The 72,089-nt window shown below is 36.7% G+C and overlaps 5 protein-coding genes across 8 annotated transcripts; 2 read left to right on the top strand and 3 right to left on the bottom strand.

Annotated features, from left to right (window-relative positions):
• Positions 1 to 4,130: 4,130 nt before the first annotated feature.
• On the top strand, positions 4,131 to 9,490 carry LOC145047499 (potassium transporter 7-like). The gene is made up of 10 exons (XM_078995776.1): positions 4,131 to 4,642; positions 5,639 to 5,867; positions 5,970 to 6,218; positions 6,376 to 6,426; positions 6,588 to 6,848; positions 6,943 to 6,995; positions 7,114 to 7,228; positions 7,800 to 8,054; positions 8,123 to 8,645; positions 8,731 to 9,490. Exons 1-10 carry the CDS (start codon positions 4,337 to 4,339, stop codon positions 9,296 to 9,298), a joined length of 2,610 nt encoding a protein of 869 aa, XP_078851902.1. The 5' UTR covers positions 4,131 to 4,336; the 3' UTR covers positions 9,299 to 9,490.
• A 1,258-nt stretch (positions 9,491 to 10,748) lies between these two features.
• On the top strand, positions 10,749 to 13,582 carry LOC145047496 (putative E3 ubiquitin-protein ligase RHC1A). Of its 2 annotated transcripts, none has more exons than XM_078995775.1 (2): positions 10,749 to 10,921; positions 12,563 to 13,582. In XM_078995775.1, exon 2 carries the CDS (start codon positions 12,608 to 12,610, stop codon positions 13,430 to 13,432), a length of 825 nt encoding a protein of 274 aa, XP_078851901.1. In that variant the 5' UTR covers positions 10,749 to 10,921; positions 12,563 to 12,607; the 3' UTR covers positions 13,433 to 13,582. The 2 variants fall into 2 exon arrangements, with proteins under 2 accessions (XP_078851901.1, XP_078851900.1); XM_078995774.1 differs by having other exon boundaries at positions 10,749 to 10,925.
• Positions 13,583 to 21,960: 8,378 nt separating this feature from the next.
• Positions 21,961 to 23,723, bottom strand: AOX2 (alternative oxidase 2). Its single transcript, XM_078995773.1, has 4 exons — positions 23,229 to 23,723; positions 22,877 to 23,005; positions 22,268 to 22,756; positions 21,961 to 22,187 (listed from the first exon to the last, which is right to left on the bottom strand). The coding sequence occupies exons 1-4, from the start codon at positions 23,583 to 23,585 to the stop codon at positions 22,128 to 22,130; spliced, it is 1,035 nt and encodes a 344-aa protein (XP_078851899.1). The 5' UTR covers positions 23,586 to 23,723; the 3' UTR covers positions 21,961 to 22,127.
• Positions 23,724 to 26,079: 2,356 nt separating this feature from the next.
• On the bottom strand, positions 26,080 to 28,944 carry LOC145047494 (ubiquitin carboxyl-terminal hydrolase 4-like). Of its 2 annotated transcripts, none has more exons than XM_078995772.1 (6): positions 28,482 to 28,944; positions 27,593 to 27,673; positions 27,330 to 27,428; positions 27,036 to 27,215; positions 26,777 to 26,958; positions 26,080 to 26,699 (listed from the first exon to the last, which is right to left on the bottom strand). In XM_078995772.1, exons 1-6 carry the CDS (start codon positions 28,596 to 28,598, stop codon positions 26,285 to 26,287), a joined length of 1,074 nt encoding a protein of 357 aa, XP_078851898.1. In that variant the 5' UTR covers positions 28,599 to 28,944; the 3' UTR covers positions 26,080 to 26,284. The 2 variants fall into 2 exon arrangements, with proteins under 2 accessions (XP_078851898.1, XP_078851897.1); XM_078995771.1 differs by having other exon boundaries at positions 27,593 to 27,706; positions 28,482 to 28,943.
• Positions 28,945 to 37,980: 9,036 nt separating this feature from the next.
• Positions 37,981 to 40,655, bottom strand: LOC144997530 (tobamovirus multiplication protein 1-like). Of its 2 annotated transcripts, none has more exons than XM_078957428.1 (10): positions 40,350 to 40,655; positions 39,584 to 39,674; positions 39,439 to 39,491; positions 39,221 to 39,313; positions 39,017 to 39,088; positions 38,834 to 38,952; positions 38,700 to 38,763; positions 38,568 to 38,621; positions 38,389 to 38,466; positions 37,981 to 38,312 (listed from the first exon to the last, which is right to left on the bottom strand). In XM_078957428.1, exons 1-10 carry the CDS (start codon positions 40,536 to 40,538, stop codon positions 38,193 to 38,195), a joined length of 933 nt encoding a protein of 310 aa, XP_078813554.1. In that variant the 5' UTR covers positions 40,539 to 40,655; the 3' UTR covers positions 37,981 to 38,192. The 2 variants fall into 2 exon arrangements, with proteins under 2 accessions (XP_078813554.1, XP_078813555.1); XM_078957429.1 differs by having other exon boundaries at positions 37,983 to 38,316.
• Between the last annotated feature and the right edge of the window lie 31,434 nt (positions 40,656 to 72,089).

The raw sequence follows: 72,089 nt of genomic DNA, 5'->3' as shown, positions 1-72,089 counted from the left end.
TGATCTGGCCTGGGAGGAGAGAATCCTGTAGGAATTGAAGAGCCACCGGCTTCAAATACGGTGGAAGGTCCTTCAGAAATAGGTTCAGATGAGACAATGGCAGGAGTGGTTATTGGTGGTGTTGGAAGGCCTAAAGATAGATCTTGAATAAGAATTCCCTATCTAGGATCACGTCTTCTTTTTTTCAAGGGTGGTAGGATGGTCTGAGTTGTTGCATAATCACTTTCAATTGGCTCAGTAGCTGGAGAAATAATAGCAAGGGGAGGAATCCTTGAAACTGTCTCCATTGGAATGGAAGTTTCGGCCATTTGTTTGGATGCAAGAGGTGTTGTTTCGAGAACATATTCGGTGTCTCGTATCTCCGTTGTTGGGTGAGCAACATCATGGATATTGTCAAGGAACGAGTCAAGGTTTTCATTCGACAAGAGGTCTTCATTGCTTCCAAAATTAAAAGGAATTTCATCCTTAGCATAGCTAGAAAGATCAAGATCTTCCTACAAATCAGTCTCAGTCTCATTCTCAGTAGCCCCTTCACTGTAATCACTCTGAACTGGAACTGACGTCAAGACATGTTCTTCTGCCACAAGAACATTAAGAGCTGTTGCTTCTTCTTTTTCTTCGTGATCTGACACAGCGATAACATCATCTTCTGAAATCACCCTCTCTGAAGATGTAGTCTCAGAGGATACTTTGTCAGATGATCTGTGAGACTCAGATGCTTCATTTAGTTCAGCAAACTTTCCAAATTTCACAAGCGAAAACTTTCCTTGGAAGACAACCTTTCCCTTGCGATTCTGCTTGATCAGCCCAACCATGTGAGGACCAAGAGATTTCATATTTAGCGTTTCTTCTTCTTTAACCAAATCTGGGAACTATATATCAATAAACATCTGGATAAACTTGGGATACATTAAAAATGTGTCCCGTGTCGTTGCATTGATAGTCACCATGAATTCGTCCAAGATAAACTTAGAGAAATTGAAGTCTATCCCTGCAGCAAGTGATGAAATGGCTCCAGTGTTCCTCAGTGAGATCTCATCAGCACCAGACCTTCTGCCAGAAATGCAGCTTACAAAGACGTGAGCCAGAAATCTCCAGTATGGTGGCAGAAGCTTCTTCACGGTAGGAGGAAAGTTGCCTTCATAACCCATTTTTTTAAGAATCTTTTGGGCGTCTTCAATCCCAATCTCAGTAGGAAAACCAGGTTGGTCATCAATCATCAAAGCTTCTCTGATGAATTGTTTAGTTATTTCAATCTTGTATCCCTTCACATTTACTTCAACAGTAACTACTCCATCATTATCCCTTTTCACCTTGGCAGTCATCCAGAATTCCCTGATGATGTTCTGATAAACGATAGGATTCACTGTGATAGCAGAAGCCAAACAGCATTCCCTCAGCCCATGGATCATCGACTTGAACTCTCCGTGTGCAACAGGAGGATCCGCTAGTACAATAGCCAAATTGTGTATGTCTGTAAATTTCAGGTTAGCCATTTGATCTGCACTAAAACAATTAAGATTTAAGTTTTTCTAATTTAATCAATTTAATTTTGGCCCCAAAAGAAAATAAAATTGACCAAATGGAGTTTATGGTCAAATTGGGGTTTACAGGCATAAACCCGTGGCCGTAAGCTCATGGCCGGAAACGAAGTTTACGGCCGTAAACGAAGTTTACAGCCGTAAACTCTAACCGTAAGCTCCGAAAACTGATTATCTTCGATTGAAGCCCCAAAACCCGTCAATTTGATGAAATAAACACATATTCACGATCGATTTTAACATACCTCTGAGATGCACCGAACAATTTCACAAAAAAAAATGAGATTTTTTTTTCGAGATGAGAGAGAGTGGGAGGGGTTTACGGTCGGAAATTGAAAATGAGGAGTGAGACTTGATTTCGGCTGTAAACCCACCTAATATACCTTGTTCAATTTTAGTTGTTATACACACAGTGTAAAATGCAGTCCAAATCCTAAAAAATTTAAAAAAACAAAACCTTTTAAGGATTAAAAACTAAAATTAAAATTAACATAAGCTAAAAAATAAAATAAAAGTAAAAATAATTTTTAAAATTTGACAATTATAAAAAATAAAAAATTAAATTAAATTAAAACAAAATTAAAATTAAAATAAAGTAAAATAAAAGTTGACTAAACTTATCTCAACAATCACTGAATATAATTTTATGACACTGGGATCAAAGTTATTAGACAACCTTAATCCACTTGTCGGTACCTCTACCTTCATGTCTATGTCTGGTCGATCGTCGATATTGTGATCCACTCAACCACGAAAATTTTGTAATAAATTTGGACAGGCTAAGAATGACACAACATTTTGATCCTATATTATTAGATAAATATCCTAGGGACCATTTAGCTGACGACGACCATGGATATTGTTGTCCACCTAAATCGCGCAACGAGATCTACAGATAATCTGTAAGTGCTCAATTTTAATTGAACTAGAACATGTTTCCCGCTTCATGATATGATCCAATAATCAAGGACTTCCAGAATACTCCCTACATCGGGTGAGCAAACAATTATTAAGAGAGAAGATAGATTTAGAATGCATATACTATACACCTAGGTCAGATCTCTTCCAATCATACAGAGGGTGAAACATATGACTAACTGAAGTTTTAGAGGGATTTAGAAGAAGAATGATGCATATATAGTGTACCAAGTCGGATTGTAAGTCACGCAAAGGAGACAATATGTGGCTAACAGATAGAAAGAATTGCATAGATAGAAGACGCAGAGGGATAAAGTTGCATATGTTACAAACCAGGTCGGATCTCTCAATCACGCAGAGGAGACAACATATTACTAACAGACAGAAAGAAAGAAAATAATCTTCTACAGACCTAATTTATCGGAATTCCCCAGTCACCCCATCAATACCGAAATTAAGAACAAAGTCTGCACATCAAGGAAAAGTTAATCTACAGTTCTATATACAGGTTCTTTTAATGTGACCAATAGATTCTCATGTATATCTCCCTAGTCAACCTATCCGAGCGTCGTATTCTCAGACTAAACGAATCTTAACTAGGTCAAGATTTATCAAGTCTTTGAATTCCCTAAGTTCAACTCTGCCTAGTCAAGTTCATTTAAAATCTTTCGTGCCTACCAACGCATCGAATACAGAGCGTAGACAATTTAGTTTTGGTACGTTACGCAGATTTAGACTGCCTGTTATCACTTGATAATATCACTTCCCATCACATCACCTACAAGCAAAACTATTAGCAACATATTTTTGATTTTCTGACTTTTTTTTAATGTTTTTGAATTTTTGAAATTTTGAAATTTTGTTTGGTTTTTGTTTATTTCTCCCCCTAAATTTGTGCATAGGTGAAAATGAAATCACTAAAATGTGCAAATTTAAACTAACCTAACCGAAAACAAAAATTTAATCCTCAAAATGAATCATTTTCAAAAATCCCACAAGCACATCGAATCGAGCTTTGTTAAAAGGCTTGATGAACAGATCCGCCACATTATTAGCAGTGGGAACCTGTTCTAGCTGGATGAGCGAACGCTCATAACAGTCTCTGATAAAATGAATTTTGAAAAGTTAACTGATAGTTTTTCAGCTATCAGTTAACTTTTCAGTTAACAATTAGCTTTTCAGCTAGTATGCCAAACATAACCTTAGAATAGTTTTCAAAATCTTTTTAAATTTTTTCGAATATATTCTTAATTAATTATTAAACAAATATTTTTTCTAAATGTCATTATATATATACTTCAACTATCTTATATATCAACTAGTTTTTATGGGACATTATTTTTTATTAATTAGTTTATAATTTAACCAAATGGTCAATGGTCTAGCGGTATGAATTGACTCTTTTAATTGAGAGGTTAAAGGTTCAAGTCTCTTTGGAGGTGATTATTTAGAAGTAGATTAATCATTAATTAGTTATTAGTTAGTTTGTTGTTTAAAAAAAAAAAATTATAACTTAACACGTAAGTTTCCAGCTGATCAATAAAAAATAGACGGGAAGCTAGGTACCAAACGCAACCCAAATACTAAAATGCGGTCATTTTAGTTAGCAGCATAGAGATTAGTATTCTAGTAATTAACTATTTGCTTAATCTATAAAAAATTCAAAACACAACCATCAACCCAAGTCCCCTGATTTGACCCAATCGATACACAAGGCCTAAACTCCCCTGGATGTAAACGCGGAAAAGTCAATTGATTCAAGAAAAACCATCAACCCAAGTCCCAAGAGTAAACAAAATCCTCTAAGTTTTGGTTCAATCAACTGCAAAAATGGAGTTGCAGCAGTCAGAGTATTCTCGTTGATCGCTTATGTTGCAATGGAAAGACATAAAAAGCAAGGCAAGAAGATGGTAGAAGAGGAGGAGTCGCTGAGATTGAGTACAAGTAAGGGGAACGGGGGATTAAGTTCCATGGATTCAATTGAATCCTACCGGTGGGTGTTTCAAGACGAGGATGATTCGGTGGTCGATGATGATGTATACGATGATTTGCCGTTACGGAATGGCATGGATTCGGAGGATGAAGATAATGCTGACCACAAGTTGATTCGGACTGGGCCGCTTATTGATTCACTGGATGTAGAAACTCTTGAGGTCTCAGGTGGTCAGAGGAATGATCTGGAGGTATGTTTATGGATTTCGAACTGTAGTGGTTTCGATCTTAGCTAATCCAACTAATCTTCGTTCTTATACTCCAACCGCTTGATTGGTATAACTTTCTTACTTTATTGAGAGCAACTTGTTAACTATAGTTGAAGTACTACAGTCGCAAACTTTAGCAGAAATTGGAAAATGTTGGCCTTACCTTAATATTCAAACCATATCTTGTTAGAATGGAGTGTGTAGGTATATCTCATATCCAATGATAAATATATTCAAGTGGTTTGGATGTAACGAATGCAATTGCTTTAGGTTGAAGTTAAAGTGAAGTAAATCAAATAAAGTTTCCATAAGTAGCTGCTTTAAGACGTGAATGGACATACAAAACCCCCTCTAGTATACTTGTAGTGCATTTATAGCTTACCTCATGCTCCTGAGACAAGGGTATAACCATATAAGTTATGTGCAGTTGTCCAAGTATTCAATTTTTTGGTGGAAGGGATAGTTGAGGATTTCATATTCATTTGAAGATCTGCCAAATTAGTCAGGGGGCTTGGAGGAATTAGAACCTTTACATTAAATCAACGATGCAAAATACTTGCGTAGGTTTAGCTTCTAGCAATGATTAATCACTTCACCATGTTTGATTTTCTTGATGTTTATCTTCTGCACACCAAGAATAAGTTGAGATAAGAGGATAACTCAAGCTGACTTCAAAGCACTTTATCTCTTTTACTTGTTTTGTTTCATCATATTAGTGACCAACTGAGCATCTCCTAATAGATTGACGAATACTCAAGAATCTCATATCATCATTACAGGACTAAGTTTTTGATCAATTCAAGCAGACAAAATGTAAATGTTGTATTGTAATTAAGCTTCAAATATTCAAATTGCTATAATATGTGGATTGGTACTCGGTTATCAAGAATATAACTTATTTTCTTTGATGGGCTATAGAAAGGCATTCTATATGATGATAAGTCTCTGTGACTCTAAATCCCTAAATTGTATTTGCAGGATGTTACTTTTAAAAAGAGTGTTAAACTGGCTTTTCAAACACTCGGGGTTGTTTTTGGGGATGTTGGAACAAGTCCACTGTATACTTTCAGTGTAATGTTCAGCAAGGCTCCAATAGAGGGAAATGAAGACATTATTGGAGCATTATCTCTTGTTATATATACCCTAATTTTGATCCCACTAATCAAGTATGTCCTCATTGTTCTTTTAGCAAATAACGATGGTGAAGGTAAATTTTATAGACTAAATGAAAGAAATAGGAAAGTACTTTGATATATATATATATATAATATATTTGTATAATAGCATCCTATTTTCATGCATGTTGCAGGTGGAACATTTGCTTTATACTCACTTATATGTAGGCATGCTAAGGTGAGTCTACTCCCAAATCAGCCTGCTTCTGATACACGCATATCAAGCTTCAAGCTTAAGGTTCCATCTGCAGAACTTGAGAGATCATTGAGAATAAAGGAACGCCTTGAAGCTTCATTGGGACTTAAAAAGCTTCTTTTAATGTTGGTCCTTGCTGGCACTTCCATGGTTATAGCTGATGGGGTTGTTACCCCTGCAATGTCAGGTTTTTTTTACAACTTTTCTTTTCTTTTCTCTTTCAAAGATCTTGGTACTTAATCTTTTTCAAGAAATGTTTCTGAATTTTAATCTTCTGTTTCAAAGATTCTGATACTCAAATCTTTGTTGAATTTTAATTGTTGGTATTAATTTTTGTTGTGCAGTAATGTCTGCAGTTCGTGGTTTAAAGGTTGGAGTTCCTATGTTTGAGGAAGGTAATATGATACTACTACTACTACTATTCATTTTCATTCCATCCTTTGTGATTCCATTCCATCATACGAAACTGATCCTTGGTTACTCTGGTAATGTTATATTTTAAGCAACATATTATGAAAAGCTTTTGATTTGGTTTATTGTTTTGACTCTACTGCAGATCATGTGGTGATGATTTCAGTTGCATATCTTATTATTTTGTTCAGTGTACAAAAGTTTGGAACAAGTAAGATTGGGCTTGTTATTGGGCCAGCCCTATTTGTATGGTTTTGCTCTCTTGGGGGCATTGGCATTTACAACCTTGTGAAATATGACAGCAGTGTCTTAAAGGCATTTAATCCTCTTCACATCTATTACTATTTCAAAAGGGACTCAACCAAAGCTTGGTACTCTCTAGGTGGATGCCTACTCTGTGCAACTGGTAAATCCTTATATACTCATTAATACCAATCTACTTGTACCATATAAAATCCCACATTTTTCATTTTTTTTTATTGCTTGTTGTATGCTTTTAGGTTCAGAAGCAATGTTTGCAGATCTTTGCTACTTTTCTGTGACAGCTATCCAGGTAAGGCAGGCTGCAACATATTGTAATTATTAAGAGACCTTTTTAAAAAAAAAAATGATAAATACATATTTTGTTATGTGGGTATACTTTATAATTTATATTGAATCTTATTTTACAGCTTATTTTTGCTTTCCTTGTACTTCCGTGCCTTATGTTGGGTTACTTGGGTCAAGCTGCCTACCTGATGGATAACAACAGTGATGCACAACAGCCTTTCTTTTCTTCTATCCCATGTGAGTCTACTTTCTCTATTAATTTAATGTTCATTGAATGATTGAATTAAAAATTAAAAAAATGCATGAATTTGTAGTTGTACGAGTTCACTTTTTTATGCATTCTTCTATAAAATTCTAATGCTTTTGAAATATATAGATTAATATTAAGATTAAAAAATTATGATTTTATATATATTTTTTTATGATTCATGCAATGATGTAAAAAATGTTTTACAAACTTACAAGTGAGTACAAAAGTTTCAACTCATAAGTAAGTAGAAATAATAACTTTTGTATGCTTATAAATGTACAAAGAAGTTAATAATTATTAATTACATCTATGTAGAAATAATTATAAAAAAAAACCACTCAGGAAGAACGTGAGAGAAGTTGGTAGGAAAAAAGAAAGGCGAATAGGTAAAAGGGTTAATGTCTTAATACATCAATCCATGTTTTTTTGCTTAACCAATTAAGTCAGTCAGTCTCTGTCCATCCAGAATAGATTAAGTAAAAAAGAAACAATTAAGTGATGTGTGTGTGGTATGTGTATGGCTTATTGGCTTATAGTTGGTTTGTATTGTGGTTGCAGATGGTATTTTTTGGGCAGTGTTCCTGATAGCTAATGTTGCTGCATTGATTGCTTGTAGAACAATGACAACAGCAACTTTCTCATGTGTCAAACAATCAATAGGCCTCGGTTGTTTTCCTCGCCTCAAAATCATCCACACTTCTCGCAAATTCATGGGTCAGATTTACATCCCAGTTATGAACTGGTTTCTCTTGGCTGCTGCTCTTCTTCTTGTCACTTTCATTGCAAGCACCGATGAGATTGGAAATGCATATGGTATGGTGTATTTATCTTCACATCTCTCTTTAATTAATACTATAAATTTAAATAAATAAATAATACAGGAGTTGCTGAGGTTGGAGTGATGATGATGACAACTGTCTTGGTAATCCTCGTAATGCTTCTCATATGGCAGATCAACATCATTCTGGCCATGTCCTTTTTTGTCATTTTCGTTGGTTTGGAGTTGATATTCTTGTCATCTGTTTTATGGGGTATCAAAGATGGAAGCTGGATCATACTGGTGTTTGCTATGATGGTATTTTTCGTAATGTATATATGGAATTATGGTAGCAAGCTGAAACACGAAACAGAAATGAAGAAAAAAATGTCAATGGATGTGATGCGTGAGTTGGGTAGTAATCTTGGAACTGTGAGAGCTCCTGGAATTGGATTGCTTTACAATGAGCTGGCAAACGGCATACCTACTATATTTGGACAGTTTCTTGCCACTCTGCCAGCTGTCCATTCCATGATTATCTTCGTCTGCATTAAATATGTCCCTGTTCCTTCTGTCCCTCCTACCGAGAGATTTCTTTTTCGCCGTGTCTGCCCTAAAAGCTACCACATCTTTCGTTGCATTGCCAGGTCAGCATCTATCTTTCATTCAACCTTGTTGCATTGCCAGCTCAGCATCCATCTAACATCTACTATAATTTATTTTTTTTGACAGATATGGGTACAAGGACATTCACAGAGAGAACCACCAGATGTTCGAGCAGCTTCTGATTGAAAGCCTGGAGAAGTTCATTCGGCGGGAAGCAAAGGAACGGTCATTGGAAAGTGACGGGGATGACGATTCCGATTCCGGTTCCAATTCCGATTCCGAGTCTAAACGGGTTCTCATCGATACAAATGGGAGTTTGTATTCACTAGGCGCCCCTCTCTTGTCCAAAAACCGAAACAAAAACAAAACCACCACTGTAATCACGGAAGCAAGCACTTCACGACCACGTGAGCCGGAAACGGAAACGGAAAAGGATTCCGGTAGCAATGCCAATTCCATTCAGGACAAGAGTCTGGAGAACGAGCTTGCGGTTTTACGTATGGCTAAGGAATCAGGGATAGTTTATCTTCTGGGGCATGTGTCTATTAGGGCACGGAAAGATTCTTGGTTTATTAAGAAATTGGCCATAAATTATTTTTATGCTTTTTTGAGGAAAAATTGTAGGAGGGGGATTGCAACTTTAAGTGTGCCACACACACGTCTCATGGAGGTTGCCATTACTCACATGGTTTGATTCTAATTCTGCGTTGTTTGCCAGTTTGTTGTGTGTATTTTTGGATAGGGTTAAGCTTTTCTTAGTCGATTCGTGTAACAAGTATAGTTTGTTTCGGAGATGATTTAGTTGTAATTTGAGGGGCTAAAACCCAGAAAGAAAACGTTGTCTTTGTATTTTTTTTTAATATATGAAACAATATTGTTGTATTTAGTTTGGGGCTGAAATTAAGAGAGAATATTTAGATACGTGTTTTAAAAGTTAAATATAGAATGTTTATATGAGACATTATTATGTATTTCATGTTGTGGGAATTGGGATGAGGAGTTTATTCCATTAAGGAAACATGAATGTGCTCCCATACTTTAAGACTCTTTAATGTATATTAGAACAAAAAAAATATCAATTATATGTGTATATTCTTAAAAATTTAGCATCGGTTAGCTTATGTTCTAGCTGAAATAATAGTTAATTGATGACTAAAAACTAGATGAAATAAAAATAACTTTCAGAAAAAATTAGTGTAAAACTAATGATAAACTAGTTGGAAAATGTAGAATGGCAAAAAAAAAAAAAAAGCCGGAAGATTTATTAAATATTATAAGACAAACATGTAATATATTTATTAATTTAAAGTAAGTAAAACAGTAAATTACTATGTGGTTTGGTTAAAATTATGCGTTTAGTCTATTTAGTTATTTATTTTTTTCACTCAGGACAATCTTTATGATATTTTTTTGTTACAGCTTTTGTCTCCGTCAAATATAAAAAGACTATTCTGCCATTGTATAATTCTTTTTTAATTTGTTTATTTTTTTAAAATTATTTTTATTAATACTTAATCAGGTGGGTCATACCTATCCACACCTGACACTCATCATCATCATTATCATCGTTGCTTTCATCCTAACGTAATCATTTTTTAACATCTTCCTTCTACCATTTATTAGCTCTGACGAACACATAAATCTACCGAACATAGAGAACTAGCAAACACCACATGCCACCATCATCCACCAAAACATCACCACCACCACCATTGAGTGTCATACCTTCCTCTTCCTAACCCACTCTTGGATATTTTTTTCCTACAATGTTTCTTCTCCACCAATCATTACCTCCGTCAATCAACACCACTCACCTCGGTAACCACCACATGCACCAAATCAAACGAAACCAAAAACAAACTTGATGAAAATAGCCATAATAAAAATATAAAAAAATGTCTAGTAATGATAAAGTAGTTTTTTTTTTTAATCTATGACTAAGACGAAAATAATAACAAAAAAATAAATATCATAAAAATGGTACGAATGCATTAAAAGAAGATAAAGATTAAACTTGACAAAACCATAACAATAATACGAATACAAAAATAATAATAATAATAATAACAGAGACTAAACGTGTAATAGTTTACTCGATAATAAATAAAGCTTAGTAGTAGTTGGTTGGTGGGTTGAAGGTCCGGCCCGTTTGGCGGGTCAACAACAATCCTTATCGGAACTTTGGGAGACCGCATAATCATTTCCAGTCAAACAAATTCTTGGTCTACGTCGACTCCACATCATTCATTCCCTCTGTGACCTTCGCCTAATTCAAGTGTCCACCGCCATGAACAACATCATCATCATCATCATCTAGGTAGGTAAGACTAATTCTGTAGAAAGTTTTATTCACTTTGTTTCAATCGAGTGTCCAGTAATCAGGTTTTTCTTTTTTCTCGATTGATTCTCTTACGTCCTTTGATTGCTATGATTGTTATAGTTTATTCAGTGGTATATACGGATCTGAAGTCTCTTTAGGGAAATTTACATTCAATGAGATTAGGAATTTCTTATGATAATGGATAGAATTGTGTGATTTGGTATTCGATGTCGAAATTGTTCCCGTGTTACTGTTTTGATTTGTTTTTTCTCATCATTTTCGTCATATGACTTCTCTACAAAACTTATCGTTATTTCACAAAAAATAAAACATGATTGTATTTGTGGTAGACAGTATAAAACATGGACGCCAGCAGTTTTGTGTGTTGATGAAAGCTCAGTCCGAAATTAAGGCTGTAATTAAACTGGAATCATCTATTAATTTCATATGGTCCAAAATAGGAGTCATTTAGCAAATGTTGAGAAGATCAAGGACACATGCAGTTATGAGTAGTGAAGTTAAACACTTTGTGTCTTTTACTCCAAATATAATATCTGTTTTGGGGAAGAAATGAAAATCCAGATATTAGTAGTATTATGTTTGGACTTTGGAGTTTGTTTTATCTGAAAATTGATGCTTCTATCACTCAACAGGATAAGATATAGAATATCACTAATGTTTAACTTGAATGACAATAGTTCACAGATAGTTAGAACAAAGTTACTTGTTGTGCATGTAACTATTTGCTACAAATTGTTATCGTAGTTATGCTTGGGAATCTTCATGTCGCAACTTTTCTATTAAGTTCATATTCTGTATGTATACAAATCCGAATTATGTATAAGCTCTTTTATTGAACAAATGTCTGTAATCTGTATGGCTAAAGTCTAAACCACATTTGGGTTATATAAGTTATATAACATAAGATTAAAGCAATGATTTATAAGCTTTCCTCTCCCTTCTACAAGTTTTTATGACAAAACTCAAATTCCTTTCTTCTTCTATTCTGCTTGCAAGCGGGGAAGAAACTTATTCTTTCTTTATGAAAGAAAAAGGCTATATATACGCAAGGGTGGTTTTCTAATTATAAAAATCTAGTGTTCATCTCTCTCTCTCTTTTTTTTTTTTTTTTAATCTCTCTTTCATTTTGGGAATTAAGTTGTGAAAGGAAAGTGCTCAGATATTCTCTTTTTCTTAAAAACGTATAGACAAAGGAATTTGAGCTTTATCTCTTCTGTTTCTGTGATAGTGGCATGTTCTTGTCAATAGCCATACATATTACATCCCATCACTCTTGTTGTTTCCTTTTAAGCATACTTTTACTTAATTATCATCTCCATTTTTTCTTCTTTCCATCAGATATTCCTCTATATCTTTGTATAGATAAAGTTTCACACGGGTAGTAGTCTCCATATTCACTTTGTTTGGCAAGAAATTGTTATACACACGAAAAGAATCTTTTCAGACGCAGGGTATATCTAATCTACTATTTCAGAACAAACGCTGCACTTTCCTTATATACCTTTTTTTTGTTTAACATTACACATCAAAAGTTGAAACAACCAACTATACCTAATTCCTAAATTTCATCAACAAAAAATCAAACAACCATCTTACCCTTACACTATACAAATGCAGAATACTTTTGATTATTGGATTTGAGATTCTAATTCTACACAAGCAATGTCAAGTGGCAACAATACACATTGGTGTTACCAATGCCAACAACCAGTCCGGCTTCGGGGCCGTAACCCAGTATGCCCATACTGCTCCGGTGGGTTCGTGCAAGAACTGAGCGAAGTGGTCGAGCCCGGTCCACAAAACATGGGGACCGGGCCCACTCACTCGCACGAACCGTCCGAGTACGGTTTCATGGAACCGTACCCGGACCCTAGGAACAGAATCATGGATGCTTTTGCCGAATTAATCAGACAAAGAATGTCTGGAAGAAACCCTAATTTTGACGTTAGAAGAAGATCCGAACACGGTGTGGTTCCATGGTTCATATTTGACGGTCAAGCCCCGGCTCGGATGTCGGCTAATGACCGGTTCGAGTTCTTTTTTAACGGTGCACCACCGGGTCCACGGCGGTCTAATGTTAGTAACATTTTCATGGGGCCGGGGTTGCAGGAACTGATTGAACAACTTACGGTTAATGGTGGTGGGGGTAGTCAGGGCCCACCACCAGCAACCCGGTCAGCGATTGATTCTATGCCAACTATTCGGATTAGTAATAGACATTTGAACACGGATTCTCATTGTCCGGTTTGTAAAGATAAGTTTGAGTTAGGGTCGGAGGCTAGGCAAATGCCGTGTAACCATATTTACCATTCTGGTTGTATTGAACCGTGGTTGGTTCAGCATAATTCTTGTCCGGTTTGTCGGGTGGAGTTGCCGGCTCATGGGATGAGTAGGGGAAGCAGCAGTGGTGGTGGAGGGGAGGAGAGTGGCGGACCTGGGCGGGGACGGAGGAATCCGTTATCGTTTTTGTGGCCTTTTCGCTCGTGAAAGTGGAAGCGAAACGAAACGAGCAAGTGATTTGTCTGATATAGTTATTAAGTTTTGTTGTGTGTGTTGGTGTTGGTTTTGGGTGTTTTTTATGTGTATGTTTGGTTGCTATATATTATAATATATGATAATATGAAATGTTAAACTTAATCACATCTTCACATGTGTGTGTGCATGTAAATATGGTCATAAACGTTTCATTTCCCAGAGCTGAAATTTCAAAATCCAATTGAACTTGAGATTTGGAATTTTGGCTCTAGTGACTTGTGAGTTGATGCCAAAGATTGTCATATGTTTAAGTCATTTTGACGTCAGGAGGGGTATAACTAGCTAGATATATTTGTCTCCATTTTACCAGTTTTGTTATACGACAGATATTTTTGAAACTGACCTGATAATGGGTCGTTAAGATTATCTAAATAGTAAATATCTTGATATAAACCTACAAATACGTTCTTAAGCTTTGATTTAAATTTTATATATTAAAAAACTGATCTCGAAATATGTAAAGAAACTAACATCACCCGCACGATGCATCAGAAACTTTGAAAAGGATTCAATGGTAAAAATAGTAACGTACTTTTAAGTTGATATTATGAATTTTGATTGGAGATACAATTGTGAGTTTTAAATTAGAGATTTTTTAATACGTATAAGAAGTATTAATTATGAAAAATATTACCATAATTAAATTCAAAATACATTTATTATGGAGATTATTAATGCATGTCACATTTAATTAAAGTAATATTTTTTATAATTAATGTATTTTACATTTAATTATAGTAATATTTATCATTAATTAATACTTTTTATATGAACCATTAGGGCACATATTAGAAAATTCATTTATTGTTAGTTTATGTTTTTCCATTTGATATTTTATTTGAATAAACAAGAAATTAGTTGAATTATGTATCTTGGTGATATTTTGTACTGAAATAAACTATGAAGAGCAACGATTTTAAACAAATGCAGTTAGTTTCAAATCAAATGATATTTAGGGTAAAGTTCAATGAAAAATGGCATACAATTTATTATTATTTTTTTGTGGATTTGAATACAATTCTTAATGACTTTTAATAATGATATAATCGAAACTATATATATATATATATATATATATATATATATATATATATATATATATATATATATATATATATATATATATATATATATATATATATAACGAAACAGAAATATGTTATGTCTATATTTAGATTGAGCCAAATTTATATTATTATTAAAAAAAATTGTACGGTCTCAAACATGTATTCAGATTTTATACCAAGCATTTCTTAATAAGAGTAATGGTAGAAAATAAAAAAATCAGGCTATGTATATCGAAAACACATATATTAAAAGAGTAATAAAGTTATTTATATAATTGATAACTAAAAATAGTAAAGTTCAAGGGTATATCTAACTTTATACCGAATATGATGTGATAAAAACTACATATGGCCAGTCATTGTGTACAGGTGCTCGAGCTAAAGATTTTGAGAAGTATATATATATATATATATATATATATATATATATATATATATATATATATATATATATATATATATATATATATATATATATATATATATATATAGAGAGAGAGAGAGAGAGAGAGAGAGAGAGAGAGAGAGAGAAAGAGAGAGAGACTCGGTATCTAATGAATTTAACATGAACAGAAATTTATATATCTTTATCTTTACTATTATATAAAACATATTGGATTGGATGTTTCTGGAATTTTAAGGGGTATAATTACTATTACATAGGGGTGGCAAATCGTGCTATCGTTTCGTGTTTTTGTCTGACACGACACGACACGACAAGGTTTTATGTAACACGAACACGACACGATGTCGTGGTTTTTTTAGCTAACACGAAAACGAACGAATTAAAAAACGACAAACACGACACGACACGAAAAATATAACATATACTAATAACTAGTTTATTTAATGAATACTTTATCAAATATAACACAACAAATACGACAAACACGAAAAACACGATAAAGAACTGCTAAATCGTGTCAATTTCTTAACACGAACACGACACGACATCGTGTTTTTTACAGTTAACACGAACACGACACGAACACGAATTCAAATTTTAATTTCGTCCCAATTTCGTTTCGTGTCGTGTATTTTTGTCGTGTCGTGTCATAAATTGCCACCCCAATATTACATCAAATACCATCATAAAATGCTTGGAGAAAACGCTGAACAATTTAAATGGTAACTCCTATCCTAGCCACCAATCTTGCCCTAACGATCCATTTCTCACTCCAATAACACTTGCATTCTCTTTTGTCGGCACAATTAATCCTTGTTTTGCACGGTTGCACCCATGCTTTGCTTTCTCACCCATTTGTGGCCGCCCTTCTTTTTCACTATTCTTCGAAACCCTAATCCTTCCGCATCCTTTTGCCTTCAACTACCTACAATGGTTGTTGCTAACTATTGTTTCTAATGCTTCAATCTAGATTTCTGACTACGAAATAGGAACATCAAGCAAAGAAAGAATAATCAATCCGAGTTTACAGTTTATTTTAGTTTGTATTTTGTGTTCTTACATTCATTTTCAATTTTGTAAATTTTTCTTTGGAAATATCTTTTAACTGGATCTTCAGGATAGATTCAAATCACACAATGAAGAAATCGATCACGGAGACTTAGCAGAAGGGGGAAGATTATAATGAAGGTTATGATGATTGTATCTGCCTTATTATATGTGGTATCTCCCAACATCCACCTCTACGTACCACTTTTAGTTATAAGAAGTAGAGATATTCATTTGTTCTTTTTATATTTTGTTGGTTGATTTATTTTAAAGAAAATGTAAGTTTAGTAAGTTTGGAGGCATAGTTCCTTCTGGACCATCTAGAGATTTTGTTGTTGTTAAATTTATTCAAAGTGGTAGACCTTTTGTCAATTACAATAGGTAAATTTACAAGTTTTGTTGTAACGTATTTCATTAATTATCTATTAATTGGTAATATCACAAAAGAATTTTTCTCTTTTGTTGTTTTTTTTTTTTATGGTATTACAGAGGAACAAATTTTGTATGAACTGCAGGTGTGGCATGTTTATTGAAACAAGTTATCACTATGATGCCCTTGATGTATTGGGTATGTCATATAGTCATTTTATATTTGATATTAGATGTAAAACCCATGTATTATATGGGTTAATTAAAAAAATTAAATATAAATATCTAAATATTTAAGAACTTTAGATTTATAAGAAAAAAAAAAAAATAATGAATTATTAAAAATTAGTATATTTTTTATCTTTTAAATTTAAATAAACAATGAGCTTTAATTAGGGAATTTTAAAATGAGAACGTAAATCCATTAATGAAATTGATATTCATTTATTATTATATTTATTATAATTATTACATTAAAGTATTATGTGGAATTTATTAAATAGAAAAACCCATAATAGGACATGTGAAAAAAAATTAATTCAAAATAACTAAAAAATAACATTTGACTAATTAAATGAGAGTGTAACCTATGGCAAAAAAAAAAAACTTTTATTTATTAGAATAGATTAGCATGCAAACACGAATTTAGTATGTAATAAAGATATCATCGGTTATCTAGAATATAAACTTATTAGATGCCAGTTTGTCGCATGATTGATAATCATGCAACAAACTGGCATCTGATAAGTTTATATTCTAGGTAATAGAGGATATTAAAGCTTTAAAATCGTCTGTGTCTTTGTAAAACTTTTTCTTCCATGTATGTATTAAATTTGTTTCTCTCATTTTGTTGATTTCCGATATGGAACCTCTACATTTTTCTTCATTAATCAATCGATGTCTCACACTTCTGATGTCTTCTACTATTACCTTTTCCTTTTCTCTTTCTTAATATGCAGACATGGGTAGATCTCATATCTCCCAATCACGAAGCATTAAAACCCTAACAAGATTTGTTTTTTTATTTGTTTTTTTTCTACTTTTTTCAATCATAACCGTTTTTGGGATATATACCTATTGCTCCATCAAACTTTGGAAAATATTACCTGTTTTGATTTTAATTTCATATTAAAGGAGCAATATGTAACGCCTGTGTTTCCCGGCTAGGCATTAATGATGATGTAATAGTTTAGGTTAGTTTTTGTAACCCATTTTGAAATAATAAGAATGTATTATTTGAGTATTATGTGATTTATGCATAATTGTTGTGACTTAATTCAATTAAGGATAATTTAAGCGTTAAAAACAAAATGTTAGATAAACCCGATATCTATGAAGGAAGTTGTAGTGGTCGTGATGAGGTTTACGAATATATATAGAATGCCGAAATCCGAGCTATAACGAAAAAGTTATGACCTGTCGAAGTTTCGCGACAAAACCGGCACGGCAAGGCATGACGTAAATAGTGAATTTACGTTAGAGTGATATTTAGCCTTAGTGATCTAAAGGGAAGTCGTAGAGTTCGTTAAACTGAGAGCGTGCATAAAAAGAACGTCTAAATCTGACTTCGTATGAGGAAGTTATGATATTTCGAAGTTTCGACTTAGTAGTACACAACCCGAAGTTTGAATTTGAGATCGAGTGACTTTTCGCCGAAACAATCTAAATGAGAATTGAAGATCTCATTGATAGTAGTCCAACGGAAGAAAGACAGACGAAAACAGACGTCAGATGAATAAGTTATGATTTTCTAACGGAGTTTCCTGTCCCGGCCTACTAAAAATAAATAATAAAAATAAACTCAAAATTAGCCGACGGAGTCGAAATAAAAGTTGTAGAGTATAGTCTCACCTACGTGTGGATATAAAGAACGTCGAAAACGGAGCTCGTATGCGAAAGTTACGCAAGTTTGAAGTTTGCTTATTCGAGTTACGCCGAGCGTAATGGAGTACGCCCAGCGTACCCGGAACCGCCTCAGCTACGTCACCTGGCCTCACTCGAGTACCATACGCATGCAGTGACGTCGCATACGCCCAACATACCTAGGATTACGCCCAGTGTAATTGGAGGTTCCAGCCCCTATAAAAGGAAGTCGAGGCTGCCAAGTTCTTTGCTTATTTTCTTTCCTTCTCTCGCGTTTTTACCTCGTTTTGCGTGCAAGAAATATCCGGAAGCCCCGGTATCATTCCCGAGACACGAAGCAAGTCCCGAAGCCCCGAAGATCCCGAGAAGTAGAGTTCCCGAGCCGAAGTTCTGCCCGCGAGAAGCCAATTTTTTTGAAAATCTTCCAGATCTATCGAATAATACTACTTCTACAAGCAGTAGTGTTGCCCGATCATCTTCTGATCAAGTGAGTGTGTATTCTCTTTCATATACTCGATAAAATACAAGTATTGAATGTGTTAGTTATGCGATATAAGTTGTATGTAGCTGCTTTCTGCTAACACACGTATATGAAACATTCTTTTTGAAATATGTGTTATATGATTATATGTTATCTGTTTATTTGGAATGAATATCGAATGTGTATCTTATCAGTTTTTAAAAGTTGCATATGAATGCATATGTATGTTATTATCTACAAAAATGTTGGGTAGAACTTGGGTAGATAGTTGATGTGTGATAAACTGATGAGAGGCCTCGATGTGATTGTGATCTAGTTATTCAGCAGAATATGGATGACGACCATTGATTTTTCTAGACAGTTCAGTGGAACGCTGGCAAGCTAATAACCTGTAGGTGTAATGAACTTGGGTGTTCATTTGCTGTATTCTATTCTTCTCATGGTTGCCTTTAGGACATCTACCGTTGAGGAAACCCTTTTGCAATAATGTCTGTCCCTATGAAAATCCTAGATTAGGTCCCTTATGATAGTTGTTGTTTTAGGGACGTAAAGTGAGGATAACGGGAATAGATGATCGGGTTATTGTTGGTTTCCTCAACACATATCGTTTTCGTTTTCAGTACATCATATTTGTTTGAAATCCTTATATCTTCATTTTCTGTTAATTAACAACTCAAGATTCTCTTTAACTTATATCTTCAACCAAAACTGCCACAACTCTTCAGCTTTTACATTTTGATTTTTCTCTTTAAACCAAGAGTTTCTGCACAACTAAGTAAAGAATATTCAGACATAAGGTTTTCGCCTGCTTTTTTATGTCGGTCATTTGTCTTAATTTTTTCTTTAATTCATTTTGCCAAATACGCTATCATTTTATTATATACTTTTAAACACCATTTATCCAGAGGCGAGGCTACGTTATTGCAATGGGTGTCCATGGACACCCTTAATTTTAAATTTCTTTTATAGGTTATATATTAGATTTGAGGAGGACACCTGTTGGAATCACAAAAAGAACACCCTTGGTAAAAAAAATAAACCAAAAAACAAACCGGAAAGTTCTAATAGTATACCGCTTTGTTAGGAGGGAGTTAACAAAAATAAAACTCATTTATAGAAATTATAATCAGCATTAATCATTCAGTCTTATAATATATAGAAAATATGAAGAAGATGGCATATCACAGGAAAAACAAAATGAAACAAATTATCAAAACACAGAAGCCCTAAAAAACAAAGTTTATATTTTTTTGTTCACTGGTGCCGCCATCGTGTTCCACCACTCTCCGCCGGTCCATCCCTATTCTTTTGTTGATGCGACCGTCGTGCTCAACATCTCTCCTCCGCCTCCGTGCTCAACATCATCTACAGATCTACGTCCATCTCCACCACAATCTGTCCATATCTAATTTTCTGACGACTGGTTGGAAGCTTGTTTCAGTGATGCTCGAGCCTCCACTACCTTCCATCTCTTTTCTTTAAGAGGTTTTACCCTTTTCTCTCTCTCTATATGTTTATTATTCGTATAGTGTTTTCTTAATTCTTTATGTGTATGGGAAGAATATATACCAATTCCAGTAACCCATCAATTCATTGTAGCTCATAGGTCCTATATACTAGAAAGTTGTGTAGCAGTAGCTTTTTGTGGTGTAACACTAGGGGTGACAACTCTTGACCCAACCCGTAACCCGACACGAAAATAAGCGGGTTAGGGTTGAGATTTCTGACCCGCCAACCCGTCAACCCGCCAACCCGTTTATTTAATGGGTTGGGTTGGGTTATCTGTTTGGGTTCGCGGGTCAACCTGCCAACCTGCCTAATATATTTAATTATCTATTTATTTTATTTTTTAACAATCTAACATCATATTATACTATTAGTTTCTATTTATCATATCCTTAAATTTTAATTTGGTATTCGTTCGTAATTTCGTATATTATCAGCCATATGTTTGGGCAATGTGGCATTGTGTTGTGGTCTACTGTTGGGCTTGTGTCTCATGATCCCATCATCCATCTTTGACCTTGACTCCTTGAGTGTTGACTGTTGAGTCCTTGTGCAACCAGGCATTAGGTATTTGTGTGCCTTAATAAAAAAAATCGTTCCTCACCCGCTCTAGTCTCCACATTCACGAACGATCGAACGAAGGATAAAGATTAAGGAGTTAAGGACCGATCTTCGATGGAAGCAACATCACGAACTCACGATTTAATCACTCATCGGGCCAATCGTCACCCGCGCCTCATTCGCTCATTGCTATTCGTACTCACTCTTGTCAGCTTTGACGTTTTCGACCCACCTTCCTTTCTCTTTACGGTAAGTAACAATCTACACTCTACAGTATGTTTGAACAATTGCACTTTTCATGAATGTTTTGATTTTTAGAGTTTTATTTGGATGTTTATGACTTTATGTTTAATGTTTATTTTGGATGTTTATGAATTTATGTTTAATGTTTATGACTTTTAGACTTCATTTTATTTGGATTTTTCAATTTCATCTTAAAATGTGTTGCTTATTAAATGGGTTATACGTGTTGGGTTCGACCCACTGACATGTGAACCCGCCAACCCATATATTTATACAGGTTATATGGGTTGGGTTGGGTTGATGTTTCCAACCCATCAACCCGTTACCCGACAACCCGCCAACCCATATATTATATGGGTTGGGTTGAGTTTCTGAATTTCAACCCGCCAATCCGCCAACCCGTGACCTGCCAACCCGAACCCAACCCAATTGTCAGGCCTATGTAACACACTCTAGATTTTTTTTTTCTAGTTTACCTATAGTGCTTTCAACTAGAGAGCTTTGTATTCTTATATTTTTTACTTTCTTTTTTCATTACAAAATATTATGTGGTTAGGATATTATAATTTATTTAGTTATACTCATATTTTATAATAAGAATCATAAAGTTTAAAATAGTTTTACATATAACATGTCAATGACATTGAAACATTATCACTAAAAATAAATTGGCAACTATTTTTCTACGGATTATTTTCATATACATATAAATTTTTCATGAGCAATTGTAAGAAATTTATTAAAATTAGATTCATTATTATACATACATTAGATGATATTATTAACAACCCGACCCGACAAGCATAAAATTTTAACTTGTTTAAATTGGACACCCTTGAGTTTAAATCCTAGATTCGTAATTGCATTTATCCATACAATAATGATTTGACACTTATTTACAAGTGACATATAAACTTACGTCATACAAGTGTAAAACTATTCCAAACACAAAAACATGATTTCTTTAGAAACATTAGCTTCAGTGGTAACATCCATACTTGAATACAAGTCCAAATTTCTTAGGAATGCTTGTTTGCTCGATTAAAAACAAGAAGGGATTAACACAAATTTTAATTCTATACCTCTGTAACCAAACGGATTTATTTAATGGTAACCCACAGGCGCTGGAGCCTCCCTCAGTTCCTTACCTTGGAAATGGATGTCCTGCAACATTAACAAACTACTGTCAAAATTCATGTTACACAAACATGACCTATGTGTCAAAAAGGTTGCGTCAGACTTACAGAAGCAAAGTGGTTGACATCTCGATGATGAGCTTCATCAGCTCGAATGACAGTTATCACATCTTTCAAGGTTGCATCTTTTGGAAGCCTCCAGTAATCTATAGCAATAGCAGGAGCTGGAACATTCTCAATTGCACCACTTTCAATGTCCCTTAAAAACTCAGTATATGAATGCACAGCTTCTTCTTCAAGATACCCAACAATTCTATGTGCCAGTTTTGGAGATGATATGTATGCAACAAAAAACGCATTGAAGAACACCCCCTGAACTGCTAGAACCAGAAGTCGTTCATACCATTTTGGTTTCACGAGCTCCACCATTGTCATGAGGTGCATCCTCTCGTTCTCAGCTTCTTCAAGCAATGCTTTGATCCAACCACCACTTTGTTGGAATTTCCGTAGAGATCTCAGGTGGAGCAGCATTCCGCCCACCATTCCTGGGACTGCTGCTACAGTTTCAAGCATCATTGCACGGCAACCATATCGCCTCTGAAACATAGATAGATAGATAGATAGATTCAAGTCGAGATGAAGTTGAATTTTGAACTTAGAAGCTTTGGAACGCAGATTGATGCACAGGAGAGAGGGAATAACATGTGGTGTACGTACCTGGAAAAAGACATCGGTTGGAATTCTCAGGAGTTTCACGGTTCTTAAAGCGAATTTATCAAGGAAATTCTTCGGTACATGGTGCTTGCTGAGATCTATCGACAAGTTTGATTCGTAAGTATCCCATGGCTATAAAGAAAGAAACAGAGAGAAACGCAAACATGAATAAGATCATAAACGAAATGGAAATGTCCAGCTTAATATGCATCTCCAACGAGTAAAAATGCGATTGTAAATGCAAATCTGTGATTCAATAGCATGCTGAGATCTCAAATCGCGTATGTGTTCGAAGAATTAAAGCGACGGGTTTAAAAATAATGTCAAAATAAGCAACCGCAAATTTGTTAGTTACCATGAAACAGTTCCACGGCCATTCAGAACCATCATCCCTGGTGATCTTAGATCTCGAAATTCCCCAATAGCTCGCAGGCATAACCTCATCTCCGCCTTCCTTCTTCTCAGTCCCCGCATCACCCTGCTTCAACGATGGCGGCTTCGCCGCAGGTTCTGCAGTGGAGCTCATCATCCTCCTCCACTTAAAGTTTCCGAAATCATCAGCTCGACCAATTACCCCCTGATGAAACGGCCTCAAATTCAGTAGCACCGCTGCGGTCAATTCCGGCGACCGCAACATGTTTTCTCCATGTAAATTCCGGCCATTGTTGATCATACACCTCCTCAAAATCGACATCGTAAGTAATCGATTCATTTTCGAAAGCGTGATCGATGGAAACAGTTAGGGTTTAGGGGGTCGAAGAAATCTGATTCAGTTTTAGATCGTTCTACACTTGTTCTTTCTCTCGGTGTTACTAGAGGAAACCAAATACACTGCCGTGAACAAACGGTTATTATTATATTATGAATGGAAATCTGATTGCATGCTTCGCGGTCTACTGGTTTAAAGATGTAGCACTCGCGCCGCACGCATGTGTGTTGGTACCGTACAACCCATTCATGCATGATGGATAAATAATGTAATTAAGTTGAGAAAATAATTGAAGCAGGTTTGTTTTAGTTCATATGATAATGATAGACTCGAGTTTTAAAATTAAGTGAATTTGTTATTATTATAAAAAAAGTAATTAAATAATAATCTCAAATTTATAAAGTTATTAAATGAGAAAATAGGTTGGGAGTGGAATGACAAGGACACACTTGAGTTACATGCATTTAACCTTACTTTGCCCCCAAGTTTATGGGGGATGCTTGGACATCTGCGTGGTCCATGAAGGGTACACGTGGAAACTTTGTGCCCCTGACTATTAGTTTGTAAATTTGACTGTGATGTGCTTTCAACGAATTGTACGAATTATTTGGAGGGTGTTTACTCTTAAGATCATTTTAACCTTAACATTTTTTTTTACTAAATACAGTATAAAAAGTAGCACACTTCTGTGTTCTTTTATTAAGAAAATAATTTTAAATATAAGTTTTTTTTTTTTTTTTTTTTTTTTCTAAAAACATTTTCATTTGTAAACTTATTATAAAGCTTTTTATTATTTGATTAAGTTTTTACAAAACTTTTTACCATAAGTATTTATTGGTATAAAACGAATTTATTTGGAGTGTATATATATATATATATTAGCATTTTATAATTTTATCTTATATTTTCTTATTTCAAAGCTTTACAAATTATCTATGAGACAAAATATCATAAAATAATTAAAGTGTATAAAAAATTGGAATTAATTATTATATTATTAAAACAATCATTTTATTAAAAAAATTACATTTATATTATATTTTAAATATTAAATCTAAAATAAAACTATATTGTTAGATTAACATGAGATATATAAACTCAGACTTAGAGTAATTAAAACAAAATAAAATAATATGAATATTATCAAACTTGATATTAGTGAATTGTAATTTGATGTTATATTATTCATGACACCAATTTTGATATTATATATGAGCCTGAATTCGAAAAGTTTGAAGCCAAAATTGGTGTGAACACCAAAATTGATTTTGTAAGTTGTCATGCGACTATTATATTTCTTTTGTATTGTAAGATCGTTGGATATATGCATTATGTCTATAGTGTTGTGTTGATATGGTAGAATTTGCACGAGCAAAGCATATACATCATCCTTGGGTGGTGTGGAAGTGTTGTGGCGTGGTTGGGGTCACACCTCACAACGCAAGAAACCTTCTTCATCTTCTCCAATGTATAAAATTTCATGCATAGAATACAAATATTGGTTTGGTGATATAGAGTCGTGAGTACACCCTTAAGTAAGTGGTGCTAATGTTGTGTAGTAGCATTTTTGGTGTGATGGTTTGGTATGTATACTTTATGGTCTAAGTTTTTGTTGTAAGAGTCTTATGTGGCCACTCATCATCCAATTGAACACCACCCTCTGCTTAGGTGATGTTCATTTGAAGTGGTGACGTGTGTTGTTGGTAAGACCCTCTTATACTTTTTTTTTTTTTATTCTCCTATTTTCTATCTTTCTATCTATATATCTATTTCTCTCATATTATTTTTATATTAAAAAGTTAAGAATGTTTTGGCATGTTGGAGTTTGGGAAAGGCTTTCATTCTTTGTTGACTTCTAATGATAAAAGACGATAGACCAATCTCTTAGTCTCTAACTAATTTTGTCTATCTAGTAGCTACTCTTTGCTTTAGTGAGTTAAGTGAAATGAAAGTTGATTTTGCTCTTTTTTTCATGTTAATGGAAAAATATAGAAAAAATAGATAACAATAGAGGGACATATGTAACCAAATGGATCAAGATAGTATTAATCCACCTTGAACTTTTTGATGGTGGATTGGGTACTCGTTAAGTTATAAATTATTATGTTAGCTTTACATTTTAATAAACATTTTTATTAATAAAAAACGATCAAAATATTTATTAAGAAAGCATATATCTATATACTACCATTAGCTGTAAAGCTTGTTGATGTTATACAGTTTCATGTACTAAAAAACCAAACTTGTTATTTTAATACTTTAATGTAGAAAACGAGTTACATCTTACAACAAACAAACAAAAAAAAAAAGGTTGGACTAAACACGTAATTGATATAAGTTTAAACACCAGAAAATGTATTGCAAGACTTGCTTACACAAACGCACATCAAACATAAAAATAATAAGGTTTTTCCAACCCAAACCCAAGCCATTATGATTAATTATTATCAGCGATGATGATAAGCAGGGTTTTAAAGTCTCAAGTACATAATACATATAAAAAAGAAAACAAGCAAGTAGCTTTATTGTGTCACTAACAACAGATGAAGTCAAATATCAGCAGCAGCAGCATATATCAACTGTACATCAAACCCATCCATCCTCTCATCCTCATCTAACCCAAAATGTTCTATACCATTACCATATCACAATAAAAACACAAAAAAAAAAAAAAAAAAAAAAAAAAAAAAAGATCGATTAATTCAGCAGGAGGTGATGTTATTATTTCCAGCAAGGCTCTCATAAAACAGAATGTATCCATGGTCAGTGTTGCTTGCATACTCCTGAGCCGAACCAAATGAAGTCTGAACCGCTGACTCATCAATCATCTCCACATTCTCATCATCAAAAAACAGCCAATGGTTATGGCTTTTCACCAGACTCACATAATGCCCGTGGTTGGGCCCACTGCCAACATGGACCACCACCGCAAACAAAGAGTACTCACAGTCAGCATCTTCCATTGTGTTCGTTAGCTTCAGCTCAAGTGGAAACACAACACGGTATGACAGCTTCTTGTACCTTCCCAGCTGCTCCATGTACTTGAATCGCTTCAAATGTATCACTAAAATATGCGGCTGCTTCTTGATCTTCATCCTCTTTTGTGCTTCCTGTAAACTGTGGGCCCCCACAAAACATTAATAACACTTCCTTCATTAAAAAAAAAAATTGAAAAAGAAAGTAGAAAAAGAAACCTGCAGCACTTATCGCAGAAAAACTTATCCTCAGCATTTAAAGTCTCGGTGGAACTGAAGTTTTTTAAGCAACTTGTAATGGAACTGTTTTGCTCAATATCAAGGCTCAGATCCAAGAATGTCTCGTCTCTTGCAGTTACAGTCTCACATCTTAAACACTTTGTTTCATTTGTGAGTATGCCCTGAAATTGGAAAATTTTAATATTGGTAAGTAAAATGAAATATTAATTGTTGAAATATAATAATGAAATGAATATACCTGAAAGTTTTTGTGAACCCATGTAACCAAGGGCTCCTTTCTAACACCATTGGCTTGAGGCATATGTATACCATTGGGAATCTTTTCAGGAGGTGATGAATGTTCTTTTGTACCTTTTGTTTCTTTCTCTAGTATATCAACTAGTTCGTTTAACAAGAAGTTTAAAAATTCATGTGCATCCTACACAAAACTCAAATCATCATCATCATCATCATCACTGATATTTGAAAATTTAAGTATAAATGGATTTTAATGTTTCATATTTCATATTATATTATATATATAATATCATACCTGATGCATGTAACCACGGAAAAGTTCGTTTTCTTTCTTCACTCTTTGTACAAAGCGTTTTGGAGCAATAACACCTGTTTTCTTCTTTTGTGTGCTAATCTAATATAAATCATGAGGAAAATAAAATGCGACTTTAAAAAAAAAAACATATATGGAATGGTTACAAGTATGGTAAAGGCCGATTGTGTGGAGGAATATAAAGTGATTTAAGAGAAAAGAACTACTATTAACTACTAAGGTTATTTACAGGTGAAAATGTGTACCTGTGTAAACAGTTCTGCCAAACATGTAAGGAGATTTTCTTCTACATCTGGATTTTTAACCTTCTCATAATATTCGAGTAGCTGTTCACGAAATGGAACACAAAAATATAGAGCCTGAAAGATATGATTTAAGAAAAAGATATATAAAATAGTTCAGGTCAAACTTTGAGTGAAGTTATAACAAGCAACATGAATTTCTAGGCTTTTTCAATATCTTCAAGAAGGACTACTACTAAGGTAAAAAGAGATGGCAGTTCAATTGAAGGCCAAAAATATGACTATTTATGCATTTGCACTTTTACAGAGCCAAGTTTATAGCATGGTTTATAACATACATTTTGTTGAAAGCAAAAAAAAGAGAGAGAAAAAAAAAGTATGTAGTGGGAGAGAATGAAAATAAGGTTGCAAATTAGCATGTGTAAAGAACAGATCTATAAATTCTATTCCATTGATGTAGCTTTTGAATCGAATCATAATTCTGCCATTTGACAAGATGCTTCAAGTACCATTCCTGGTACCCCTTTCTTTAAAACTACAAGACATCCAAAGAACTGAAGAAAATGCTTCCCAAACCAAATAATTATCAAGAAATATCTTTTAACCATATATAAACTCAAGACGTTAAATCTGAAAACTGCAGAAACTGGCCCAAAATGAAGTCAAAATATGCATTTCTCGTGTTAAATTGATCGAAAGAAGATACTCTAACACATCGGGTCAACTGAACTAAAGTTTAGCAAGTTATATAGATAAAGTTTAACTCCAGACGCCACTAGAAATATTAAGTTAATCTTTCTATAACCACTCGAGTAAATAAACCAATAAGATCGTATTCATTAAAACAAACCCTACCAAATCAAAATAAGAAAAAAAGGAAATCGGATGGAACCTGGAGGACGCTGTTACAGTAGCAAGTGTTACCGAAGTTTTCTAGTCCGAAATATCGTTCGCCTTCAGGAAATTGGTCTCCTAGAGCTTTCTCGAGCTTTGACCCCGCTGCGCCCATGAGACCATCCACCAAATACCAGAATTCCTCTATTTCTTTCCCTCTCTATTATATCTATCGTAACCCCTTCAATCAAACCTAGAAAACTTTGGTAAAATATTGCAATTGTAGAGAAATTCGTTATGGATTGAAATGCTATTGCCTAGGGTTCTTCAGATAACATACAAACACGCTGGAAAATAGATTTTCTGTGCAATCGGTTAGGGTTTATATTAGAAAACGGACATTTCAAAGAGAAAGCGTGAAGAATCCGAAACAGTTTGATCGGGTTTCTTTATTTTATCAAACACTCTCTCTGCCCCCTTTGATTCTTTCCAAGTTGACTCCCCTCATGGTTGCTTGTGGTGCATATAAAACTAAATTAAATGTGTAATATATAATAATTGAAAACAAAATGAAAAAAAAAAAAAAGTAAAATTGATTAACCTTAAAGTGATAATCGATCTGTGTTATTGTATCCATTTAACATGTTTATAATCACGTTAAAACTCGTAAAAGCCACGGTTGGTTGATATTTTTTAAATAGAACTAAAATTTTGATTGTATAATAAAATAAAATATCATTAGTTCAGGACTAAATTGCAAAAATGGTGCCCGTGTAATGCATTTTTTTGAGGTTTTAGTTTAAACCCTGACTTTTTTGGATTGGTAGTTCTTTTGAGCTACTTTGCTTGCGGTTTTGGTTCCTATCCAAACTAAAAAGACTATTATACCCTTAATGAATTTATTTTTCATTTTTCTTTCACTTTTTAATAATAATATTATTATTAAATATAAAAGTGGGCCCACTTATCCACCCCACCTCTCTCTCTCTCTCTCTCTCTCTCTCTCTCTCTCATTTTTCTTTCATTTTTCTTTGTTTGTGCAATGGAGTATGTTGTCGCGCCAAGCATGACCTTTTTATGCCATGCATGTTCCTGTTACGCCAAGGTGGTAATCTTGCTCTAACCTAGAAGTTCTTGCGCCACACTTGAAGCCTGTTGCGCCATCCATACACTTGTTGCACCATCATGGCAAAAGCTGGACCATATTGGTTCATTATGAGTCAAGTATGCTATGAAGTCCTATATGATGCTCAAGATTGTTCAAGGATGCTCAGAAGTTGGTATTGCTAAAGGATTACACCATGTTGTGCCACCAAGATGGATGTTGGGCCATTAGTGTTCATGATGCTCCACTTGTATATCATGATGCTCCACTATGGCACAAGATGCTCCATCATGTGGGTTGTTGATGCTCATGAGTTGTATGCCATGGATAAATATTTCAAAAAATGATGCATGTCAAATTGTGATTGGTTGACACCTTTCATGGGACTATGGGCCAATGGGCTTGGGTCATTAGGGTTTTAGGTCTGATTCCTCAAGTATAAATAGGGATGCATGCTAGATCATTTTGTATCTTGAATTCTAGAGTGATAGGCGAATCTCTGTGTAATTGTACTTGTAGCCTCTGTTTGAGAACTCTGAAATAAAATAATACTTCCCTCCTTCCCATGGACATAGGTCACCTTGACCGAACCACGTAAATATTGTGTCCCGTATGCTTATAGTCTTGCTAGTTATCCGCTTTTCTTCCTAATAAGCAGTATCAGAGTTGTGATTTGTATTCCTGTGATTGAAGATGTCTACTCATAAGTTTGATTTTGAGAAATTCAGTGGTTTAAATGACTTCACATTGTGGAAGGTGAAGATGAAGGCTCTTTTGGTTCAACAAGGGTGTGCAGCAACACTGGAAGGAGAGGCAAAACTACCAAAGGACATCGCAGCTGAGAAAAAGGTGGACATTCTGACGAAGGAACATAGTATCATTCTATTGAGCTTAAAAAATGAAGTACTGAGGGAAGTCGTGGATCACAACTGCTTCTGGGCTTTGGGATAAACTTTTTGATAAGTACGATAACAACTTACTGATGAACAAGTTGTATCAGAAGCAAATGTTGTACACTATCAGATTGTCTGAAAGTACCCAAGTGAAAGATCATCTAGATAACTTCAATCACATCATCTTGGATCTATAAAGGGTTGATGTGAAGATTAAAGATGAAGATCAGGCGCTTATTCTCTTATGTTCTCTTCCGAACTCATATGAGAATTTTGTCGATACCATGCTCTTTGGTAGGACAACGATCAATGTTAATGATGTGAAGGACTCTTTGATGTACAAGGAACTGAAAAGAAAAGTTTCAGTTGGAGAAGAGGTGTCCAACTCTGTTTTGTTCACAGGGAGAGGAATGGCATAAGAGAGGAAGGGGGAAACAGAGGGATATCATATTAAAAATCGAAGTCTAAAGGTTCACCGAACGCGAAATGTTATAACTTTAAGGAGAATAGACACAGTTCAAAAGTGAATCAACTAGCAGTAAAACTGTTGTTGTGGTTCAAGAAAGTTTTGATGAAGGGGATGATGTATTGACTGTGAGTATATCAAGTTCTATTGATGCTTGGGTCTGGGATTCTGGAGCATCCTATCACATGATGTATAATCGTGATTGGTTCGACTCCTTCAAAGAGTGGGATGGCACAATCAAGATGGGTGATGAGTGGGTTAGTAATATCAAAGGTAGTGGCACAGTGCAGATTAAGATGCATAAATGCATGGTTAGGAAGTTAGATTGCTAGTATGTTCCAGAACTTTGGAAGAATTTAATTTCTCTTGGCATGTTGGCTAAGAATGGGACAAGGTACGTTGGTGAAGGTGATTGGATCAAAGTGACCAAAGGTTCTTTTGTTATAATGAAAAGGGAAGATGAATCATGGAGGGATCTATATCCTAAGAAGGTAGTAAAGTTATAGGAATGGTGGCTATCTCCCAATCCTTGAATGAAGGTGATGAAAAGACAGAGTTGTGGCAACGTAGGTTGGGGCACATGAGTGAGAAGGGCATGTCAAATCAAAGTAAACAAAGAATTCTTGGTGGAGATGCTACTGGAAAGATAAAGTTTTGTGAAGCTTGCGTTAAGGGAAAGCATCGCAAAGTGAAGTTCGGTACCAATCAACACACAAGCAAGGAAATCCTGGAGTATGTTCACTCATATATGTGGGGTCGTGTACTAGTGAAGTCTCAAGGAGGATGTTCCTACTTTGTGACGTTCATTGATGACTATTCAAGGAAAGTTTGGTTGTACTTTATGAAGACCAAAGATAAGGTGTTTGAGAAAAGGATTGAGGAGTGGAAGACCATGGTTGAGAAAAGGATTGGAAAACAGGTCAAGACTATGAGGACTGACATCTGACAATGGGTTGGAATTCAGCAATGCTCCATTTGATAATTTCTACAAGGCAAAAGGTATAGTAAGGCACTGCACTGTACGACACACACCACAAAAAATGGAGTGGCAGAACGGATGAACCAAACACTCATTCAACATGCTAGGTGCATGCAAATATTTTCTAACTTATACAAACAATTATGGGCGGAAGCAGTTAACACTACTTGCTATCTGGTGAACAAATCACCATCAACTGTAATAGACTTGAAGACTCCTCAAGAGGTATGGTCCGGGAAACCTTATGACTATTCTGGTTTACGTATATTTGGATGCCCCACATATGATGATGTGAATGATGGTAAACTTGAGCCAAGGGCAATGAAGTGCATATTTCTAGGATATGTGATAGGAGTAAAAGGTTATCAACTGTGGTGTACAGAAGAAGGAAGAACTCCTAAATTTACAAGCAGGGAATAAAGATTAGGGTGCTAGCCAAAAAATGGAGTTTGAGTTTCAAACTCCATACAAAGTTTTGATAAGTGACAGAGAGCAATGCAGCGGTAAACAACATGGACAAGATGAAACCCAAGAGCAACCCATGGGATCTTCGTCCAATGGTGCTGATACCGGGAAGGATGATGGGTCTGAATCTATAGCAAAGAGAAGATAAAAGAGGGTCATTCGACAACTTGATAGATATGTGGGATGTGTGAATTTAGGTGAACTTGACTCCATTGCTTTTACTTTAGCAATTGGAGAAGACAATGACACTGAGGAGCCTTAATCGTATAAAGAGGCTGTGGCAAGTAAATAAGTAAATGACTGGTTGATGGCCATTAATGAAGAAATGCAATCTTTAGAGAAGAATGAAACATGGGATCTTGTTCAATTACCAAAGAGAGCAAAGTCAGTTGGATGCAAATGGATCTTTAAGAAGAAGGAAGGGATACTAAGAGTTGAACTGGATAGATTCAAAGCAAGGTTGGTGGTGAAAGGGTTTTATCCGAAAGAAGATTGATTATCACGGGGTGTTCTCACCGGTCGTGAAGCACAAGAAAATTCGGGTTCTTTTGGCCATGGCGAGTACATTATTTGGCTCCTACTCAAATGTTGTTGCAAGTCTTATGTATGTTATGGTCTATACTAGGCCTTATTTGGCTCATGCAGTTAGTGTGGTTAGCAGGTTTATGAGTAATCTAGGGAAAACTCATTAGGAAGTTGTAAAGTGGATATTATGATACTTAAAGGGATCGACGAATGTTTGCTTGGTGTATGGAGCTAATATGAATAGTGACTTGGTAGGATATTCTGACTCTGATTATGGTGGTGATTTGTTGAAGTGCAGGTCACAGACGTGCTACATATTCACTTTGTTCATATGTACCATCAGTTGGAAGTCAACGTTACAAGATACCGTTGCTTTGTCTACAACTGAATCCAAGTAAATGTCCATGACAAAAGGAATAAAGGAGGAGAAATACTTGCAAAGGCTTATTAAGAGTCTTGGTCTGAAGGTGTAGAATCCTGTCTTGTATTTTGATAGTCCAAGTGCTTTGAGTCTTGCTAAGAACCATGTGTATAATGTGAAGACAAAGCACATTGATGTCATACTGAATTTCATTTGGGATATTCTGGAAGGAGACAAGTTTTCAATACCGAAGATTAATAGCAAGGTCAACCTAGCAGATATGTTGACAAAGTTATTCCCTACTGAGAAGTTCAAGCTTTGCTTGGACTTTGACTGATGTTCATAGGAGGTAGGTCTCTTCGGGGATGAATGGCAGGAATGGAGAGGAAGTTCTTGTTCGAGGTGGAGTTCAGAGGATGATCAAGTCAAGATAGAGATTGTTAAATGTGACTCGAGCATTTAGATCATGTTCATGGAGCATTTCGATAACTTGGAACTAAGTGGAGCACTTGGGGTTCATGTAGTATACGACAAAGGAATGGATCATCTGATAAAGGAATGGATCGTATGACAAAGGAACGAATCATACAGAAGGGGGTTTGGAGCACCTGGAAGAGGTTTGGAGCATTTGGGGTGAGATGGTATCACACACAGTTAACGTGGAAACACGAAGGGTGACAGACTAAGGTCTCATAACACAAGGTAAATAGGATTACCAACCATAATCATTGAGTATTTTTATGTTTACATCATATTTGAAACAATATTACATTTTAGTTCCTTACTACATATTCTAGTACATAACTAGAGCAATAAACATAAATCATTGTGGCATATTAAAGACTTCAACTGGCTCACTGACCATTTCCTGAAAAGCATGCAAAAACGAGGGTCAATTATAAAATAGTTGGTGAGTTCACAGGTTTATAAAGGTACATCATTTCAGTAAGAAAATATAGATCTGTTCCACAAAAGTTCCATCTCAAAATGAGTGTTGAATGCTAAAGCACTCCATTCACAACCAAGCCTAACGACCGTTCTTGCCCCATTGCATCATGTATATGGTTCCCATGATGTCAGTTCATGGAAATATGCACTCGCGGTTCTCAGCGAGTGCGGGCCATCTACCCCAAATAGCGTTATCTATAAGATCGTCGACTCGAATACGAGTTAATAGGTTGTAGTTCGGTTCTCGAGGACATAACATACAAAGTACATAACAAGTTCATATTAAGAGTTCATAATACAATTTCTTAAAAGCATATCGTTCCAAGTACATCAAGTTCATAAAACAATATCGTTCCAAATTCATTAAGCTCATAAAACAAGGCTCAACAAGTTCACAAAATAGAGTTCAATAAGTTCATAAAACAGAGTTCCACAAGTTAACAAAATAGTATGGGTAGCTCATAAAATAGTAGCATGCTTTCCACCCCAAACATGAAAACAATAAAAGGGGGTTGTGAATAATCACTAGGGAGAGTTTGTGGTTCGAGCTTCGTTGTTCGGTGTTGTAGAGATCAATTTCTACTAGTGTTATATGGAAAAAATCGTTTCTAGTGAGATACAATTCACTAAATCATTATCTAAGAATCTCCCCTTGTAGTGGATGTTGACAATGTCCTTGGGGGATTTAAATCATTCCTTAAAGGTATCTCATGTGGGAGATATGGGTTGAGAGCTCAACACATTTTGGATGCTCTTTGTGGAGAAAGTTCAGCTATAGCTAAATACCTCCTACGTGCTATTACATTTGTGGTTAATCTATGGCTAGAGGGAAGATCCCCTTCGAGTTTGGCATTATTTGTTGCCTCTGCTCCTCTCACGCCACTCTTAAAACCTGACAATGGAATATGACCTATTGTAGTAGGCACTATATGGAGACATTTGGTTTCCAAGTTGGATATGAAAGGTGTTGGTAAAGAAATGGCTAAGTATCTCAATGATTTTCATTTTGGGATCGCGGTGTCCGGTGGCGCTGAGGCCATATTATATAGCGCTAATAGGTTGTTGAGTGAGCGCCACAATGACGGGTCTCTTTCCATGATTACCGTGAACTTATCCAATGCCTTTAACCTTGTCGACAGATTAGCATTACTTCATGAGACCAGATTAAGGTGTCTTATATATTTATGGGTAGAATTCCAATATGGTCAAGCAGCTAGGTTGTATCTAGGCGACACATATATTTGGTTCACTACTGGGGTCCATCAAGGAGACCCCTTAGGACCACTTCTCTGTGCCCTTGTGTTGCACCCGCTCTTGCATAATATTATAGATAATTGCAAGCTTCTTCTCTATGCATGGTATCTTGATGATGGCACACTTATTGGAGATTCGAATGAGGTGGTCAAAGCGTTGGACATCATTAAGGTGATTGGCCCAAAATTGGGCCTTAAGCTGAATATCAAGAAAACCGAGCTCTTTTGGCCCTCATGTGATGGTAGGAAGCTACGTGAGCTATTCCCGGTTGGCATTGGGAGGCCGCCTTTGGGGGTGAAACTTCTTGGGGGAGTTGTTAGTAGTGATGTTAGTTTCATTAACAACTTAGCCATAAAGAGAGCCAAAAACACTGTGAATTTAATGCGCCTTCCTACATAACTATCCGACCTACAGAGTGAGCTTCTTCTGCTTCGGTCTTGTATGGGTATTGCTAAACTTTTCTTTGGGCTGAGGGCATGTCAACCCGTTCACATGGAGGAGGCGTCATTATTCTTTGACAATGCGTTGCGCGAGACGATTGAGGACATTGTGGTTTGTGGTGACCCTTTCTTTGGCGACATACAGTGACATTAGGTTTGGTAGTTTGGGTTTATAATCAGCAGTAAAGGCTACCTCATATGCTTTTGTTGCCTCAAGGGCTCAGTTTTGGATATTTCAAGACAACATCTTATGGGATAGAGGCATATATGGTATGTATTATGATTATGATTGTGTATTGGATTCTCTTCGTAACAAGCCGGATATTGACCTTATCAGTTTTAATACTAAATACACCGCCCCCTTAAATCCCATAATACACTGGCGAGTTCCCTTTTTTCGTAAAATTTTCCAAGATATGGAAGTGTATCTTGACATGACGATTTGACAAAAAACGGTTTTCTAGTGCTTACATGCATCACATGCTCAAGATTTTCTTCTAGCTATCCCTATAGATGGGTTTGGCCAATATATGTCTCCTATGGAGTATCGTACTATCCTCAAATATCGACTTATGATTCCAATATTCCCAGCTGACGAGATATGTCTGGTGTGTCGCAAGACATGTTTGGACTCTTTTAGAGAGCATGCAGTTCACTGTAAAGAACTCACGTGTTCAAATACATGCATGATATGGTCATGAATATACTTTTTGACATATTTAAGCGTGCCTGAGTTTCCGCCAAGAAAGAGGCACCTGCGAATTTAATTTATTGACTAACCCGACAAAAGGAAGGTCAACCCTTAGACCGGATGACATTTTGATTTTTGGATGGGTTGGAGGGAAACATGCGTGTGTGGACCTTATAGAGGTATCCCCTCTCGTGGGCTCGAGGGGCAGGGGTTTCACAAAGGGATAGACTGCTTTAAAAGTTGCTACAGACAAAATCACCAAACATGAGAAATCGTGCATGGAAAATCAACATGTGTTCATACCATTTGCATTTGATACGTTTGGTTTTATCGCGCGGATGCGGTGGAGCTTCTTAATAGCGTATAACGGATCATGCATAACAATGTTATATCCCCTAGATCTATGGATGTAGCCTTCAAAAATATTAGTTTTACCATACAAAAAGGCTTACTGACACAACTTGTTTCCTGTTTATCATTTCACTCGTTGTACGATGATAATTAAACCACAAGATTAAATGGAGATAAACAATAAAAGTTCTATCGATACAGAATGGAAACTCTCTGAAAGGACCACAATTTAAATCCTATTTAGCAACCCTATTTATAGATTGATTATCAGACATAAAACTCTACTAATCTTAAATCCAAATAAATATCAACCAAATTTATAGACCGATGATAGACATAAAATTCTAATAGACAAGACCCATCCAATTTTAAGCCCAAATAAATATCAACCAATCACAAGACGTGATGCTGTTAAGAACACCTTTGACATTCTTGAAGTTCCAACTCATCCCTACGCTATAACGTCTTGGCCATGCTGGAGCGCATTTTGCTTGCCTCCACTGCATCTGGCCAAAAACTCCGGCCCTAATCCAATTGCTCCCATGTGTTACCAAATGCTCCAAAAGACCGTTAGGTTCGTCAATTTTTAAATCCTATTTTAGCGTCTGGTTGAAAAGAATCCACGTATACTATGGTTAGTGAAAGCAAAAGAGCCCCGTTCCGAGAAATTTAATATGTGGGTTAAAAAAAAAGCTATCAACTCATAAAGATAAGGTGTAGCTTCATAAAGGTAAGGTCATGTAGCTGTCTAGAGACTTGACTGAAATTTTGAAGACCAATAAATATTTACGTCTCCCTGTTCACTTTCACTTTTACAAATTTGTTTTCTCTAGAAATTAGAGAGGGAGAGTGTAGGTGAGGATAGGATTGTAATTTGTACTGCTTTATGATTTCTGTAAAGTAACATCTCTTTTCTTTTCATTAATTGATTGTAGATGTTGGTTGTTGACAAAAATTTATCCCAATCATAAACAAAATTATTTGTTATTCTAGTTTTGACAAAAATTTGTCCCATTTATAATACACTCAAGTCTTCAATATTTTTTCAGCCAAAAAAAAAAAAAAAAACGTTTGATGCAAACTTTAAACACAAAAGCATTCACATTTGACAACAAAATAAAATGAGCTTTAATATTTTGTTGCTAACAAACATACACAACGACAAGTTCCTTCTATAAATCCGATTCCCGGATTTTTATTCACAGGAGAAAGAGACACATTTACACCAAAGGCTATGAAAAGGATATACAAGATTGGAGTGCGAGTGCCATTAACAAAACTTGGTGCCACGTCAGCTTTGATCCTTCCAACTGTCCACCTCATCATTTAATCGGATGGTACTGATCTGATACTCTCCTTGGTGGCAGCTTTCGCAAGATGAAAAGAACAAGAGCAGCTGGCAAAATCTCGACTACCTACATACATAAAAACAAGCTGAGGAGGGCATTTACGTCTTTTTACCTGGTCCCACGTGTTGATAAACTTACCATGTAGTATGCAAAATCAAGGATAGGGTGATTCAAAACGTGCATGTCAGCATTTTGGTCAAATGCAGCGATTGCAACCTATTTCAATAAAAACCAATCAGCTCATTGCTTGTAAATAAATAATAAATAATAAATAATGGAAACTTGGGTTTATATGAATTATATGTATGTAAACATACCATCACACATCTTATTAAAAAACACGTGCAACAAATCCCAGTCACAAATCCCACCTGTCAAAAACCCACATGCATATATATAAGGCTACAAAAGGAAATTTTAATTCAAGATAGTAAATTTAAAGATGTAACCTCGTGCAACTTCTTTTGGCGTCCTCTAGATTCAATTGGAAACCTCCTTAGCATTACAAACAACCTATGACAATGTGAAATAAATGATATAATAATAAAAATAATAAAAATAATCATCTATAACAAATAACTACCTTCCACCATATACAATGAACCCTACAGCAGCACCAAGTGAGATAACTGAAAAGAACAGCTCAGCAATTTCCACAGCAGCAGCAGTTTTGCTGAATCTCATATACATCCAGATGCATATCTAAAACTCATCATCAAATGTCATAAAGAATTCGAAAATACCCTTGAAAGTATTTTTACCCTACCTGAAGGACATACACAATTCCGTTTATAATGAAGTATGCAGGTCTGAGTTTATCAGTTGGAAGACTTCTTGCCTGAAATTTGCATCACATTAACAAAAAGGTATATGTAATATCAAATATCAACTATAAATATGAAGATAAAACGATGTCATTTGTGAAATGTAAAAAAAAAAAAGTATAGGAAACATGGAAGGAATTGAATACCTGGTGGTAAATCTCAGCCCAGAATAATACAAGTAATGTGTAAGTTGAGAAAAACAAAAGGCCAGGAAGATCCAACAGTATCATGTCTAATACCTGTAAATTTACATCATGATAATAGCATCATTCTTTTATAGCTATAATTGGGTAGATTTTTCAGGGTATAATTTGTAATAGGAAGAGAAGATAAAGGTGGACGAAGATACAGAATATGAACTTACTTTTGGTTTTGTGTGGAAAACCCTCCAGTAGAATCCAAATTGAACAGCTCTCACTGAAAAAAAAAAAAAAAAAAAGGCAGAGAAATATACAAACTTGCAAAACATTAGTCATTCAGAAATGTAAGAAAATGAGTAGCAACCTTACATCCATTGACCACAAAATTCATCAAGTGGAAAACCTTTTGTGTTGTCCAACCATATTCAGGTACTCTCATTTGAATTCGAACAAGTTGCACCTGCATATTCAGTATAAATGTATAATCATTCACTTTTGATGCGTAATAATTTGTTTTTGTACATTTTTTGTTTGAAATTTTATGTTTTCAGGTGTGAATTCTGGAACAACATTGAATTAAAAATGAATAAACATTAGAAACCACCAAAAGAGTTTAGACACTCTAACCCTAATATCAAGGTAGAAATTATGAACTCACTGTGTCCAGATTCTAATCATAACTTTACGAATAGATATGGGGTACTAGTACTACCCCCTCCGATTTTTTAAAGTATCAAACAGCTTTGAATCTAAAGGTATTCCTAATTCAGATTGCAGGAGCAATGATCGCACAGAAAACAGCCACGAATCATAACACATAACGCCTCAATCAAGAAGAATTGTTAGAAAATCGTTTTATCTAGTTAGGTCGGAAAAATTCGCCTGTTAAATTTTATTTCTGTTTTGAAATTAGAGATAAAATTCCATTCCTATTCGGATTTCTTCTCAAACTACAAATTAAGTAACATTCCTAGTCCTTTTCTGAATCGAAATTCCTATATTACATGTTAATTTACAAGAGTCAATACGATAAAAGTCGAAAGGAATCTCTAATTTTAGAACCAAGGAGTAAAAATCACTTAATCGAATCTATCAATTTCATTCCAACTCGAGATCTAACAATCAGAGAACATACCAGAGCAATCAGAGAGACGAGTGCATAAGCAGCACAGAGAGCGTAGAACACGCCTTCCTGCCATTTCTGGGATCCGTCAACCCCATTCCACCATTCATTCAACAGGTTAATGTCCCCTGTGAAGCTCTGTGTATCTGCTATATATTTGAACCATATGAGACCCTTCATACTGGGAGATGACGATGCCATTGACGATTCCAATTAATCTCGTTCAAGGAGTGGAGAAGAACAAGAAGGATATTAGCGTAGCTCCACATCGATGATAAAGCCGGAGGAGAGGGACAGGTGGCGGAGGAACGGAGTGAACACGTTAGAAGATTGATGTCTACGATCACACGTGCCACTAATATAATATAGTTCAGTTTCATGTCATTACGATATAAATTAAGAAATAATTACACAAAATTATTATGTGATCATTATATATTATATGGGTTAATTAAAAAAAATAAATATAAATATTTAAATATTTAAGAATTTTAAATTATAAAAAAATAATAAATTATTAAAATTGATTTTTTTTTTATCTTTTAAATTTAAATAAATAAATAAAATAAACTAACATACTTTAATTTAGAAAGTTTAAAATAAGAATATAAGTTCATTAATTAAATTGATATTTATTTATTATTATATTTATTATAATGATAACGTTAAAGTATTATGTAAAATTTATCAAAATAAAAAACCTTATAAAATGATATGTAAAAAAAAATTAATTCAAAATAAACACAAAATAACATTTAACAAATTAAATAAAAGTTTGACATATCATAAAAAAAAACCTTTATTTATTAGAATAGACGTATCTTTTTGATTTCTCAAAATAGACGCAATTGGGACAATTATAAAAACATCTCTTTGATGTAATTCTTTCAAAAACTTGTAATTCTTTCAAAAACTCCTAATTCATTTTGGCCAACACCTTCCCCTTAAAACCCAATTTAATATAGAAAACACCTTAACATTCTTACCATGATTCTATATATACATATTATATCTCGAATTTACCAGAACATAAACATGCATTACATTATGTTTGTTCTACGTTGTGTTTGACATCGGTTGTCTTGATATTTAAAAAAAATTATCCTTTGTTTGGATGTTATATATTAATTTGTATTTGTTCTTTGAATATTATTGTAATGTTTTTTTTTGTTGGTTTGATAATGGTAGTTGTAATTTGCATGTTTTTTTTGTTTGTAATTTTAATTTTCATTAAACATCATGATTTTTTTAATGTTGCTGCATTTGTAAATACTTATAATGTAACGACCCAAATTTTATAAAGATTTTTTTTTTTCATTTTTAATTAATAAACACACTTGCATAAACCATGAAATTCCAATATAATTGTTTTAAAATCCACATTCATTACAACTTGTTTAAATCATCAGAGTGTACCAAAACGTATTAGTGGAAGAGAGATAGAGTGTACGCCATATCATCACGCCTTGCCCTTGCTCATGGGCTCAGATGTACCTGAAACAAATCTGCAAACGGTAAGCTTGAAAGTTTAGTGAGTTCCCCAGAGCACACCCACATACAAACACGTACAACATATCATACTAGCTAATCAACTATACAGAACACATAAGCCATGCATAACAACACATAAGGAAGCCCTGGAAACCCTCCAGGGTCTTACTTCGGGAGCTATGGGAACCCCCACATGGTCTTAGCCCAATGCCTCGGGAACCCACCGGGGTCTTTGACCTAGGATGCCAAGGAAACCCTCCACGGTCTTATACCTAAGTGCCTCGGGAACCCCTGAGGTCTTTGACTTAGGATGTCGTAGAAACCCTCCACGGTCTTATACTTACGTGCCCCGGGAACCCCCGAGGTCTTCCATACACGATACACAGAAACAACCAGCACATTGCATATCAAATAATCCAAATAGCATATACATAACAATTAATGGGCCGACCTTGGTACCTTTGACCCATTGGTATGGTGAGGAGACTCACCTCTATCAGCTAAATACAAAAGCTGCTCTCCTAACAGTCCGAAACTCCCGAGCTGAATAATAATATTAATCAATGTTAGGACCTTAGATTAGTCAAAGGAAAGCTCAAACTCTAAACCCATCCATGAGGCCCAATTATCCTTCCCTTGCTAATGGGCCCAAAATCCAAGTCCAAAAATTACTAATGGGCCTATTGGCCCAATAAGGCCCAACCAATATATCCATGGCCCATAACGGATGAAATAACCCATAATTCACATAATGCAACCAAATCCAATAACCAAAATGAGTCCCAAAGGCTCAAAGGCCCAAAACAGATTCGGTCCAACTGTGATGCGTACGCTCGGCGTACCATCTTGGTACGAGCAGCGTACTAGGGTCTTAGGACTACGCGCAACGTACACTGGGTTACGCCCAACGTACAACCAGTTTAAGCACTTTTCCATTAAGTGCTTAATACTCGTTTCCTTTACGTCCAAAAGCCAGATCTAAGTTTGATAAGACTACCTAAGGCATAAAGTTGGCAACTTTATGCATTTACATGCCTCATATACACCCAACACCTCCATTAAGATCTTTCCAAGGTTTTTAACCCATGCATGAGGCCAAAAGTCCCATCAAGACTCAATTTTTATGGTTCTAAAGGACCAAGGGACCTCAAATCTGTCTTTCCCATCTTCTAGAGTTGCTTAACTCACAAATGGAGGTCCAAAATCAACCAAAGGGGACAAGGTAGAAAACCCTAGCTAAATCTATAGATTTAAGATGAAAGATCCAATCTTTTTACCTCAAGAAGCTTTTCAAGATGACTATGAAGCAGATTCTTGAAGCACCAACTCGTTCCAAGCTTGTTTAACCTCCTCTTATTCTTGGAATGAACACTAAAAGGGCCACAAATGCACTTTTTAAATCTCAAAATGGCCTCACAAGTTTCTCTGGAGTGTAAGGACGTTCTAAAGCTATGGATGCTCTCTATGGTTAAGTCCAAGGGACTTAAGGTCGCTTAAATAGGCCTCATGTCCGAAAATTAGGGTTTTGGACCCCTGACATGTACGTCCAGCGTACTGCTGGTACGCCCAACGTATGTCCAGTCCCTCCACAACCAGCCATGCATAGTACCGCTAAGCGTACACTTAAGTACGCCTAACGTACTTAAAGGACCAATTATGCTAAAATGTAAATTCTTGATGGTTTCAAGACATACTAGATTTAGGGTGTTACATCTCTCCCTTACTTGAACTAGACTTCGTCCTTGAAGTCCGTAGCTATAGATAGTGCGGGGTAATGCTCCCGCATCTCCTCCTCCGGCTCCCAAGTCCATTGAGAGCCTTTTCGGTGCTGCCATTGTACCTTTACCAACTTCACTACTTTGTTACGAAGACCCTTCATCTTCCTATCTAAGATGGCATCCGGATTCTCGACATAATTTAGGCTCCCATCTACCTGAATGTCATCCAAGGAAACAACTACGGACTCGTCAGCAACACACTTCCAAAGCTAAGATACGTGGAAGGTATATTGAATCTGACTAAGCTCCTCAGGGAGCTCCAAGCGATATGCCATCTTGCCCACCCGATCCGTGATCCTGAACGGGCCTATGAACCGAGGGCCCCAACTTGCCCTTCTTCCGAAACCTGATAATCCCTTTCCAGGGCGACACCTTTAGCAGTACAAAATCCCCCACCTGAAACTCGAGATCTGAACGCCGTTGGTTAGCATAACTTTTCTGACAGCTATGCGCGACTCGCAACCGGTCACGCACCTACTGAATCAATCTGGTGGTCTCGAGCACTACCTCAGTGCTCCCCATGACTCGATGCCCAACCTCGTCCCAACACACTGGATCCTGTACCTCCGACCATATAACATCTTGAATGGGGCTCGTTCAATATTAGCATGATAACTATTGTTGTACGAGAACTCTTCCAGTGGGAGGTATGTATCCCAACTCCCTCTAAAATCCAGTACGCATGCTCGAAGCATGTCCTCCAGCATCTGGATCATCCTATCACTTTGACCACCAGTCTGAGGGTGGTACGCCGTACTAAAATGTAGTTGAGTGCCCAACTCCTCGTGGAACTTCTTTCAAAATCTGGAAGTAAACCGGACATCCCTATCGGAGACTACAGACACGGGTTTCCCGTGTCTAGCCACCACCTCACGAACATAAATATCTGCCAACTTCTCCGTGGATATACTCTCGGAAATCAGAATAAAGTGGGCACTCTTCGTTAGTCTATCTACGATGACGCATATAACGTCTACTCCCCTCGCCGTCCTAGGCAACTTCATGATGAAGTCCATGGTGATTTCTTCCCACTTCCACATGGGGATGGGTAGTGACAGAACCTTGCCATGAGGCCATTGATGCTCGACATTGACCTTCCTACAGGTCAAGCGCCGCTCCACGAACCAGACGATCTCCCGCTTCAGGTAGGGCCACCAATAACTCATCCTCAAGTCCCTATACATCTTTATAGCTCCTGGGTGTATAGAGAACTTGGACTTGTGTGCCTCCTCTAATAGCATATGCCTCACTCCCCCTGTCACTGGTAGCTATACCCGACTACACTGCATCAAAAGTCTGTGACTATTCTTATCAAACAGAGGATATTGTCCCTGGATTTTTTCTATCTTCCAATTCTCTTTCTTCGCCCCCTCAACCTAAGCCTCCCTGATCATATCCAACAAAGGCGAAATCACAGTTATCCTCATACAAATGTCCCTAATCGGGGACCTCGCTGTCTTACGGATCAATGCATCGGCCACCACGTTGGCTTTCCCTGGGTAGTATAGAATCCCGCAATCATAATCTTTCAGCACATCCAACCACCTCCTCTGTCGCATGTTGAGGTTCTGCTGATCCATCAAATACTTCAGACTCTTGTGATCGGTATAGATAGTGAACCACACTCCATAAAAATAGTGCCTCCAAATCTTGAGGGCAAACACCACTGCCCCCAATTCCAAGTCATGAGTGGGGTAATTCGCCTCATGAGGCTTCAACTGCCTCGAGGCGTAAGCTATCACATGCCCCCTTTACATCAGTACCACACCTAACCCCGAGATCGACGCATCGCAGTACACCACCAAATCATCTAACCCCTCAGGTGGTACTAGATTCATAGCTTCGCATAACCTCCGTCTCAGGGGTCTCAAAAGCCATCTGTTGATCCGCACCCCACCAAAAAGTCATATTTTTTCTTGGTCAAGCGGGTCAATGGCACAACAATCTTGGAGAAATCCTGGATAAATCTCCAATAGTATCCCCGCTAATCCCAAGAAGCTACAAATCTCTGATGCATTCCTCGGTACTTCCCATCGCATCACAGCCTCAACCTTGGCTGGATCAATCGAAATACCCTCTTGATTGATGACATGCCTCAAAAACTGTACTTCCCGCAACCAAAGATCACACTTGGAGAACTTCTCATAAAGTTCCTTCGCCCTCAACGTCTCTAATACCTCCCTCAAATGCTGCTCGTGCTGCTCCCTGGTCTTAGAGTAGATCAGAATATCATCGATAAAAACAATCACCGACCAATCCAACATCAGCCTATAGACTCTGTTCATGAGATTCATGAATGTTGTTGGGGCATTGGTGAGCCTGGACGACATCACTATGAACTCATAGTGCCCATATTGAGTCCTAAAATCCGTCTTCGGTATATCCTTATCCCGAATCCTCATCTGATGATATCCCAACCGAAGATCAATCTTGGAAAACCAAGACGCACCCTGAAGCTGATCAAACAAATCATCGATCCTCGGTAACAGATAAAGGTTCTTCATCGTTAGTTTGTTCGGTTCCCTATAATCGATGCACATCCTATGGGATTCGTCCTTCTTTTTTACGAAGAGGATCAGTGCTCCCCACGGGGAACTGCTCGGACAAATGAACCCTCGGTCTAGCAGCTCCTGAAGCTGCGTAGATAACTCATACATCTCTGGTGGTACCAACCGGTACGATGCCTTTGCTATCGGAGCGCCACTCGGCCAAGTCGATATGAAACTCCACCTGCTTCTCCGAAGGCACCCCTGGTAGCTCTTCGGGGAAAACATCCTGAAAATCCTGTACAACCATCACACTGTCCACATCTATCGCGGTCTCTATCCTCGTATCCGAGATATAAGCCAGATATCCCATGCAACCTTGCTGTAAAAACCTCCTAGCTCTCGCTATTGAACAAAGGCTCGGTCCCTGCGAGACCCTCTCCCCATGAATAACCAATTCTCCCCTACTTGGGGTTCAAACTCTGACCAACTGGCGCTCACAATCAATCATGGCCGCATTAGCCCCCAACTAATCCATCCTGACAATCACCCTCAGCCATTACAACGGTATCGGGACTAGGTCAAGGCGAAACCTACCTCCAAGCACATTCAGGACACAGTCCCGATACACCCTCGCAACACTAACAGTGCGGTCATATGCAATCTCTACCTCGAGTGGGGAATCCAGAGCTCTGGGCGCATCCCGGAACTTCTTCATATGCGTAAAAGATACGAATGATCAGGTAGCTCCCGAATCAAACAAAACATGCGCCCACATACCACTGACCAAAAAGGTCCTTATACAAGCATAATATATACACAATTCATACAAATCATAAGGAACAGAGAATAATAGATACGTACCAGCCACAACGTCTGGTGCTGCCAGAGCCTCCTCGGTGGTCAACTGAAATGCGTGGCTCTTCACCACCGAAATAGCTGCCTTGGTAGGGCGGCCATCGGTAATCCTCAGTGTGGCAGGGGAGGGCACTGCCACTGCTCCTCCCCCTCCCTGCAACTTCGTACAATTGGCCCCCTTGTGGCCAGTCTGGTTGCTGTTACAACATATCAAGCCCTTCTTGGGGCAGTCCCTACTCACGTGGCCCGGTTGACCACAGGTATAACACACCGTGCCCTATCCCCTACATGCTCCTCCATGTGACCTCCCACACTTGGCACACCGGCCCCGACCTTGCTAGCCCCGACTAGATGAATCCAAGGTCTTTGGCTTTTTAGCCTGACCTACTGCTGCTTGGGCCTGCTCATGAGGCATCCGCTTTGTGCGGAAGTCCAACTCCATCTCTTGCTCATGAGCCTTCTCCACCATCTCATTTAGGGTTTTTCACCCCTATAAAGCTCACAAACTCCCGAATATCATCCCTCAACATGGAATGATATCGGGTCCACCTCATCTCCTCATCAATAGCATACTGCGGAATTAACAAGGCCCGTTCCCAAAACTTGGCGGTGATCTCCGCCATAGTCTCGGTGGTGTACTTCAAGTCATGAAACTCCCTTACTAGTTGTTGCACCTCAATGGGTGGTGCAAACTATGAATCAAATCATCGAACAAACTCGACCTGTTGGGTCAAAATATGGTTTATACTTTACTTTTATGGGCAATTGTATTTTTCTATAATAATTATGAGTTTGTGGTCATGTTTACGGCTGAGTTTACGGCCGTAAACACCTTACGGCCGTAAACTCATTTACGGCCCATTTGTATCCGGCCCATGTTCCCCTAGTATAAATATAGGTATTAGGGTGTGAGGAACAGATTGATGAACCCTAGAGAGTTGACGGCCAGAGAGAGAGAAAGGAACGTTTGTGTGTGTGAATCTTGTGTAAGGAACTTAATTCATATTATCAATACATTCAAGATTCATATTATTCTTCTTCTCCTTCTCTTTTATTTGATCTGACATCATCCGTTTGATTGAGATTCTGCACCATCAAACGGATCTGATTGATACACAGGCAGATTAGGGATTTACAATTGGTATCAGAGCCAAGTTGTATCAGTTAATTTTGTCAGATTTGGGGCATTATTTGATCTTATTTTTGAATTATTTTTGCGTTTTTGGATAGATCTCTGAAAATTAGGGGGGGTTTGTTCTTTGCATTTTTGATAAAAACGAGTTTTTGAGCAAAAAAAGGGTGAAAAACATCATTTTTTGAAGGGTTTTCGGCTGTAAACAGTTTGCAGCTAGGGTCTTCGGCTAGGGTTTTGGAGTTCACGGCCCGGAGTTTGTGGCCTCGGTTCGGAGTATACGGCTCGGTCTAGACCGTCTCGGTTCGCACCTTGCATCTCGCATAGCTGTGTCTTCAGTTCGCACTTAATAAAATAGGAACGGAATTGGGGGGTGCCGAGATTCGAACTCGGGTCTCCTCCATAGAAGACCAACGCCTTACCAGTTGATCTACATTACGACATGTTTCTTACCTTCCGTTTTTTCATTCAAAACCTCTCCTTTTCGCATCTAAATTATGAAAACTGGCACTTTTAACCCCCAAAATCAATTTCTTTATTTGTAAAACCTCATTTCCAATAATAAAAATTAAATAATATATATATATATATATATATATATATATATATATATATATATATATATATATATATATATAATTAGTTTTTAAATTTTGACTTTTATTTAAAATTTTAACTTTGACTTCCAAGTTTGACCTTTAACTTTAAACTTTGACTTTTTCGTTTAACTTTTAAACTTTCAAATTTAATTTTTCGGTTTGACTTTTCAAGTTTGACTTTTGAGTTTAACCTTTTAAATTTGACTTTTGAGTTTAACCTTTTAAATTTGACTTTTTAAATTTGACTTTTAAGTTTGACTTTTCAAGTTTGACTTTTGAGTTTAAAATTTTAAATTTGACTTTTAAGGTTGACTTTTGAGGTTTATAATCAAAGGGTTTGACTTTTAAGTTTTATTTTAGCTTAGAGTTGTGTTTTTTTAATTGATTTTAAGGTTTACGAGGGAGTTGAAACATGAAAGAGAGTCGTCAGGATATGTTAAGACAAAATTTCAATATTTTCGATTATGTCCCTAGAGAAACCCTCGAAACTTAGTTGCAGCGATTTACTACACGTATTACCGAGATGAATATAGTTGGGATCTTCTTGTCTAAATCTGAGATAAAGAAAAAGCTATTGAATTCACTTCCAAAATCGTGGGATATGGATGTGGCTATCATCAAGAAGACAAAAGATCTTAATCGTCTTAGTCTTGCTGATGTAATTGAAGAACTTGATGCTTTGAAGTGTGGAAATACAATGAGTTCTGCAAACATCTCGGTCAATGAAGTTTCAGGTTCTCAATCATGTGAAGTTTCATGTACACTATCTAGTGAAGATACGATTAAATTTCTTCGGGAACAAATTGATTTATTAAAAAGAGAAGTTGAGGACCTAAGATATGAAGGATATCAACTCAGGAAACGACATAAACCCCTGAAGGCTGAGTTAGAAGCAAAAACCAAGGACTTTAGGAAACTTCAGGAAGAGTATAGCAACAAGTGTGAAAATTATGATTATGCTAAGAGACAACTTGCTGCTGTAACTGAAGAACTTGACGCTTTAAAAATCAAGTGTGGAAAAACTGATGTCAGTTTCAAAAATTATACTGCGTCAAGTAAGACAGTCGAGTCCTTATATGAAATCCAATTAAAATTCAAAGAAAATCAAAACAAGGGTCTAGGGTATGACAGTGTACCTCCTCCTTATAATCATAACTACACATTCATCCCTATGACACAGGATGAAACTGACAGGGAGCCACATCTTCGATATGGCAAACGAGCTGGATTTGTGTCAGGAGGAGTTACTAATATGTGACATCCCCAAAATCTCGGTCAGAAAAGACCGATTTTCATTTATGCTTTTAAAATAAATTCAGAGTAAATCCTTTTGATTTGAAAGAGTTGCAGAATTTGTTCCCAAAAAACAAAACATGATAAAACAATGTTTACCAAAGCATTTCATAAAAGAAATGTATTTTTCATTATATAATCAAAACTCGGGGTGTCATGTTCCGATACAGACCAATAAGCATAAACGATAACATTACAAGTCATTCAACAAATATATACATATACAGACTTGCAAACAAAAACAACTTGATGGTTCATCCATCTTATGCCCTTGCGCCACTTCCTGTAATACAAATAAAACTGAGTGGGTCAGGCTTGGGAGCCTGGTGAGCATATAGGGTTTTCAACCCACAATAAATAATTAAATTAATTATTATCAACCAACAATAACCCAGTTACCCATTCCCGTTATTCTCACTTTATGTCCCTAAAATAACTAACACAAGGGACCTAATCTAAGAATATTTTCATCGGGGTGACAACACAAGCTGCGGGGGTTCCTCAGCAATATAAGTCAAATAAGGCAACCAAGAGGGGGATGGAATACAGCGAATGAACACCCAAGTTCATTAACACCTACAGGTTATGAGCCTGCTAGCGTTCCACTAGACTGTCTAGAAAAGTCCGTGGTCGTCATCTAAATTCCGCTAGATGACTGGATCAAAACAACAACAAGGCCTCTCATCTGTTTATTACACACCAACTATCTACCTATGTTCTACCCAACATATTAGTAGATAAAAAACATACATTTTTATACATATTTTCCAAAACCTGTATAGCATGCTTGATCAATACATTTTCCATATAACAGATGAGGCACACACACATAAGACGTATTTCATATAGAAATAATCAGATCTGTAAGATAGAAGAAAGTGAATATACATTCACACACATAACAACAAAATATACACATAACAACAAAATATACACATAACACGTATCTCGTATAAAATACTTCATAATTATACGTTAGGAGAAAGTAACAACGCACTCACACGTATAAACAACAATATACTTAATACACTCAAACCATACTTGTATTATTATTGCGTTTATGAAAGGTAGTATACACTCACTTGATCAGAAGATGATCGGACAGCACTACGACTTGCAAAAGTAGTAATCCTCAGCAGATCTGGAAGATCTCTTCAAAAATCGAACTTCTCGCGGGCAGAGCTTCGGCTCGGAAACCGCACTTCTCGGGATCTTCGGGATCTCGGGACTTGCTTCGGGACTCGGGAATATTACCGGGGCTTTGGGCTATTTCTGGCACGCAAATCGAGGCAAAACGGGAGAGAGAATGGAGAAAAATAGCAAAGAAACTCGGCAGCCTCGCATCCTATTTATAGGAGGCTGATGCCTCGGAGTACGCGGGGCGTACTGGTCCGAAATCGTCACTGCGTTCGTCATCCGAAGTCCTCGAGTGCGAGTGTCGACATCTTCGCTGTACGCGGGGCGTACTCCGGATGAGTCCGGTGACTCGCCTTCGGATAAGGTCGGATTTTCCAATTAAAATTAAATACAAATTATTTAATAAACTTCGGAAATTCATATCTTCTTCATACGAACTCCGTTTTCGACGTTCTTTATATCCACACGAAGGTGAGACTACGCTCTACAACTTTCGTTTAGACTCCGTCGGATAATTTTGAATTTATTTTTATTATTTATTTTTAATAGGCCGGGACAGAAAATTTCGTTATAAATTCATAACTTCTTCGTTTGACGTCCGTTCTCGCCTAACTTTTTATCGCTTTGATACTAACAATGAGGTCTTCAATTCTATTTTAGATCACTAAGGCTAAATATCTCTCTAACGTAAATTTCACTTTTTACGTTATTCAGCGGTGTCAGTTCTGTCGCCAAACTTCGACAGGTCATAACTTTCTCGTTATAACTCGGATTTCGGCATTCTTTATATCTTCGGAAAGCTTGTTTCAACTACTACAACATTATCTAAAGATATTAAGTTTGTTTTACACTTAAATTTTGATGCTTATTTTATTCTTAATTAATCGAACCACATAATTAAGCAATTAAGCACGAAACACATAATACTCAAATAATACACTTCTATTATTTCAAAACGGGTTACAAAGGTTAACCTAGACTATCACATTGCTAAAAATGGCAAGCCCAGAAACACAGGCATTACAATTCTCCCCACCTTAGGATGATTCCGTCCCCGGAATCACACCTCAACAAACAAATGCGGATAGCGACCCATCATGTCACTTTCCGTCTCCCAGGTGAGATTCGGCCCATTCGTGTGTTTTCATCGGACAAGCACTAACTCGACCATCTTGCGTCGCAACTTCTTAGTCTTTCGGTCAACAATTGCCTCTGGTTCTTGAATCAACCTTTTGTTCTCATCGATTCTCAACTCCGAAAGTGGAATCATGTCGGGAACTTCCCCCGTGAACTTTCGTAAATAACACACATGAAAAGTGTTATGAATTCCATTCAGTTCTTCTGGTAGTTCGAGCTTGTAAGCTTGGTTCCCAATTCTCTGAAGAACTTTAAACGGTCCAATAAACCTTGGACTCAACTTTCCCCTTTTACCAAATCTTATAAGTCCCTTCCACGGCGAGACTTTAAGCAAAACCGAATCCCCAACCTCAAAAGTCATCGGTCTTTGCTTTTTGTCAGCATAACTCTTTTGACGATCTTGAGCTGCTAACATTCTTTCCCTAATTATTTTCAACTTTTCAGCAGTTTGATGAACCATCTCCGGTCCCATAAACTGCTTTTCCCCAGCCTCAAGCCAACAAGATGGCGTACGACACTTTTGTCCATACAAAGCTTGGTAAGGTGCCATCTTAATGCTCGAGTGAAAACTATTGTTATAGGAAAATTCTACCAATGGTAAATGTTCATCCCAATTACCTAGGAATTCCAAGGTACATGCTCTCAGCATATCTTCAAGTGTTTGTATCGTTCTTTCACTCTGACCATCGGTCTGCGGATGGTAAGTTGTACTTAAACATAACTTGGTACCCATTTCCTCTTGTAGACATTTCCAAAACCTTGAGGTGAAACGACTATCACGATACGACACAATGGTTTGCGGAACACCATGAAGTCTCACAATTTCCTTCACATAAGAATTCACAAGCTTTTCCATAGACCATTTCTCCTTGGCTGCTATGAAATGCGCACTCTTAGTGAATCGATCGACGACCACCCAAATCATGTCGTGACCATTCTTTGTCCTGGGCAGTTTAGTGACAAAATCCATAGCAATGTCTTCCCACTTACCCATAGGCACAAGTAAAGGTTCTAAACTCCCATACGGTTTTTGATGTTGTGTCTTGACTCTCGCACAAGTCACACACTCTGCCACATACTTTGCAACATCAAGCTTCATCGTCGGCTACCAGTAGTAGGGTTTCAGGTCCCTATACATTTTAGTGCTACCGGGATGAATCGAGTACATGGTTTTGTGAGCTTCTTCCATCAGAAGATCTCTGATTCCTCCTGTCTTAGGTATCCAAATCCGATCTTGGAACACCTTCAATCCATGACCGTTTGTACCAAACACCAATGTTTTGCACAAACATTCCTCCTTCCGGTCATTCTTCTCAGAAGCTTCGCTTTGAGCTTTCTTTATACTTTCTAAAATAGTCGAGACAACTTTAATTCTCAACGCTCTTGGCCTTTTCCTTTCAAGATTGACTTTCCGACTGAGAGCATCAGCAACAACATTAGCTTTACCGGGATGGTAAAGTATCTCACAGTCGTAGTCCTTAAGTAATTCCAGCCAGCGTCGTTGCCTCATATTCAATTCCTTCTGATTAAAGAGGTATTGGAGACTCTTATGATCAGTGAAAAGTTTGCACTTCGTGCCATAGAGGTAATGCCTCCATATCTTCAGAGCGAAAACTACCGCTGCCAACTCCAAATCATGAGTCGGGTAGTTCTTTTCATGCTCTTTCAATTGTCGAGACGCATATGCTATCACCTTTTCTCTTTGGGTCAAAACACAACCCAATCCAACACCAGACGCATCGCTATAAACAGCGAAGTCTTCAATCCATCGGGTAGAGAAAGTATCGGTGCCTTGCATAGCTTCTTCTTTAGCTTTTCGAATGCTTCTTTATGCTTCTCACTCCAAGCATAAGTAGCTCCTTTGTGGGTCAAAGCTGTCAACGGAGTAGCGATCGAAGAAAAGCGTTGGATAAACCTTCGGTAATATCCGACTAATCCCAAAAAGCTTCGGATCTCCGTGGGACTTTTCGGTTGTTCCCACTTCATTACAACTTCAATCTTTGTTGGGTCAACCATTATCCCTTCTTGGTTGACCACGTGACCCAAGAATTGGACTTCTCGAATCCAAAAATCACATTTGGAGAACTTTGCATACAGCTTCTCCTTCTTCAAGACTTCTAACACTTCTCGCAAGTGTCTGACATGCTCCTCCTGGCTTTTTGAGTAAATCAGAATGTCGTCTATGAACACTATCACAGATTTATCAAGGAACGGATTACAAACCCTATTCATTAAATCCATGAATGCTACCGGAGCATTGGTTAGTCCAAACGACATAACCAAGAACTCGTAGTGTCCATATCTAGTTCTGAATGCAGTCTTCTCTATATATTGCTCTCTTACTTTCAGCTGATGATATCCTGACCTAAGATCGATCTTTGAGAAATAGCTCGAACCTTGCAATTGATCAAACAGGTCATCAATCCTTGGCAACGGATATCTATTCTTTATTGTTGCCTTGTTCAGCTCTCGGTAATCAATGCACATCCTCATGCTTCCATCTTTCTTCTTCACGAATAACACCGGAGCTCCCCAGGGTGATGAACTAGGTCTAATGAAACCTTTGTCCAATAACTCCTGAAGTTGCATCATCAGCTCCTTCATCTCCGTTGGTGCTAATCGATAAGGTGCATTTGCTATTGGCGTTGTTCCTGGTAACAAGTCTATTCTGAACTCTACTTGTCTATCAGGTGGTAATCCAGGAAGATCTTCAGGAAATACTTCCGGATAATCATACAACACCACAGGAATACTCTGCATCACCTTCTTCTCCTTCTTAGTATCAATCACGAATGCTAAATATGATGTACATCCCTTGGTCAAACACTTTCTAGCTTTCATTAGGGAAATGATTCCAGAATTCACTCGGCGTTTGTCCCCATACACCATAAACGAATCTTTTCCAGGCGGGTTTACTTTAACTATCTTCTTCTTGCATAAAATTTCGGCATCATTGGCACTAAGCCAATCCATTCCCAACAAGATGTCGAAACCATTAAGTTCGATAGGTAATAATTCTTCGTGAAACTTATTCCCATTAAGGTCGATTAAGATGTTTTTCATACGATGGCTAACAGGTACAAACTTGCCACTAGCAACTTCGACTAATAAAGCATCATCTAGTCTATCAACAGGCAAAGCTAGTTTTCTACCAAATTCATGCGATATGAAGGAGTAGTTGGCTCCAGAATCAAATAAAATTTGGGCAGACAAATTGTTAACGAGAAAGGTACCTGAAGCGACATCAGCTTCATCTTTAGCAGCTTCCAGTGTCATCTGGAATGCTCTCGCCTTCGGCTTTGGTGGAATGTTGGGCTTAGCTGCCTCCTTCTTCTTCGGACAGTCTTTCAAAATGTGCCCCTCTTCATTACAACCAAAACACATCGTTTTGTTGTTCGGACATTCATTGGCAAAATGTCCAACCTTCCCACACTTGTAGCAGGTTACATCCTCGCTACATTTCCCAAAGTGCCTTTTCTTACACTTATCACACCACTTCACTTCTCCTCCTTTTCCCCCACCAAACCTTTTCGAATCAGATTTCGAAAATTTGCTTTTCTTATCGGAACCAGATGTTCCCTCAAACTTCCTTTTCTTACCAACCTCAACCTTGTTGGTGGTTCTCCCCTTTATCATGTTCTCAACAGACTTGGCAGCCCAGATAGCTGCCTCTAAAGTATGTGCCTGACGTACTGGCACCTCGTACTCCCATGGGAGTCCCTTCGCATACCGGTCCACCTTTTTCAGCTCGTCTGGAACGATACGCAAGGCAAACTCCATCTTATCGGTGAAGTTATTGGTGTATTCATCAAATGACATGTTGCCTTTCGTTAATGCCAGAAACTTGTTCTCCAATTCCAACAGATTTTGAGCCGAGCAGAACTTGCGCTTGAACTGTACCAAGAATTCTGCCCATGACAATTGCAGTGGCTCATTTGGGCTTAAAGTCTTCCCTAGAGTGTTCCACCAATGAACGGCTCCACCTCGGAATTGACGCACTGCATAGGTAGTCTGCAACTTGCCTCTGCAGCCACAAGTCATGAAGGCTAACTCCATTTCAGAGATCCAATCCATCACTCATATCGGATCCTCCTTTCCATTGAAGGTCGATGGTTTGCAAGTTAGAAAGTCCTTGTACTTGCATCCCATTCCATCATTCCTTCCATCATGGTTGTCTCGCCTAACTATCGGTGGGTTGGCTTGACCAACAGATCCACTGAAGTTTCCACCTTCCGAGTGCCCTTCATTTAATTCAGGCTCTTCCACACGAATTGACAGTTCTTCACGATTCTGTTGAAGCAACCGTCTAGTTTCATCCATCTGATGATCCAACATTGTTTAAATCATCATTTGCACACCAGCCATTGTAATTGGCTCAGGTGCTGCTGCTACGACAGGTCTTTGCTCAATCACTAGTGGTTGATTCCTGTTTTCATCAGCATTTCCAACTCCACTTCTTGTTCTCACCATTTTTAATCTACACACTAAATAAGGTGAAATTAGATCCTTATTCACGATGGATATTCAAATCATCCTTATTACTCCGAAACGTTTACATGCTAGTTCTAATATCGTAGACGTACGCTTAGAATCCTACACACATAAAGTTTCTAGATCCGGTCAGCAACAGACCATAGATCCGAACAAATAACATCATATATGGCAACATATAACATTTAGCACATAAAGCATTCTAGGCAACTTTCCTAAAATAAACTAGTGCTCGTGTCTAAAATGTAACAGACACACATCTCAAAATTTCACTTAGCATTCTAAGTTTAAGTCTAGAAATCCTACAAATTCCTAGTTCGCTTAAACTAATGCTCTGATACCAACTGTGACATCCCCAAAATCTCGGCCAAAAAAGACCGATTTTCATTTATTCTTTTAAAATAAATTCAGAGTAAATCCTTTTGATTTGAAAGAGTTGCGGAATTTGTTCCCAAAAAAAAACATGATAAAACAATGTTTACCAAAGCATTTCATAAAAGAAATGTATTTTTCATTATATAATCAAAACTCGGGGTGTGATGTTTCGATACAGACCAATAAGCATAAACGATAACATTACAAGTCATTCAACAAATATATACATATACAGACTTGCAAACGAAAACAACTTGATGGTTCATCCATCTTATGCCCTTGCACCACTTCCTGTAATACAAATAAAACTGAGTGGGTCAGGCTTGGGAGCCTAGTGAGAATATAGGGTTTTCAACCCACAATAAATAATTAAATTAATTATTATCAACCAACAATAACCCAGTTACCCATTCCCGTTATTCTCACTTTATGTCCCTAAAATAACTAACACAAGGGACCTAATCTAAGAATATTTTCATCGGGGTGACAACACAAGCTGCGGGGGTTCCTCAGCAATATAAGTCAAATAAGGCAACCAAGAGGGGGATGGAATACAGCGAATGAACACCCAAGTTCATTAACACCTACAGGTTATGAGCCTGCTAGCGTTCCACTAGACTGTCTAGAAAAGTCCGTGGTCGTCATCTAAATTCCGCTAGATGACTGGATCAAAACAACAACAAGGCCTCTCATCTGTTTATTACACACCAACTATCTACCTATGTTCTACCCAACATATTAGTAGATAAAAAACATACATTTTTATACATATTTTCCAAAACCTGTATAGCATGCTTGATCAATACATTTTCCATATAACAGATGAGGCACACACACATAAGACGTATTTCATATAGAAATAATCAGATCTGTAAGATAGAAGAAAGTGAATATACATTCACACACATAACAACAAAATATACACATAACAACAAAATATACACATAACACGTATCTCGTATAAAATACTTCATAATTATACGTTAGGAGAAAGTAACAACGCACTCACACGTATAAACAACAATATACTTAATACACTCAAACCATACTTGTATTATTATTGCGTTTATGAAAGGTAGTATACACTCACTTGATCAAAAGATGATCGGACAACACTACGACTTGCAAAAGTAGTTATCCACAGCAAATCTGGAAGATCTCTTCAAAAATCGAACTTCTCGCGGGCAGAGCTTCGGCTCGGAAACTGCACTTCTCAGGATCTTCGGGATCTCGGGACTTGCTTCGGGACTCGGGAATATTACCGGGGCTTTGGGGTATTTCTGGCACGCAAATCGAGGCAAAACGGGAGAGAGAATGGAGAAAAATAGCAAAGAAACTCGGCAGCCTCGCATCCTATTTATAGGAGGTTGATGCCTCGGAGTACGCGGGGCGTACTGGTCCGAAATCGTCACTGTGTTCGTCATACGAAGTCCTCGAGTGCGAGTGTCGACATCTTCGTTGTACGTGAGGCGTACTCGAGTACGCGGGGCGTACTCTGGATGAGTCCGGTGACTCGTCTTCGGATAAGGCCGGATTTTCCAATTAAAATTAAATACAAATTATTTAATAAACTTCGGAAATTCATATCTTCTTCATACGAACTCCATTTTCGACGTTCTTTATATCCACGCGAAGGTGAGACTACGCTCTACAACTTTCATTTAGACTTCATTGGCTAATTTTGACTTTATTTTTATTATTTATTTTTAATAGGCGGGGACAGAAAATTTCGTTATAAATTCATAACTTCTTCGTTTGACGTCCGTTCTCGCCTAACTTTTTATCGCTTTGATACTAACAACGAGATCTTCGATTCTCGTTTAGATCACTAAGGATAAATATTGCTCTAACGTAAATTTCACTTTTTACGTTATTCAGCGGTGCCGGTTCTGTCGTGAAACCTCGACAAGTCATAACTCGGATTTCGGCATTATTTATATATTCAGAAACCTTGTTTCAACTACTACAACATTATCTAAAGTGTAACGCCCGTAGATCCGGGCTAGTCAATTTAGAGGCAAAAGGGGTCGAAAATGACTTTTCGACAAAAGATTATTTAGAATAAATAATCTTAACCAAGTTGTAGAATATGACACAAGCTTTCCCTACATATAAAGAACGCCGAAATCCGAGTTATAACGAAGAAGTTATGGCCCGTCGAAGTTTTACGGCAAAACCGACACGACACCGGGAAGCGTAAATAGTGAATTTACGATGGAGGACTTTTTAGCCTTAGCAATCTAAACAAAAGTCGTAGAATATGTTAAACTAAGAACATCGATAAAAAGAACGCCCAAATCTGACTTCGTATGAAGAAGTTATGATTTTTCTAAGATTCGGCTTAGCAGTGTACAACCCGAAACTCGAACTTTAGTTCAAGCGGTTTTTGGCTTAAGCGACCTAAATGAGAGTTGAAGGTCTCATTAATAGGAACTCAATGGTAGAAAGACAAACGAAAACGGAGTCCGTATGAAGAAGTTATGAATTCTTCGCGGTCATTTAACAGTCTAAACGCCTCCTACTGTTAAATTTGAGATCGGTCGAGAATTAGCCGACAGAGTCTAAACGAAAGTTGTAGATCTTGATTTTACCTACGCGTAGATATAAAGAACGTCAAAAACGGAGCTTGTATGCGAAAGTTATGATTTTTCTAAGTTTGAAGGCTGATACGCGATAGGGGGTGACGTGGCACCACCAGAATTGGACACGTGGCACCACCAGAAGGCCACCACATGGACCAACTCGGCGAGTAGGTCCCCCCTACTCGGCGAGTAGACCAGTCAGCACCCCTATAAATAGAGGTGCCGGGTTCCATTCATTCTCACACCTTCCAACTTCTCTTTCTCTCTCTAAACTCTCTCTCTAAGCCTCCCTAACCCCCTAAAGCCTAGGGTAACTCCCTAGCACGAGGCGGAAGCCCCGGAGCGCCCGACGGCTCCGAGAAAAGAGCCTTTTGACTCGGAAACGCTGCTCCAGTGAAGCCCGGTTTTCGAGAAAAACCCGCTGTAAGTGAGCTATGCCTACGCTATCTTTAGTATAGCTTATGTTTTAATATAGTAACATTATTAGGAACTTATAATGAGTATTTGGGCTATTATTATGAGTTATATTGAGTATTATTTAACGCTTATATAATAATAATAATAATAGTCAGACTATTAATTAGTCACGGTTATCGTTAGACTAAACCCTAGTGGTACTGGTACTAGGTTTTATCGAAGGAAGGTTGTTTTGAGAGTATCGAAGCGCTTTCCGAGTGCTGAGTCACCACCTTTCAGGTGAGTGCATGGTCCCTTTCATCTTACACATAGATATGAAGTATTTTAATATAAATTACGTGCTATGTGTACATATTGTCTGAATACTTGTTGTATATGCTGGATGAATGATTTATACATGTTTTAAATGATTTAAATTGTATATTTATTTTATATCTACAAATATGTTGGGATAAAACATGGGTAGATGAAATAGTTGGTGAGTGATGAAATAAAATAATGAGAGATAGGTGATGATAGGAAGGTGATGATAGATAGGTGATTATGAATCGGTGATGTAGGATACTACAACCTTGTCCGACAATTTGGAGATGTAGTCATCTACCAGAGTATAGATGGCGACCGCGGACTATTATAGACAACCCCGTGGAAACACCAGCAGGCTAGTAACCTGTAGGTGATGAATTACGAGTTCAGACGATGTTGTAACTACGTATTCATGCGATGATAGTCTAACCCATATTATGAATTACGAGTCCAGGCGATGTTGTGGCTACGTATTCATGCGATGATAGTCTAACCCATATTATGAATTACGAGTCTAGGCGATGTTGTGGCTACGTATTCATGTGATGATAGACTAACCCTTATCATGATTTACAAGTCCAGGCGATGTTGTGGCTGCGTAATCATGCGATGATACCCTAACTCTTACTAGACACATATTGAGGGAGTAATCCTTGGATTAGCGTTGTCTATGCAATGTAGGCGATGATCCTTAGGTAAAGTTCGTAGGAACAATCATGTAAGGAAATATGATGTAAGGAGATGAGAAGTAAATATGATATAGGAGATGACCCTTGAGATAATATCTTTAGGGAAGACTAAAAGAAGATAACGGGGATGGGTAATTGGGTTAATTGTTTGCTGATTGAACATAACAATTATATTATTGTGGGTTGAAAACCCTATGTACTCACCAGGTTTCCCAACCTGACCCACTCAGTTTATTTACATCACAGGTGGCGATATGAAGTGACATTACACTGAGAGATTTAAAGAGATGTAGATCACTAGTGTAAATAATTGTAAGTTCTGTTTATGCTTATGTTTCTGTATTAACGATGATATCCCAAACGTTTTAAGATGAATAAAAATACGTTTCTTCGAAAATGTTTTAATAACGTATTTATCGTGTTTTTCTGGGAACAAATTCCGCAACCTTTTTATAAAATGAGGTACTCTGATTTTCATAAAGCATAAACAAAATCGGTCTTTTCTGGCCGTGATTTTGGGGATGTCACATAAAGATATTAAGTTTCTTTTACACTTAAATTTTGACGCTTATTTTATTCTTAATTAATCAAACCACATAATTAAGCAATTAAGCACAAAACACATAATACTCAAATAATACACTTTTATTATTTCAAAACGGGTTACAAAGGTTAACCTAGACTATCAGATTGCTAAAAATGGCAAGCCCAGAAACACAGGCGTTACATAATATTGCAGATACTAATGTTGCTACTTCTTGTGCAGGCAAAGTAACAGGGGATGAGAACAAGGAGAGTTCTTCTGAACAAACCAACATCTCCTTGAACTCTGAATCTATTGCTTCGAATTCAACTGCTTTTGATCAACCTGCCTTTGAGAAATACAGGCCACCAATTCCAGCGAAACAGAGTGCCTATTGCAAGCGTGCATCTGGGAACAATAAGAGACAAGGCAAGGATACGCCACCAAGGGCAGGAATAAATAACTTCACAGTGAAGAAAAAGACTTGTTTTCACTGTGGAACACCTGGACACATAGCTAGAAATTGTCCTAATCGTACATACGTTCCCTACTATGCACAAGGATGGAAAAATGTGCCAAGTGGGAGATACTTCAAAAGAAACCCTTCCATGTCACGTTCAGACCATAATGACTGGAATGCGCAGAAGGCCAAAAAGCAAACCCAAAAGGCCAAGAATCCGAATCCCAAGGGCAAGAAGGGAATTTCGTCCAAAAAGTCAAATCCAAGAGATGCTCCCATGAAGCCAAAATCAAAGTCATCTCAACGGCCGACATCAAGTTCAAAAGCGAGTACTGAGCCACCCATCAGATCGAAAAAGGAATGGGTTAAACCCAACTACAAATGGGTTCCGAAGGCCCAATCTCCCAAATCTTCTAACGATTATAATATTTCTATCTCTTATGTTTGTGATAAACATGACATGTCATGGGAGAGAGTACCGTGCAAGGATAAACATGGTTGACCCAGTTTCAAAATGGACTGGGTTCCAAAGACCAACTAATCTCGCTCTGTTTCGGAGCAATTATGGAGGCATATCATCAGACCTCGGTTTGTTGGTAGTAGCTGTTCCAGGCACATGTTAGGGACATCTCTCAACTGTACAACATTTAGACCTTTGTTGAGAGTATGTGTCCTTTTGCAGGAAAGGAAGAAAGGAAGAGATCACAAATGGGGTTATCTGTTCTGAGATTATGCTTGCTGTTCTCAGACTTTCTGAATGCAGATTCAATCGGTGAATTACAGTTTGCATTTTCTTCTCTATACTCCTGAGTTTTTCTTAACCTGATTTGCTTTAAAGACTAATTTTTGTTTTAGGATAGTTTAAATTTGTGCATTTACTTTCGTTTCTCTCCTATGCACAAATTTAGGGGGAGAAATAAAAACAAAACAAAAATTAAAAAATTAAAAAAAAAAAATCCAAAAACATTAGAAAATTAGAAAATCAAAAATACGTTGGTTATGAAATGTTCTTGAGGGAGATGTTCTGGGAAGTGATATTATCAAGTGATAACAGGCAACCTGAATCGGCGTAACGTACCTAAGTTGAATCGTCTACGCTCTGGACTCGATGTGCTGGTAGGCACGAAAGATTTTAAATGGACTTGACTAGGAAAGTTGAACTTAATGAATTTAAGGACTGGACAAACTTTGACCTAGTTAGATTCGTTTAACCTAATGTCACGACGCTCGGATAGGTTGAGCAGGGAGATATACATGAGAATCTACCCGTCACATTAATTGAACCCGTACTTGGAACCGTGGCTTAACTTTTCCTCGATGTGCGGATTCTGTCCTTAATTCTGGTTGGATGGGGCGACTGGTAAATTCCGATAAATTAGGTCTGTAGAATATCGTTTTCTTTCTTTGCGTTTGTTAGTCATATGTTGCACCCTTTGCGTGATTGGAAGAGATCCGACCTGGATTGAAACATATGCAACTCTATTTCTCTGCAAGTTATATATATATATATATATATATATATATATATATATATATATATATATATGAAATTCTTCTTATCTGTTAGCCATATGCTGTCTCCTTTACGTGACTTCTAATCCGACCTGGTACACAGCATATGCAACCTTCTTCTTCTCAACCCCTCTGAAGTAATAAGTAATAGAATTCTGAATCTATCCTCTCTCTGAATGGTTGTCTGCTCACCCGGTGTAAGGAGTACTCTGGAAGTTCTTGATGGTTGGGGCATATCAGGAAGCGGAAAACACGTTCCAGTACACTTAAAAATTGAACTCATACAGATTGTCTTTAGATCTCGTTGCTCAATTTAGGTGGACAACAATATCCCTGGTCATCGTCAGATGAATGGTCCTTAAGATATAGTATCTAAGGAATTATGATCATATATAATTTTTAGGAAGTTAAGTTCACCTTGTCTTGTATCAAATAGTATGTCCTAAATCAGTCACAATTTTTCGTATTTAAGTGGGCAACAATACCGACGATCGACCAGACAAAGACGTGAAGATAGAAGGTACCGACAAATGGATAAAGGCTGTCTAAAAACTTTGATCCCAAATCACTCTTAAAATTAGATATCATTTTATTTTTGTTAAATTTGTCATAGTTTCTTCTAATTTAAATATTAGGGGAGAATTAAAAAATAAAAATAATAAAAAAATCAGAAAAATTCAAAAATAAAAAAATAAAAAAATAAATAAAAATAAAAATCCAAAAGTAGTGTTATTTCTGTTTTATTTGTTGTTCAGAAAAATCAAAAAAAAAAATCCAAAAATATTTTTGTTTCTGTTTTAATTTGTGTGCTAAGTTTTCTTTTAATTTTGTTTTGTCTTGAAAAGTGATTTCAGGTAAAAATAAGACTCATGGAGTTTGTGTTGAAGATTTCTGAGCCAAATCCTCGTCCGTGAGCATCGAAGAATTCACATTCGAAGGACCAAGAAATGAAGATTATTTTTTCTACATTCAATCCTTTAACCCCAGAAGCAAGGTGAAGCAGAAATTGAAGAATATGTGACAGATTGCTTTGAAGCCTCCTCAATCAGTCTGTTGCTATCTTTGTACCTGCTGAAGTGATCTAGAAGATTTGTTCTCTCTGATGTTCTCTCTGAAGATTCTCAAGCTGAAAGCGCCAATTTTCAAGAATCAGTACAAGAAGCCTCCTCACCTAATGGGCGTTCAATGTCAAAATCTTAAAGAAAAGTTCAAGTGCTCAAGATGAAGTCATTCATTGAAGATTCATATGTTCATCCTGATGTTGTGAAGAACCCGAAGGTTAAAGCTGAAGCCAAGCTCCCATTGAAGAATGACAAGAAGAGCCAGCTACTTTTTAGGGGGAGCTTGTTGGGTCATTTAAGAAAAGAAAGCTATAAACCAAGGGGGAGATTGTTGGGTCAAAATATGGTTTATATTTTACTTTCTGGGCAATTGTATTTTTCTATAATAATTATGAGTTTGTGGTCATGTTTATGGCTGAGTTTACGGCCGTAAACACCTTACGACCGTAAACTCATTTACGACCCATTTGTTTCCGGACCATGTTCCCCTAGTATAAATATAGGTATTAGGGTGTGAGGAACAAATTGATGAACCCTAGAGAGTTGACGTCCAAAGAGAGAGAAAGGAACGTTTGTGTGTGTGAATCTTGTGTAAGGAACTTAATTCATATTATCAATACATTCAGGATTCATATTATTCCTCTTCTCCTTCTCTTCTATTTGATCTGACATCATCCGTTTGATTGGGATTCCGCACCATCAAATAGATCTGATTGATACACAGGCAGATTAGGGATTTACACGACCCATGTCATCTCAGCCACCCCGGCTGGCCCCACCTGGCTAGTAACCTCGCCCCACCAATCTTGGGACTTATCCCTCAGCATAAAAGAATCAAACCCAACCTTTTCCGCATCCAGGCAGGAACTCATGCACTGGGCATTCTCGATATCGGTCACCCAACGTCAGCTGATAATGGGACGGAAAAAATATGGCGCCCACACACCTTGAACTCCCGGAACGAGGGAGTCCGGGCCCCTGATCCTGATCCTCCTGCTCCAAATCGTGTCATCACCACGCTGGACTGAAATATCATAAATCATAATGATCAGGATCTCCATATAAGGGATCTTCCCACACCGGTCCTCCTTGAAGTCGTCAGATCTAATAGTGCTTCGGGTACAATATTGATCAAGAATTAATTTGGACTTAATTTAGTGATCAAAAAGAGACTATTTAAATATATGGGGATTGATTGTGTAAACCATTCATTTTTATATGTGTGGGCTTATGATCCATGATTTCTTATGTTGGGTTTAACCCATGTGGTGACCCATGGATACTCCATGGAGGTTAAAACCCATGGAGCATAAGGAATGGGTAAAGTCATGGATTACATGGTGTAACCTTAACGTGCACACTATATAATGACCCCTTTAGTTCAAGAAATTGGCACTAGTGCATAAAATGGAGGGCAAGCCGATTTCCATGTCTCATGTCTTCTTCTCATGGTTATTCCAAGTGTTGATGATGATGTTGTTGAACCATTTGCGGTGTCACACATGGGGCACTAGGCTCTCAAGCTTCATGGAGTCAAGCTACATTAACAAGGTATGTATTCTATCTATGTCATTACCCAAGTATCATAAAAATTGTATCTTAGTTAGGGTAATACCTTGGAATATTCATATTTGCATGTATAATAGAGAAAACCTAGATCCAAGGTATTTAGAGTTGCATCTACACCATAGGAGTGTTAGAATGCTTAAAAACCAAACAGTGGTATCAAAGCCATGGGTTGTTTTCTATTATATTGATGCAAATGTTTTATTTTCAAAGTTGAAAAAAAGGAAAAAAAAACATGATGTTTGTCAAAATTTAAGATAAATACTTGTTTTTGTGAAAAACTAATTATTTTTAAAATTTGAATCATTTGTTATATAAGTTGAATTAGGTCAAATTTAGTAAAAGATAAAATGATATCATTATTTTATTAGTTTTAAAAGTTTGATCTAAAGAGTTTTTTTTAAACCTCCATAAGTTATGGATATGAAAAGGTTTTAAAAAAAATTGATTCAAAGTTTTTATGGAGTTACAAAATTTGGTGTTAATGTTTTAAAAGAATTCCATAACTTATTCTTAAGTTATGGAACATGAAATTTTTCATCATAAAACAAGCATTTAACTCTATAAGTTATGGATTACCAAAAGTTTTATGTTTCCTTGATTTATGAGTTAGTTTAGATTAATGGAAAAAAATTGTGTTTTAGTTGTTTTCAATCCTAATTAATCTAGAAGTAGTTCATAAAATGTGTTTTTGTAACTTGCCCTCAAGTTACATAAAAGGTCACATTTATGAATCTTAAAATTCATAAAAGTGTCATAGGTTACATAAAAATGAAGAGTCTTTTTCATTAAATAGTATTATGACTCCATAACTTTTCCTCAAGTTATGGATGTTTAAGAGTCACTTCTTTAAAAATGTTATTAAAGGATAAGAGGTTACATAAAAAATGAAGAAACTTCATTTTAATGAACCATTAAACTCATACGTTATGAAATGAAAAGTTTTGAATAGTTTCAAAAACTTGCCCTCAAGTTTTGGAATTTGTAAAGTTTTCCCATGAATACTTTAATTCCAAGTTATGCCCTTAGAATTTTAAAAGTTAAAATTCAACCCTAATACTTTATAATATTATAAGTTAATAATATATATATATATATATATATATATATATATATATATATATATATATATATATGTATGTATAAGAGAAAGTCGTCTTACCATTAGTAGTCCTCATTCACGAAGCCGGTGTATAAGGGGGAATAAGGTTACTGCCTATAAAATGACAGTTTAATGGGTATCCACTCTCACCCACCGCTTCCTTGACTGGTGGAGGGTCATTAGCCGAACAGGTAAGACAAGGACTATAATTCACCATTCATTAAAAGTATTAATGATAAATATAAAGTAAATAAATGTTTTTTATAATTCCCAATCTTAGTTACTTTATGGAAATGTGAATAAGGTGCTAATCCATGAAATTACACTTTTCACTTTGTTTAAGTCGGTTAGTGGAGCATGTGTGGTTAACCGACACACTAACTCGTATTTAACAAGGTAGGCAAAGGGTAACTTAATGTTTATCATAGTATCGATGGAGCGTGTATGGTTAACCGGCACATCGATTGAGGGGTAAACACTTAAGAGTACCAAGTAATTTGCATGGTTACTTCACACCTTGTTTTGTGATCCTCGGCATCCCAGTCACAAAACTTGAAGGGCACACTTGAGATTGAAACATGCCATTGAACAGTTGAATGAATCTTAAAAGATCTAGTAGTTTCAAATAAAAACCTAATAAATTATTTTGTTTTTCATGGTGGAAATTGGTGAATCGTCATTCACCTACCTTCAAATATTCTATAGCTTGGATTACGACATCCCTCTTCCAAGTTATAAAATATTGTGTTGGGTCCTAGCCTTAATATTTCATATTGGGTGTTATATTGTGGACTTTAAATCAACTGTCTTGAATATCTCCAAAAATATGTCTAATTCAGACATATATGATCTTCCCAAATCTCTTAGAACTTCACTTCCTCCATCTCCTCCAATTATTCTCCCAAACCCACAAGTTCAAGGTCAATCAAGCCCTATTGGCAAGCAAAGTCTATGTGTGCTCACATCTTGGAGATAAAGTCACATATTGACAAGCCGGGAGAGTTAAGTGTCAAAGTCTTGAGAAAGTTGGATATTAAATTACTTTCAATGTCACATAGTGAGTTCCTTTGGGACTACTATGGAACAGACTATGACATGACCCTTAATTGATCTTATCTATTTGTTTGGTGCTTCTAAATCAGCAATGATTTGGAGGACTAGTAAAGCAAATTTGATTAGAAGATCAACTTACCAAACTTCCATGGACATTAACGATGGTACATGGTAAGGGGAATTGGTTACGAAGCTGCCAAATTTACCTAAAAGATCTTCAGGTAATGTCCACTATCAAACTCTGTTAAGTTTCTATTATGAGATTCTTATTACATGATGTGACTGGGTCACATATTGATGTTTTAAGAATCAAAGAAAAAGTGAAAAAGGAAGTATATGCTGATTCTGATTGTGAAGATGGATTTCGATCGCATGGTTCGATGATCAAAATTTTGAGCTGTTACTTAGGAGTTATGTAATATTGCTTAGGAATAGATAACAACAAGTTTTTCATATGCTTTTGCATTGTAAGGATAAGTTTTCCGCAAAGTTTTAAAATAAAATTTTTGGTTTTATTTATTCTAAGTATCCTTACAGTGAAATTTTTGAAAATTTGTTGGTTATATGATTCCATTGATAGCAATATTGGAAAGTGGATTTGATTCTTTCATTAGTGGTAATGTCTAAATTTACCAAACAAGGAAAGATTCTCATCACCCAAGTTTCAATTCGATAGAAACTTGGAATCATGCAAGTTGTATAATGAATGAGAATTTTCATCTTTGGAAAATTAAGACTAATTCTTTGTTCACATGTTTTGTTGGAATAGTGTCTAAGGCTGCAACTATATTAGGCAAGTATTTGACCCGATTGTGCATGGTCCTTTTGGGTTGCCTTCACCATAGCAACTTGACGGGGTGATTTATTATGAGAGAATGAATATTATTAATATATTATGAGAATTATATAAGGAATAATAATATTATTATTTGATTAATATAAGTTATAAATTAATTAGGAATTAATTTGGTGACTTAAAGAGATTAATTAAATAAGAGGGTATAAATTGTCAATTGTTTGATAGTTACACTTTGGGCAATATATCCTTTATGGACAAGTAGTGGACGATTTCTAGGGCTAAGGATAGCCATAAAACCGTCCAAGGCTTATCATGGAAAGGATTGGGATTGCTTAGGGCTTAAGTTATCCAATTAGGGTTTAAGGGTGAAACCCTAGGAGCCTTACAAGTATAAATAGACCCCTTGGGGTGGGGAAATCAGCACCTGTGTCTTTGGAAGAACCCTGGCCAATTTTTTTCCTCTCTCCTCTTTCTCAAATCATCCTCCTTGCTAGTTGGTGTTTGTAAGCCATTAGAGGAGTGACATTTGTGACTCTAGAGCTCCAAGAACAAGAAGATCAAACAAGTGTTTCAAGGTAAACTTCTAAATCTGATTTTGTATTGTTCTTATACCTTATTAGCCATTAGAAGTCTTGGATTCAATGCATATTTAATTAGAGAACCCTAGATCCAAGCATTAGGGTTTGCATGTGCACATAGGAATGTTCATATGGCAAAAACCCATCAGTAGTATCAGAGCCAGGTTGGTTTCTATTAAACTGATGCATGGTTGTTTGTTTCTTGCTTGCTAAATTCGAATTTTGTGGATCTGAGTGTTGGACTCGGCGAGTCCCATAGTGGACTCGGCGAGTTACCTTGACTCGGCGAGTCCAGTTGGGTACTCGGTGAGTCCGAGCATCAGGAAGAGCAAAAATCGGGATTTTTTGATATTTATCTTATGGAAACTTGCCTTTATCATATTAGATCAACCTAAATCTGATTTTTTGATATATATGACTATATGCTTGATCTAATTGAAGATGTTTATCAATTAATAAAATATTTAATTTCCTTATGTGATAATTATTAATTATTTTTGATTAAATTGGTAAAATGTTTTGCAAGAAATCATAAATAAATCAAATATGGATAATTATGTGATTAATTGTTAATTTAGATTGTTTGTTATTTGATCCTTTATGTTTTGAAAAGTTTAAAACTTGCCCTCAAGTTTTGAAATTTATGTTTTGTGATTAAAATTTTAATTTAGACAATTTAAATTTCAAACCCTAGAATTTTAAAAATTTTAAAATTCAACCCTATACTAATATAATATTACAAGATTAATATATATATATATATATATATATATATATATATATATATATATATATATATATATATATATATATATATATATGTATGTATAACTAAAATGCTAGTCTTACCGTTAGTAGGCCTCATTCACGAAGCCGGTCTATAAGGTGGGTATAAGGTTGCAACCTATAAAATGGCGCTTAATGGGTGTACACTCACACCCACCGCTTGCTTGATCGGTGGAGGGTCGTTAGCCGAACGGGTAGGATAGGGCAACCTCATCCTCTCATTAAAAGTATAATATGAAATACAGAGTAACTACATGTTTTCAAAAATTTACCAATCCTAGTTACTTTAGGAAAAGTGAATTGATGCAATCCCATGAAATTACACTTTTCACCTTGCTAAGAAGTTAGTGGAGCGTGTGTGGTTTACCAGCAACTTAATTGATTCTAAGCGAAGGTGGCAAAGGGTGATTCATTGTTTATCATAGTTCGATGGAGCGTGTGTGGTTTACCGGCACATCGAATAGGTGATCGTTACAATGAAGGCACCATGTGAATTTGCATGGTAATTCACACCCGCTTTGTGATCCTCGGTATCCCAGTCACAAACGAGAGGGGCATATCAAGATTTAAACATGCCATTGAAAAGTTTCAATGAATCTCATTCAAACCTAGGAATTCTCGATACATTTAGAACTTAGAGTTATGTTTTTCATGGTGGAGAATGAGTGAATCGTCATTCACTTACCTTCAAACTGTTTGCATGTTAGATTACGGCATCCCTTCTCTAATGTGCAAATATTGTTGGTGGATCCTAGCCCTAATTTTTCTTATTGGGTGATAATCAGGGATTCGTATTCTAATCTATCTTTGTCCTTTCTATTTCAAGATGTCGAACACGAACAACGCTACTGCTAGCTCGTTCACATTGATGAGCCTTTGTCAAAAGGTCACTTTCGATGGGACGAACTTTAGCGAATGGATAAGATACATTCGCACAATTGCTCGCTATGAGGATAAGGAGTATGTCCTCGATGAGAAGCTCGAGAAGATTAACCCTGAAATCGCTACTCCGGCTGAAATGAATGCTTTCGAGACTCATGAACGTGATGCAAAGAAGGTTCATTGCATCATGATAGCCACTATGAACTCCGAATTCCAAAAGTCCTATGAGGACATGTATCCCTACGAGATGCACCAATACTTGTTGGAGAGATACCACCAAAACGCGAGACAAGAGCGTTACGAGATTTTCACTAACATGATTTCCGCTAAGATGGGTCATGGAGAATCTCTTACCGTGCACCTGCAAAAGATGCAAAGGTATGTCGACCGTCTTCACAAGTTGAATGTTGACTTTGGGGAAGACTTGGGGATCGACATGGTGCTTCACTCTTTGCCTCCGTGTTACAATCAATTTAGGATGATCTACCACATGAACAAGGAAGAGGTCACCCTAAGCAAGCTCCAAGGTATCCTTAGGGTTGCTGAAAGCAACCTAAAGGACAAGTCCGTTGCACCAACTCCCAATCCACCCGCTGCTCCTGTTTTGGCTATTGGACAAGGAAAGGGAAAAAATCGGAAGGCTTCGTCTAAGAACCATC

Source organism: Lactuca saligna, chromosome 5, assembly GCF_052625555.1.
Source record: "Lactuca saligna cultivar CGN05327 chromosome 5, ASM5262555v1, whole genome shotgun sequence".
Taxonomy (NCBI): Eukaryota; Viridiplantae; Streptophyta; class Magnoliopsida; order Asterales; family Asteraceae; genus Lactuca; species Lactuca saligna.
Note: the sequence above shows the minus strand (reverse complement) of the source record. Positions and strands in the feature narration are given on the sequence as shown.

Bases quoted from the DNA above. Each gene is read 5' to 3' on its own strand.
- LOC145047494 (XM_078995771.1), bottom strand. From the start codon at position 28,598: ATGGGCGCAGCGGGGTCAAAGCTCGAGAAAGCTCTAGGAGACCAATTT. The intron at 27,429-27,592 runs GTACACATTTTC...GATTTATATTAG, and splicing joins TGGCAGAACTGTTTACACAG to ATTAGCACACAAAAGAAGAA. The intron at 27,216-27,329 runs GTATGATATTAT...AGTTTTGTGTAG, and splicing joins TCCGTGGTTACATGCATCAG to GATGCACATGAATTTTTAAA.
- LOC145047496 (XM_078995775.1), top strand. From the start codon at position 12,608: ATGTCAAGTGGCAACAATACACATTGGTGTTACCAATGCCAACAACCA.
- AOX2 (XM_078995773.1), bottom strand. From the start codon at position 23,585: ATGAATCGATTACTTACGATGTCGATTTTGAGGAGGTGTATGATCAAC. The intron at 23,006-23,228 runs GTAACTAACAAA...CTTTCTTTATAG, and splicing joins GGCCGTGGAACTGTTTCATG to CCATGGGATACTTACGAATC. The intron at 22,757-22,876 runs GTACGTACACCA...TCTATGTTTCAG, and splicing joins CAACCGATGTCTTTTTCCAG to AGGCGATATGGTTGCCGTGC.
- LOC144997530 (XM_078957428.1), bottom strand. From the start codon at position 40,538: ATGGCATCGTCATCTCCCAGTATGAAGGGTCTCATATGGTTCAAATAT. The intron at 38,953-39,016 runs GTAGGGTAAAAA...GATGAGTTTTAG, and splicing joins GAATTGTGTATGTCCTTCAG to ATATGCATCTGGATGTATAT. The intron at 38,467-38,567 runs GTATGTTTACAT...TTATTGAAATAG, and splicing joins TTTTAATAAGATGTGTGATG to GTTGCAATCGCTGCATTTGA.
- LOC145047499 (XM_078995776.1), top strand. From the start codon at position 4,337: ATGGAAAGACATAAAAAGCAAGGCAAGAAGATGGTAGAAGAGGAGGAG. The intron at 6,219-6,375 runs GTTTTTTTTACA...TTTGTTGTGCAG, and splicing joins TGTTACCCCTGCAATGTCAG to TAATGTCTGCAGTTCGTGGT. The intron at 6,849-6,942 runs GTAAATCCTTAT...GTATGCTTTTAG, and splicing joins ATGCCTACTCTGTGCAACTG to GTTCAGAAGCAATGTTTGCA.